This window comes from Chenopodium album, chromosome 3 (assembly GCF_948465745.1).
Source record: "Chenopodium album chromosome 3, dcCheAlbu1.1, whole genome shotgun sequence".
In the NCBI taxonomy this organism is placed as follows: Eukaryota; Viridiplantae; Streptophyta; class Magnoliopsida; order Caryophyllales; family Amaranthaceae; genus Chenopodium; species Chenopodium album.
In genome coordinates this window covers 61,577,431-61,649,519 of record NC_137836.1, presented here as the reverse complement: position 1 = coordinate 61,649,519, position 72,089 = coordinate 61,577,431, and the positions used below count along the sequence as shown (strand labels likewise).

At 35.1% G+C, this 72,089-nt stretch overlaps 3 protein-coding genes across 3 annotated transcripts; 1 reads left to right on the top strand and 2 right to left on the bottom strand.

Annotated features, from left to right (window-relative positions):
• Positions 1-27,859: 27,859 nt before the first annotated feature.
• Positions 27,860-29,402, bottom strand: LOC145625169 (uncharacterized). The gene is made up of 4 exons (XM_081678245.1): positions 28,921-29,402; positions 28,386-28,809; positions 28,134-28,286; positions 27,860-28,036 (listed from the first exon to the last, which is right to left on the bottom strand). The coding sequence occupies exons 1-4, from the start codon at positions 29,400-29,402 to the stop codon at positions 27,860-27,862; spliced, it is 1,236 nt and encodes a 411-aa protein (XP_081534371.1).
• Positions 29,403-31,718: 2,316 nt separating this feature from the next.
• LOC145624016 (LEC14B protein-like) lies at positions 31,719-47,129 on the top strand. Its single transcript, XM_081676944.1, has 10 exons — positions 31,719-31,887; positions 32,240-32,782; positions 32,918-33,037; positions 33,219-33,296; positions 37,139-37,312; positions 39,512-39,589; positions 41,022-41,197; positions 42,236-42,394; positions 45,904-45,961; positions 46,641-47,129. Exons 2-10 carry the CDS (start codon positions 32,324-32,326, stop codon positions 46,830-46,832), a joined length of 1,494 nt encoding a protein of 497 aa, XP_081533070.1. The 5' UTR covers positions 31,719-31,887; positions 32,240-32,323; the 3' UTR covers positions 46,833-47,129.
• Positions 47,130-53,193: 6,064 nt separating this feature from the next.
• LOC145614429 (uncharacterized) lies at positions 53,194-55,232 on the bottom strand. The gene has a single exon (XM_081669489.1). It carries the CDS (start codon positions 54,793-54,795, stop codon positions 53,593-53,595), a length of 1,203 nt encoding a protein of 400 aa, XP_081525615.1. The 5' UTR covers positions 54,796-55,232; the 3' UTR covers positions 53,194-53,592.
• Positions 55,233-72,089: the final 16,857 nt, after the last annotated feature.

Sequence of the window (72,089 nt, the reverse complement as noted above, 5' to 3'; positions counted from 1 at the left end):
TGTCACTTCTTCCTTTGCTCTTTAACCCAAGGTGTGTCTAAAGGTGATCTGCCACCTTTGTCAACTTCTTGGACCACCTCAATAAAGGTATCATTCTTGCAAGTGAGTTTGTTGTGTCCCAATTGCCTACACTTGCTACATCTTGTGGTCTTCTTTGGAGGGACAGGTTTGTCTTGATCTTCCCCCCTGTTCTTTCTTTCTTTCTTTTTTTAGACTTAGGTCTGTAGGAGTTTATAGGTACTACGCAGCGGAAATAATATGAATCATATTCAATTAAGCACCTAATCCCAAGAATCACATGCATAACACACAAGACACATAATCATACCTTTAAAGCGTGAATTCCACGTAGCTATTCGACAGGCAAATCAGGGAGAGAATAGAGCTCCAAATGTTGCTCCTCTACTTAATCCACGAGATTCGAATGAGCCATCCACCAATACTAGATTGGTCAAGTGATTAAGGAAACCCGCGGTCACCACCTTTATGGACAACCGACCACCGCACAAACCACCACCACCACGAGACACCACCGGCGCCGAGGAGGAGGAGAGAGTCGTGAGAGAGAGAGGAATATGAGAGGTTTGGGCTTCGTGTTTGCTAATTAGGGTTTGATCAAATGATCAGTCAATTGCTTGCATCAAACCCTAGGCACCTAGTCTATTTATAATCCCATCATAATTAGACTAGGGCACGAGGCCCAAAACCCTCTTAATTCCCCACATGGCCGGCCACCTAGAGAGATGAGGCCCATGACGGGCCTCGTCCTCTAATTCTCGATCTAGCCCCTTTGTGTGACCTTATAGGATTCGTACAATTAGCCTTTGGGATATTTTACTAGCCCAAATATGGTTAGTACCTCTAGCTCTGATAAAACGATGACCCAAATGTATAAAATTAATTATCTCCATAATTTGATCCAATTATATATCTAGTAATTGTACACGACGAAGACATAAATCCTTCAATCTCCGTGCAATATTCAAATTTTTAAGTCAATGTGTGTCAATTTGATAATATGATTGCATCACATGTCGAAATCATATTAATCTACAAATCGTTTCTTGAAATCTGAGTTAGAATTACAGAACCAAATGATTACTGAGTAATGCATTTGAACGCGGCCACGTATTTTCTAAATTCTCCCTCTTCAAGCGGCCACGACACATTTCCTAATTTAAAGGTAGACTTTATTCAATCTTGTGACAACAAGGCTCCCACTCAAATTTTGAAATAACTAGGAAACACTCTTTATAATCCCCAGTTACGACAAGACTTTTGAGTGTTCCACAGTCATAACATCCATTGAATGAACTCAATGTTCCACTCATGTCAAAGGAATCCACTAATATATCCGGAAGCTCTATAATTGAAGTTCAAAGTAGGTTAATAGTTCGATCATGCATCATTCATGCATATCCAAGTGATTGACCGAGCATCACTATGCCCCTATGGCCCATGAAACTGCGTTATCCAATCAATCTTACATGCTATTAATTAGTTCACCAATGTAAGATTAGACGGATCCTATAAGATTGATTGGATAACACAGTTTGAGATCATTCATACATTAGTTTGGATTTGTGATGTGACCATGGCTCCTTTGTTTTGGAAAAGGCATCCTCTTAGTCACATGACAATTTGATCCAAACTCCCTCTTTAACTATCTTACTGTACATTCTGCTTTGAACTCTTCAAGCTCACTGTACTTCTCCATACTGACACAAATATGCATCTAGATCATCTTGCCTGTTTGGAAAACTTGCATCCGTATAACCTTTTGACAACTTGTTTACTTTTAACACCATAAATTAGAAAAATTCCTTTAGTGCTTCTCAAGTACTCAAGGATTTTTTATTGGTAACTTTCAGTATAATTATTCTGTATTTGCTTGAAACCTACTACATATGCACAAGTCATTTGTAACAACTTTCTTTGTACATTTCATGGCACATATAATGGACCCTTTTGCAAAAGCATAAGGTACACTATCCATACAACTCAACTCTATTAGCTTTTGAAGGCACTGAGTTTTACTGAGTGTAATACCATAAGACATGGGAAGATATCCTTTCTTAGAGTCTTGCATCTTGAACTTATCAAGCATCTTATCAACATAAGTCTCTTGATTAAATCCAATCATTTTTCAATATTCACTTCATGGATCTTGATTCCCAATATGTACTCAACATCTCCTAAGTCTTTCATATAGAAACAACTCCTTAACCACTGCTTGACTTATTCAAGCATTGATATGTCATTACATATGAACTGTATGTCATCTACATACATGACCAAGAAGACCAATTGCTCCCACTAAACTTCTGTCTCTACAAGATTCCTTATCGTTCTTTTAGGAAATCAAACTGTTTTGATAACCTAATTGAAACAAATGTTCCGACTCCTTGATGCTTACTTCAATCCATTAAATGAATTTCTGAAGTTTGCAAAACTTTCTAGGATTTCTGGATTTCAAAATTCTTGGGTTGTATCATATACATACCATCCATCAAGAACATTTCATGAGGTGATTTTGATCTCTATAACTAGAATAATCCGAATAGGCTTACACAACTAATAGGTTTGACCCTATTTGTAAGACTATCATGGACTAACACATCTCTACAGACATGGAGTCCATACTGGAATTCTTGGCTTTAAGCCATTTCCTGAGTTGGTACTTATCCAAAGCTCGCTTGTAGGGCATGGGTTCCAATCATTCCAATAGGAAAATTTTAGAATCCACCTTTTCTCAGAATTGCAACAAACTGTTTGTTTTGATCCCAAGTAACTTACGATAGGTATGAGCAACAATAGAATTATTCTCTTCAACTCTTTGAAGCCTTTCATTCAAGTGGGACGATATAAGCCTTGCTAATGGAATTAGCTTGCTTCGACATATGGTTTATCAAATTAGTTGATTTCATATGCCTTCATCTCTGATGTAGTGTTATCCACATCCATTTCTTGCTCATCTCGAATCTCATCGAGATATAACTTTACTCCCACTTGGCTGTGTAGGAAGAAATTTCTTTCTATAAAGACATTATTGCGAGCAACAAACATTTTGTTTTCTACGCGATTGTAGGAATAATACCTCTTAGTTTCCATGAGAAAACCCATGAAGAACCATTTGTCTGATTTAGGGTGCATTATGTCATCTTTGTAAACATTTTACATTGACTTCATAACCCTTAATCCTGTTTAGAAAATATAACTTTGGAACATTTCAAAAACATAACTCTTATGACATCTTTTCTACTGCTTTGGTTAAGTTTTCTATTTAGTATATTCGCAATTGTTGTTGTTCTAATGCATATCCTCAAAACATATGTGTAAATCATTAAATCTTGGATCAAACAATGGCAAGCAAAGTTTGATTCCTTCTTCATATATTTTAATTGTATTGTTTCTGGATTGTGAATTAATTCAAGAATTCCCTTTAGATTATCATTGATTTTGAGTTAAATATTTCTCACAACAATCATATTGTGGTGTTAAATTGTTTATCTCAAACTAATTTTACATTTTAATTTTGGAATTTTGAACATTTCAATGATTCCAAGCTTTACTTCATTAAATAATTATCAATATAGTTACTTAAATCGTTAGTAATAGCAATGAAATAGTTAAATCTATTTGCTAATTCTTGAACTATGGTCCACACACATCGTATGTATGAGTTCCAAAAGGTCATTTTAGCTCTTTTACCCTTTCAATTAAAAGGCAACTAGGTCATTTTACCTTATCAAGCATGACTTTTAATTCTCAAGTGATTCATAATCAATTTAGAATAAAATTCCATCTAATGTAATTGTGGATGTGCAAATTGGTTATGTGATCAAATCTTACTTTGTTGTAAGTAAGTTTATTTTAAATCATCTAAATCGCTTTTATGATCTACTTACATCAATGACATAAGACAAAATTAACTCATATCTAGAAAATGAAAACAATTTATTACCTTGGTCATGGATCAACACTTGTCCAAGCCAAGTCAACCAAATTCAGTATCCAAAACAAAATAACTGAAATATTGTCTCATAAAAAAACCGGAAATTGTTCTAATGTCATGATAAACTAATCAGAAACCAAAACTATGAAGCTATCTCTGGCCACGCAAAACTCCTAGAGCACCTTCAAGCACCATCTCCATGCTAGCCTCACTTGTTTGCAGTTCATGCGCAACATTAATAATGTTAAGCGCTGCAACTTAGTATCACATACCTAAGTGAAAGTTAAAATGTTTATAACATAATACCTGAGGTCGATGCTCCATTCTTTTTGAGGAAGTCAAGGTATTTATGGCAATTGCGCTTCCAATGTCTCTTCTTCTTACAGTAAAAGCATTCACTCTCACTTACAGCCTTGGGTTTTGGAGTCTCCTTAGGCTTTTCAGGAGCCTTGGCAACTTGCTTGCCCTTTCTCTTAGCACTAGCCTTTTGCCCCTTCTTCTTGAACCCCTTTCCCTTTTGGATCATAAGAACTTCCTTCTTAGATTCCTTAGGGATTTTCTTTTCAGCACTAACCAGCATTGCATGCAATTGATTCATAGTCTTTGTAGTGGCAGTCATGTTGAAGTTCATTATAAACAGGTTAAAACTTTCTGGAAGTGAGTAGAGAATGATGTTTGTTGACATATCACCACTATATGGGTGCCCCAGTTTCTCCATACTTTGAATGAGGCCGATCATTTTGAAAACATGATCATGAACTGTGGCACCCTTCTCCATTCTACAATCCAAAATCTCACGATGGAGCCCGTACCTTTCAACTCTAGCTTGTTTCTTAAACAAAGCTTTGAGTTCTTGCATGATTGTATATGCATCCTGATCCTCAAAACGCTTTTGAAGATTAGGTTCCATGGTAGCAATCATCAAGCAAGTGATAGGCACAACTCTATCATGAGCTTCCTTGTGCTTCTTAACTTCTGCCATAGTTGCAGTTTCTGGCAGAGGTCCTGGCAATGGGGTGTCAATGACATCCTCTATACCTTCAGAATTCAGAACGAGCCTTAGCATTCTTTCCTAAGTGGAAAAGTTTTCTCCTGTCAACCTATCCTTCTCAAGGAATGGTTGCAAATTGTAAGTGTTGTTGTCATTGTGATTACGACTACCCATCTATGTCAAAATAAGGCAAAGTTTAATAATTATGTTTAATTAAAGTTAAATTACCATAAACGAATTAATTTGGTAACTTTAAAACACTATTCAATAATTAAAGGATCCCAATTGAATTTTAAGTGATTCCACGACCCTTTATTCGTGCAATAATTGAACGGACTTTGGCCCTACCATCAACCATTACATTTTCAAGGTGATCGAGTAGACTCTTTACTGATTACAACTCTTGTAACTCTTGGTTGAATAATTAACCATCACATGTTTAATTATTTCCCTTTGCTTCAAGGATCTAAACTTTTTAGGTAAACTCGTTGAGCACAACCAATTAAAATTGTAAAATTTGATTTACCCCAACTTCCCAAAGATATAATATGACACCCAGCTTTGGCATGACTGTAGGGAATAATTCAAGCGTTAATCCCTTAGCTTGAACCCCACTGTGATCATACACTAAAGTACGGTGGCATCCAAAAGGGAAGAAGATAGAGCAAAAGAGTCGCCAACAAGTTTTTTAGGAACTTGTAAACCGTTCACAGGGTGAAGGTTACACCCCTTAACGATCCAGGAGATCGTCAACTCCAATAGGTCTTGAACCATGACTGGTAGTTCGGGGATGAAGGTACAAATCCAACCTAAAAGAGATTGAACATGCCCTAATAATAGGCCTCTACTTTATTCTGATCGTATTCATGTGCGTTTTTTTACTAACATGCAATCAATAGGTTTAACCCTAAACCTGTTTATCTATGTTGGTTGAGTTTAATCCACAAATAAATCTATTATTGGTGATCACTTGAATTATAATCAAAATTAAATCTAACAAGATTATTAATTATCTTATTAAGCGTGATTACAAGTACCAATTCCCTTTAAACATGCATAAAAGGCGTGATCAAGCAATAACAATAAATATCAAGCAACATAATAATCATCATAAATAAAATTATAATCATAACAATCATAATTATAACGATTATAATCATAAATCATAAAGTATAATCATAATAATAATCAAAACAATAATCATGATAATAACAATAATGTTAAAGCATAGTAAGATCCTAGGCATGATACTAACAAGATTAATAACAAACCCTAGCATGTCACTAAGCATCAAAAATCAAATCTTTAACCCTAACATGATACTAACAATCATAAATATTAGGAAGAACATAGGAAGCATCATACTTTTAATCATACTTGATATTAAATTTACCCTAGACATGATACTAGGAATCATAATAACAACCTAAACATGATTTATACATAATAACGTCAATAAAAACCATTAAAGTACTTACTTTGATGCCTCGTACCTCTTTCTAATAACAAAATACACACGTTAGTAACTTCAAGGAAAATAATAAACAAAACAATTAAATTAAATAATTGAAATAGAGATTTGGGACCAAACCCTCATAAATTAAACCTTTCACGTCTAGGGCAAAGGCAACTTCGAATATGGCTAGGTGTTTCTAGATATAATGAATGCGGAATTTTGTATTTGAGAAAAGCTAGTTTAGAAAAAGATAGAGAGAGAGTAATCAAGAGAATCTTGATGAGAGTTGGTACATTGTAGATGAAAACTGGTTGTAGGTGAATGAAAACGGAGTTTTTACGACGTTATTTATAAAGAAAATCAGCCAAAAAGATAAAAATATCTAAACAGAGTCTGGCGCACGTAAAACTGAACTAGCGCCACCGCTGGCCATTGGCGTCAGGCGCCAAAACTAGCACCAGGCGCTACAACTGGCGTTTGGCGCTGATTTAAAAAATCACGCGTTTTCTTAAAATCAGATAAAAATTGCCGTACAGGAGGATAAAATCGTATTTTCCCCAAAAATGCTCTTTGATTTTAATTAAAACTCTGAAAAGTCAACAAAAGTCAATTTATCAATGCTAATTGAATTAGGGATGAAAAGAACCTTCTAGAAGAATCTAGAAGACTAAAACCATTCCTAATTGCATTAGGAATGATAAATCTATAGTAGGCCCTCCTCTAGATCATTGGGCCGCATATAAGGCTCAAAACAGGCCCAGTTTAGTAAATTGGCCATAACTTCCTCAATATTCATCGGAATTGGGCTTATAATATATCGTTGGAAAGCTCTTGTCAAGCCCATCCAACTACACTACTATTGGACCCATATCATGGACCAGCCAAACTAGATTGGCTATTTTCTTAAAATAAGTTTTCAAAAACAGAGAGAAGAGAAAAGAAATTAAAACTATCCGCAACACTAAACTTTCCACACTTTCACTTCATTCAATTATGATTCGACGTGAAAGGTACTCATCACTGGGTTTGGTTTTGGGGAGACACAAATGGGTGTCTACAGAAGCCCCCACTTTGACTGAGTTTGGAGAAACGCAAGTTTCGAAAACAAAAGTCAAAGTATTGATAGGGACGGAGAATGATTCAGAACGTTCTGCGATTCTAAGCCACTCTTGTAACGTCGATACCTGCAAACTAGCGTTAGTTAAACAGACAAAAGAGTTAAGAAACGCGTATCTTGCACCGTCAAGCACACGTCTCTGAAAGTAACCGATTTGCTGCTGCTTTGCTGTTGTTTTGATGACCTCCTACCAAGAGAATGTCATCCCGCTTGAAAATCGCTACACTTGTAACTGCTTCCAATATAGAAGACTGCTTCGCCTGAAACGATCCTCTCCCACTTTGATAACATTCCACATCTAAGGGAATACCATCGAATATTGTTTCTCTTGAAACAATCCCCTTCCGCATTGATAATATTCCACGACCAAGGGAATACTATCGAAGATTATTTTGTTTGAAACAATCTTCTTCCGCTTTATGACCATCTTCCACGTCTAAAGGAACATGGTCGAAGACAACCTTGCTTGAAATTGTCCTCAGTTGTTTGTGACAACTCTCCACAGTCTAGGGAATGCCGTCGAAGATATCCTCGCTTGAAGCCATCCTCATTTATTGCGATAATTTTCCAAAGGAAATTACCGAAGATCTCCGCTAATCAATCTTTAAAAGCTCGCTTGAACTTTGCTCCTGCTATGCCTGTACGTCGGCACTTTTGTTGCTTTGAACCTGTACGTCGGTGCCTTTTGCGAATGAACCACTATGTCGGTGTCTTTTGTTAATGAGCCAATGCTTAGGCGCTTAAAGCTAAGTGAGACGATCTTTCATCAGGTCGATCACTTTGTGCAATCAAGGCGATTACTAAAAATCGTGTCAAATTGCTTAGAGGGGCTAACTAGCGTACCAAGGAACCCAAAATATGTTGCAAAAAGGTAGAACAACCCCACTGAGTGGCTGAGTGTTCTAGCGCCGCTGAAAAAGCATCAGCGCCACACAACTGGCCTTAGCGCCAGGCGCTGGGATTGGCGTCAGGCGCCAAGCCTGACTGTTGACGCCAAAGCCTAGCGCTTGGCGCCAGAACGGGATTTTCCTTAAATACCCCTTTCTTCTTCATTTTCGTTGTTTTGTTCGTAGTGGCTTGCTCGAAAAACCGCAGAATTTCATTTGCTTCGTTCTTGCTTGTTTCTCAACCGAATTCACTCAAATTAGTTGCAAATCAAAGCTCTTTTCATCCATTTTCCCGACCTATGTAAGTTTTCTTCAAATTCACACCGGTTTTTATGAATTTTGCACATGTTTATATTCGAATTTCATGAAATTTTGAAATTTAGAATGCTTAATTCTCTTTATTTATCAAATTTTATGCCATGCAATTGCTTGATTATGTTTATATATTTCCTTGGGAGTAATTTGAGACTTGTTTGACTCAATTTGGTGAAGAAATGAGCAAATTGCCATTGTTGGACCTCTTAAGGTCGGGAATGCAATGTGACTTGTTCTTGATGTTTTTGCTAGCAATTCTTGTCTAATTTGTCACAATAATTACTATGGTATTGGCAAGAAATTGTTTGATCGCTTGAAAAATGTCGTATATGCTCAATTTGAATTTGCTCTGTTTTATTACTACGTACTCTGTTTTTTAACGAACATAGTATCATGCGGCTAGGCCAACCTTAGATACTATAGGACCTTAATTTATGATAATTCTGCACAATGTAGCATGGCTAGACAGCGAGGCTCTGGTTCACGGTCCCGAGACACTCGACGGGAGCACGAGCCCGTGGAGGACGACGCCGCGTCGTCCACTTCGCTTGGTCGATTCCCCGAGTGGGACGAGCGGACCTTGTTCTTTCCCCCCGTCCACCATATTTCGGAGAGGGTGACTCAGGGCATCACCGTTGGGAGGACGCGTTGTCATGGCTCCAGCTGTGACGATTTAGGCGACCTGTACAAGATGTACATCGCCAGGGACGTTGAGACGAGACTCCTATGGGAGTCTTGCGATCTTGCTGCGTTGTTTGAGACCTCCGAGGCGATGGTTGCCTCCAGCGGGGGTCACCACGTAGTGCGTACTCTGGTGGAGTTCTTCTGGGACACCACCAACACTTTCCACTTTCCCTAGGGTGAGATGATGGTCACTCCTACCGACTTCAGTCTCATCACAGGACTGGAGTTCAGCTCTGTGCCACTGACGTTCGACAGTGGGATCGACGTCTTTTCTCCCGAGGTCGAGGAGCTATTGGGGTCGATTACTATTTGGGCCCGAGCTGAGGTCGAGTCGTCTCAGTTCAGTGCTAGGGGGATTCGCCGCTCGACTCTGGCAGCGGCTTTTGATGACGGTGCGACCACTGAGAGCAGAGGGTGCACATCTTTGCGCTTATTTTGTTGTCAGGGACGTTCTCCCCTGACAAGGGTAGTAGGGCGCTGCTTTACTACCTTCCTGCTGTCCGCGATCTACACCGGATCGGGACTTATGACTGGGCCAGCTTGGCCTATGCTGACTTCATTCGTGCGCTGAGGGACTCGTGTCGACACTGGTCCTTTGGGACGAATGTTGCTTTGTCCGGCTTTTGGAGGGTCGTAGAGGTAAACATTATTCCCTATAAAGTTTAGCTCTATAGTTTAGCTAGCACTTGCTTATAATTTTAACTCCTTGTAGATCAGCGGGTTTCCAGTGAGTGCTTCTTGGGGCAGCCGCCGTGTGGGGATGTCCACTGCGTATGTCCGAGATTGGATTATCGCGGTACGATTCTTTCTTATTTTCCATTTTGTGATGCTCTAGACAGATCCTTGCCTGATTAATGCTCTTTGCAGGAGCCTGAGGTGGTGTACCAGCCATGGGTTGGCTTGGCAGTCCCTGGGTTAGCCGCACAGTATTCTGTTGAGCGTCGCTATTTCCTGGGGACTTACGGAGCGATCGCATACCTGGGAGAGAGGGTTGCTAGACAGCATTCCTCCGATGTTTTTGTCGTTCCTGCTCCTCCACCACGTCACCTATTTGACGCCGCGAGGTTGTTGAGCATGTCAGAGGGAGCTGGTACCCCTTGGCGATCTTGCACGATCCCTAGGCGATGCTATGCGGAGGAGCTACTGCCGTTGTTAGCTCCAGTCCCTGTACCGACTGAGGATGTGGCGGTAAGATTTTTCAGCTTTTACTTTTCGTTAAGTAGTCCCCAAGTAATGCTTTATTGACTTTGTTTTGTTTTATCAGGATGATGCTGCTGAGTTCGTGCCACCCCGTATGTCTATCCATTACTAGGGGACATACGGGCCGATCGAGGAGATGATTCCTCCGGCTCCTGAGGACGAGCACTTCGTAGAGCGGTCGATTCCTCGCCACCAGACTCGGTTAAGCTTATATTTTTTACAACTTTTGTCTATATATATTATGCATGTTTACTGACTTATTTCTTTGACAGCTCTCGCGCGAGGTGGTTTTGGCGATGGCACGATGTATAGATGCCTTCCGGAGCCAGCTCGTCTGGATGAGGAATGCGGCTACCTATCGTCGGGACGACGCCGTCCAGGAGGTAATCTCTCTTTCATATGTCTTTGCACTACCGCTTCGATTTTGCCTTGTTTCTTATTTTAATTCTTTTCTGCAGGGTCAGCCTAATTCTTCTCATACCCGCACGAGACCTGAGGTGCGGAGGGATCCGGCGAGGTCTAGCTCGAGACGTCGCCGCACTACGTCAGGGGGTAGAGGCGGTCGCTCTGAGGCTGCCTGTGCCGATGTGGCGGAGGGCTCGGGTTCTTCTTCTGAGGGTGCTCATGCTGCACCGGTGGGCCAGGGAGAGGCTACCTCGGCTCTTTGAGGTGGTGGGATGTGTGAGGTTGGCTCGTCATCGCAGTAGCCTCCGCAGCCTCAGCCTCAGGTTGATCTCGGGTGGAGTGGACCAACGTTGAGCTTTCCTCCTCCTGCGGAGACTGGAGCTGGAGCCGAAGCTGGTGGAGAAGTTACTCCTCGTACGGCGCAGTTTTACGAGATGATGGTTGTACGCCCCCCGGCGCCGTAGTTTGTTCCTGTACCCTTTTTTTCATTTTGACTTTGTATAGAACTTTGCCTTAGACTCATTTTTTAGACATATTTTGTATATATACACTATTATGAGTTTATTTTATTTATCATGTTTTTTTTCATTTTTTATTTATATTATTATGTGCATGTTTGTGTGTGCAAGAAAGAGTGACATGTAATTTTGCGCAAAAATTCCAACATTTTTATTATTGATGGAGGGTATCCGACTTTCTCCCCCAAAAAGAAAAATGAAAAAAGGAAAAGTCAAATAAAAGCTTGGGTTTATAAAAAACTTGGAAATTAACCTAAATAAAATCCAAAAAAGAATAATATAATAAATATAATAGCTATATTAATTTTAAAAAAAGAATAAAAAGATGTTTAGAAAAAGATAAGGGAGTCGTAAAGTCAATAGCAGACTTGAATAAAGGTAAAAACGCGGTTTTAGAAAGCGCGTATGACGCGGCAGATTGGCGCCAGCTGGCGCCACGCAATTGGGTGTAGCACCGGACGCTACACTTAGCGTGTGGTGCCAAGCTTTGGCGTCTGATGCCAATCGCGGCGTCTAGCGCCAATTAGCGCTGACTCCGTATTCTACCCCGATTAAAACTGCTCCTAAATCGTGCATAAATAGCCCCCTGCTTAGCCGATTCTTTTCATATTTTCGGCAAATAAAATAATTCTTGGCCTTAGAAAAATAATATCATGTCTCTAGTTACCAAAACTTTTACCCAATACACCCATGAATGGTGTCGGTCTCTTAATGCCAAAGAAAGAAAAGAATTAGATTTGTTTCACTTGGGGGGAATTTATGGTATTAAAGGGGTAGCTCTTGACTTAGATTTCATTCATACCGCTCTAGAATATTGGAATGTTGATACTCATTGCTTTAGAATAGGGTATGATGAAATTAGCCATTTGCCGGAAGAATTTGGTGCTATTTTAGGTTTCCCTGCAATAGACCTCATAGTAATCCCTAGAATAGATGCATATTATTACAAGGATTTTGAACGCTTCTTCAATTTAAAAGAAAGGGATTTATCAAAAATAGTAGATGGCAACATAGTTAATTTGAAAGAATTTGCTCGCCATTATTTTGATTAACCTCTTTCTGAATCTTTTCATATTTATAGAAGAAGGGCTTTCTTATTTTGCATGCTTAATCAATTTTTCCTTAGTAGTGGTAAAAATAATGAGGGTCAATCAATTATAACCACCGTACTAGAACAAATTGAATCAGGGAGAAATCCAATGCCATTGATAGTTGGAGAGACTATGATTAGTCTTGATGAATTGAAAAGGAACCCAAAAGCACCTTTTCGAGGCACTCCAATTTTATTACAGGTAGAAAAATAATAATTTTAATTACAGAAATCAAAAAATATATTTTTGTATAGTAATAATAATTTATTTGCATTGCAATTTTTTTACAGATGTGGCTAATGGAAAGGCTAGAATTAATTAGCCCTCCAGACAACATTGAGAAGTACACTCCGAATTGCTTTGTGAGGAGGAAGAAACGCTTCTCTAAAATGGGGCGCCATGAGTGGAGAAGGGTCTTCGAATCTCGCAATTTTGCTATCAAGTGGGTCATCCCATGGTGGAAAATAGAAAGGATGGTTGGTGTCAACAAACAACCTTTCTGCCGTCTTTCAAGTTTGTCTCGTATGACTTATTACTATCCCTGCATGGTAAAAAGACAATACGGCTTACTTCAGAATATTCCTTCCGGAGATCTTCGTCCTCCCTACGAGTTCCCTGTCTCCCAGGAAGTAGACAGATTTGATGCTTATTGGAGTACTAGACCTTTATGGGAAGTAATTACCCAAAAGGTTCCTCCTTCCCTGCCCAATGATGTGAAGAAGTGGTTGTTGAGGAAACCTTCAAAGGACTTGAAGAAAGATTAGGGTAAAACTGATGTGAAGAGTCTTCTAGGTGATAGGGTGATTCCTGCCAAGGAGCGCTTAGGTGAAAGAGTTGAATTCAAAACACCTACAATGCCTAGGAAGAAAAGTACTACAAAAGATAAAGGAAAAAGGAAAGCTGACACCACAGATAAAAAGGTTTGGGTAGAAAAGAAGCATGGAGTCCTAGCTGAAGGGGAAACTATATACTCTAAGATTGAATGTAGGTCCTCTAAAGGATGCCTACTAGCTAAGGTTATGGATGAGGAGGAGGAAGTAGACAAAAATTGGAAAAGGGCTAGAAAATAAAAGAAAGATTAGGAGCATTGCTTAATTTCCAATTACTAGACTTAGTTTATATTTTTTATTTAAAGTTAATTTATTTCGGCTTTATTAAAATTCCATCAATAATGTAATTTTATTTTATTAATGAAATTTCAGCTTTTAATTAATTATTTACTTTAAATTTATTTTATTAAAGCAATGAAAACCAAAAAAAAAATAATTTTCCAGAAATTCTTCGAGTACGGAAGTCAAAAAATTCCGAAAAACACCGAAATATGCCCCGACTTTAGCTATGAATTGGCGCCGCTTATCTGTGACTGGCGCCGGCCACAGCAGTCTGGCGTCAGGGCTGGCGTCAGGCGACAGTGCCGTCGGCTGGCGCTGATGGTCGTTGGCTGGCGCCAGAGTTTGCTCTGCGACGCCGATATTTTTGCCGATCTTTTGTCAAATTTTTAATTAATTCTGGGACGCGAGAATGTCGAAAAATGAAGTGGCCGCACCCGTAAAGGGTTGCCTACGTATCCTTTCTTAAGGAATCAGGCCAAACGTAGCTCTCTTGAGTATCCTACTCAAGTAATTATGGGTAGTACTTCTTAAGTTGGTCAAGATTTGTCATGTTCGAGAAATCATTGCCATCCATATCAGATAGTTTTGTTGCACCTCCTGACAGGATTGTTTTGACAATGTAGGGTCCACAAATTAGGTCTAAATTTTCCCCTTGGATCTAAAACATTTTTCCTTAATGCTTTTAACACCAAGTCTCCTACTTTGATGTTTCTTGTCTTGACCTTCTTATTAAAATGCCTAACCATACGAGTTTGATAACAGTGAGTGTGATGTAGAGCTTCTAGTCGTTTTTCATCGAGTAAAATTAGCTCTTCATATCTTTCCCTAGTCCATTCAACTTCATCGAGTTTGCTCTCTACCGCGATGCGTAGAGATGGAATTTCTAGTTCGACAGGTTGTACGGCTTCCATTCCATATACTAAGGAAAATGGCGTATTTCCTGTTGATGTACGGATTGACGTGCGGTAACCCCACAATGCGAAGTAAAGTTTTTCAGGCCAATCTTTATAATTTTCCGTCATTTTCTCGATGTTAGTCTTTAGATTTTTATTAGCTGCCTCGACTGCTCCATTTGCTTGAGGTCTGTAAGGGGAAGAGTGATGATGTTGAATGCTATATTTTTGTAACAATTCTTCACATTTGGCTTGAAAGTGAGTTCCATTGTCACTTATCATTTCATGTGGGACTCCATATCGACAAATAATATTCCTCTCGATAAAGAGTGCTACATGTTTTGCAGTGAGTTTAGCGTATGATTGCGCTTCGACCCACTTTGTGAAGTAATCAATCGCTACTAATATATATTCGTAGCCTCCTCTTCCTGGGGGGAGTGATTTTGCCGATGATGTCAATTCCCCATGTAGATAATGGCCATGGTGACGTATAGGTGTAGAGTAAGGATGGAGGAACATGTTGTAAATTGGCATAGATTTGGCACTTAGGGCATCTTTTTACATAAAGATGGCAATCCCTATTCATTGTAGTCCAATAATATCCTTCTCGCATTATTTTTTGGACTAACATTTTGCCATTTATATGAGTGCCACAGATTCCTTCATGGACTATTCTCATTGCTCTTTGTGCATCCTTTTTCCCTACACATAAGAGAGCTCGACCCTTAGGTACCCTTTTATGTAGCTCGGTTCCTATGAGTACATATTGGGAAGCTAAGAGTCTTAATGCTCGTTTTGCTCTTTTGTCAGCGTGGAGAAGGTATTCTCCTTTGGTGACATAATTGAGTATATCCATGTACCACGGTTCTTCTTTTTCTTCTTCTTCTTCTTCGTCTTGGACTACTTCGTCGTCTTCTATAGCCTGGATGTATGCTGGTTTGTGCCTTTTCTCTATAGTTAGAGGCATTTGCTCGATTTCCGTGGGAATCCTAACCATTGAGGCTAGTCTTGCCAAGGCATCAGCAAATTGATTTTCTTCCCTAGGTAGATATGTGTATTCTACCTTCTCTAACTGAACGGTAAGATTTTCCAGATAGATTTGGTAAAGGGCTAGACTTTCGCTCCTTACTTTCCACCTTTTAGATATTTGATTGATAATTAAAGAAGAGTCTCCGAATATCCTTAAATTTTTTACTCCCAATGCCAAAGCTGTTTCAAGGCCTACCACGCATGCTTGATATTCAGTAGCATTGTTGGTAACGTCGAAATCAAGCTTTATGGAGATTGGAACATGCTCTTCTTTAGGTGATACTAGTAATACTCCAACGCCACATCCCTTTTGGTTTGAGGCTCCGTCGAAGTATGAGGTCCAGGTATCATCTTCAGTGACCATTAAGTCTTCATCTGGAAATTCATTGTCTTGTATTGGCGTCGAGTCTTCTATTGGAAAGTCTGCTAGAAAGTCTGACACCACGGATCCTTTGATAGCTTTTTGTGGCATAAACCTTACATCAAACTGGGCTAGATTGGCTATCCATCTCGATATGCGTCCATTGAGTGTAGATTTATCAAATAGATACTTGAGTGGATCTAATCGGGAGACTACGAAGACGGTATGCACTAGCATGTAATGTCTTAACTTGGTTGTGGCCCACACCAAGGCGAGGCACAACTTCTCGAGTGGTGTGTAGCGTGCTTCGTATTCGAGCATCTTCTTGCTTAGATAGTAGATTGCGTTTTCTTTGCCTTCTACTTCTTGTGCTAGCATGGCTCCCATTGTCTCTTTGGTAACCGTCAAATATAACCTAAGAGGTATTCCGGGAAGTGCTGGTGCTAATACGGGAGGATTTGCAAGATAGGCTTTGATCTTTTCAAAGGCTTTTTGACACTCATCATTCCATATCACTGGTACATTCTTCTTGAGCTTTTTGAAGATTGGTTCACATATTGTTGTCAATTTTGATATGAACCTACTTATGTATTGCAACCGGCCAATAAATCCTCGAATCTGTTTCTCAGTCTTGGGCGGTGGCATTGATATGATTGCTTTGATCTTGGTTGGGTCTATCTCTATTCCTCAAGAGCTTATGACATAACCCAAAAGCTTGCCTGAGGTAACTCCAAAAGCACACTTAGATGGATTCAACCTCATATTATATTTTCTTAGCCTTTCGAAAAATTTCTTTAAGGCTACTTGATGGCCTAGACGGTCTTTTGATTTCACAATCATGTCGTCGACATATACCTCGACTTCTTTATGCATCATGTCATGGAGTAAGGCAGTGGTTGCGCGTTGGTAAGTAGCACCCGCGTTTTTCAACCCGAATGGCATTACCGTGTAGCAGTAAGTGCCCCATGGTGTTATAAAAGTTGTTTTCTCCATGTCTTCTTCTGTCATGAGAATCTGGTTGTAACCTGCGTACCCATCCATGAACGAGAAGAGCGCGTGATTTACCATGTTATCTACCAGAATATCGATGTGTGGCAAAGGCAAGTCGTCCTTTGGACTTGCCTTATTTAGATCTCGATAGTCGACACACATTCTTACCCTTCCGTCTTTCTTCGGAACTGGGACGACGTTGGCGACCCATTCGGGGTATTTGGATATCTTGATGAAACCTGCAGTTATTTGTTTTTGGAATTCTTCTTTTATTTTAAGAGCTACGTCGTGTTTCATTCGACGTGACTTTTGTTTTACGGGTTTCATTCCTGGAATTAGTGGTATAGTGTGTTGAGCTATTTCTCTATTAATGTCTGGCATATCCTCATATGACCAAGCAAATACATCGATAAATTCTTTAAGTAAGTTAATTAAGTCGGTTCTTTCTTGTTCATTTAGTGTTAATCCGATTTTAACTTCTCTTTTATTGGTTGAATCATTTGAGATATCAATCGTTTCAGTTTCTTCAATTACCGGTGTTTTCTTTTTTATTGTTTCCATTGCTTTAATAAGTTCTTTGTCTTTTTCATTGTTAGTTAAGCAATGCTCGTCATCTTTGGTTAGAGAAGAGCACGAGAAATAAGGAGAAGGAGAAATATTATTATACTCTAAGATCATTACATCAAAGAGTGATATGTCCTCAAGGACTTGATCACTAACTATTCTAGGAGAAGAAATAGGAAGGGAAGGTGCTACTACTAAAGACCTAGAAGACTTTATAGGGAGAGACTCCGACTCAGACTCTGACTCAGACGATTCTTCAAACATTGGTCCTTGCCCTGTTGTGATGGATATTTTTCTTCCGCTTGGAGTAGTCATCTTGATAGTCTTGCGCCACCCTTGTAGTGATCCTTCAGCTGGAGTGATTAGCTTCGAGGGATCAAAGCTTTCACTTTGTAGGACTGTCTGAATGAGCCAGGAGTTGTCTTCTCTGTAAGTTGGCTCATTCTTTTCTCGCCCAAATAGTAATCCCATGACGTTAAAGTCAAAGCATGGGGGTGCTTTATCCTTATGGACAGGAGTTTGGATTTCATCTGTGAAATAACAATCCAAGAAAATCTCAAATCCCGGTTGCCTTATGCCGTTTACAACAAATGGCTCGGGAAATTCATGGCATGGATAGTCTTCTCCTTCTTTTATAAATTGGTCATTAAGTGTAAGAGGGTAGTGATCCATTGGGATTGCTTTCTTTTGAATGCGAGCGTCTCTACGTGCCTTTGATATTTCCTGGGCTCGCTTGAGATCTTTCCGAGTCGGTTCGAAACCAAGTCCGAAAGTGTCTAACTTAGGGAGGCCAGGTGACTCTAGCGACTTTGCTATTCCTTTCTTCTTTCCCAGGGTCATCCCAGGAAAATGTCCTTGTTTCTTCAGCATAGCATTTACAACCATGTTGGAATGGGGGTCATGGCAAAGAGGGGTCCTTTCATCTTACTGGATTAAGGAGACTTCTACGTTAAAGCCCCATAAGTCTTCATCATCCTCGTCGTGCTCCACATTAATGATCGGATTTTCTATAGACTTGATCCTCATAGGCAAAGCATCGATGGTGATAGGAATTCCGCCAAATATAGCTTTTACTTGTTGGTGGAGATATGAGGGGACAGCCTTTAGGTCATGAAGCCAAGGGCGCCCCAACAGTAAATTGAACGAAGCTTTAATGTCTACAACTTGGAAAGTAGTAGCATGTTCTATTGCTCCCGCCATTACGTTCAGGGTAATTTTACCAAGAGCTTGACGCCGAGTGTTGTCATAGGCCCTTATTCCTTGTGTAGACGGAGTTAAATCTTCATCCCTTATGCCTAGCATCGTCGCAGTTCTAAGTGGACAGACGTTGATGGCCAATCCATTGTCTACAAGGGTCATAGGAACATTCATTCTCTTGCAAACTACTGTGAGGTTTAATGCCTTGTAATGTTTGTCACCTTCTGGGAGTAAATCTTTGTCAGAAAAGGTGATCAAATTAATTGGACTAGGAAGATCACTTGTGAGGAAGTTGGCTAACCCCTCAGGAGTAGTGTCAGAATTTATCCCAATTTTTTCCAAGGCATTCCTTACAGCCAACCTATGCTCTCTAGATGTCGCCAATAGTTTCCATACGTTCATCTCAACTTTTGTCTTCTTAAACTGCTTAACGATATCATTGTCTTCAATGATAGGTATGGGAACTTGTTGTGTGGTCGGCATAGGTTGTGTTGAAACGGGAGGTTGCAGTCTCCCGGATCTTGTGAGGACGTCTATCGATGAGTCTTCTTCAGCCCAAAAGTCATCCATGGCGTACGACACAGAAGGTGGAGATCCTACTATGTCTTTTAAATAGACGTCTTCTTCATCACTGTCCTAAACTCCATTAATGGTTGCATCGTCTTCTTGTGGAACTTGGACTAGTTTCTTTTCATCAATCATTTTCTGAACTAAATCCTTGAATTTGAAATAGTTTTCGATAGTGTGACCCCCTGATTGATGATACTAACAGTAATACCTATCTGTCCTTTCCAATGATTCGGATGGTCTTGGTTCGAGAGGTTTGATCTCGCCACTCTTGGAGAGCATTTCGAACATTTGTGCATATGGGATCCCAATTGGAGTGTAAATTCTATTACTCTTCTTGGATTTTTCAGTGACTTGTAAAGGAAAACGCTTTGCCTCATAAGTCGTTCTCATGGGTGTGAATTTTCTCTTGGGTTCTTCTTTCAGGAGTGGAACCTCGTCATATTTCTTTTGAAGTTCTTTTATAGCTTTGAGAGTTTCACGTAGCAAGTGCGACCCTTCCATCATAGATAGTGTGAGCGATTGTATGTCTTCTTTACTCGCCGATTCTGGAAGGCTATCCATGGCATCGAAGAATATCTTCTCGTCTTCTTCAATGGCATGGATTTCTTTGACAGGTTTAATGAGAGACGAGGGGTCAACGTCGTTTTCCTTATCAGAGATAGCCAAGGCGTGAGCGAGAGGTGCATTATCAATGCTTGGCTTCTTACTGGCAGGGGGCAATGGCAGCTTGTTGTTATCGATTAAGTCTTGGATAGCTTCCTTAAGCTTCCAACAGTTTTCGGTGAGATGGTCCCTACCTTGGTGATACTTACAGTGTGCATTGGGGTTCCAATTAGCCGACCTCTTTTCGACTGGTGGATCTCCAAATGGTCCAATAGGAGTTATAAGACCTTTTGCATTTAATCGATCAAATGCGGTGTCATAACTCATGCCAATAGGAGTAAAGTTTCTCCTAAATGGTTTCTTTTGTCCTTGATTGTTCATGGCAAGGACTTCTCCTTAATTAAAAGTGCTAACGTTGTTTGAGTGGGTGGTTTTGGAAGAAGAAGGATTGTCGTTCTTCTTTCCTTTCCAGCCACTGTTGGAGTTATTGTTGGCAGCTTTTAACTTAGCCAGGTCGTCTTCAATATTGATCCCAATGTCGTAGACGGCCTTGAAGGTATGGAGATTATTTTGATACTTGAGATGCTTGAAATATTTTTCTTGAAGGTTCTTGATGAACAACCTTACAGACTCTTTTTCACTTGGCACCTCAATCATTTTAGTTGAGGTCTCTCTCCATTTGTTAAAGAAAAAGGTGAAGCCTTCGTTCTCTTTTTGCTTGAGGATTTCAAGTTCCCTATGGTCAGTCTCAACTTGAATGTTGCACTTGTATCTATCAACGAAAGCGTTTGCTATGGACTCCCAGGTAGAGGTCTTTTCTTTCTCGAGAGAAAAGAACCATTGTTGGCAAACAGTCTCGAGAGATAGTGAGAACAGAGAGGGGAAAACCTTCTTATCGATACCCTTAATACTCATTATCGTTTCGAATGCTCTTAAATGAAAATAAGGATTATCAGTTGCTCTGAATTTCGGGATGTCATTGGCATTGAACTTCTGCGGAAGAAGATCTTTGTCCACCGAAACCCCTTATGAAGTAAGCCCTTGAAACTTGTAGTCGCTAGATAGCTTGCTTAGACTCTCTTGCATAAGGTCCATCTTTTGTTGTTTCACGGGATCATCGATCTTAAGTGTGAGGAGCTTCAGTGTTTCAGTCACGGTAACCAGTTGGTTCCTAAGCTCATTGACTTCTTCTTGTGTTGCCATTATGGTCTTAGCTTTCCTTTTACGAGATATGGGTTTGTCGAAAAGTTGGACTTGTATGAAGAGGTTGTCTTTGATTAACCGTCCTTCCTTTCTTGACCACGCGTTGTAATTTAAACCATTTTGCGTTTTAATTACTTGACTCATATCGACTTGACTTTACGGTTTTTTAAAAGGAGAAAATAAAAAAATGGGTGCATATTTTTGCCAAAAATAATGTACATATTTATTTTTAGGGAACTACTATATATATATTTTTAGGGAACTACGTATAGTTTTTAAATTGGAGGATTAATATCCGACTGACCCCCCTAAAAAAATGACGGAAAAAACGCGCATGCAAAACTCCCTTAGACATGGTCAAAGTGTGTGTATTGGTGTGTGCATTGAGTGTAAGTGACATGTTTGGACTCTTGTTTAAGACCATGGGACTTAGTGCCTAAACTCGATTAATGACTCAACCAAGTACTATTGACAGCGAAAATTAACCGAATTAATTAGAAAACTGGTTAATTAGACACTAGGTGATGACTCCACCAATAATCCGAACTGTCGGCAAAACGACAGGACTGGCGTCGCACTGTGTAGTGTAGCGCCAGACGATAGAGTTGTCGCCAGGCGCCACACTCCACAGAGTGGCGCTACAGTCCAGACTTTGGCGCCAATGCTGGAGCTTCAATCTGGGACTGTTTTCGATGTTATTAATCAACAGGGGTATGCCTAAAGTCGTACTAGGTCAATTCTGATTAAAATATTAGACTTTATTGATTCAAATTAATTAATTAATTAATTAATTAGGAAAAGTTCTTTAAGTCATTAATTTATTTAATCTCAACAAAAGTTAAACAAACGGTTAAGAAAACATAGAATATATGCACAACAGATAATGCACAATTAGTCAAGTAGGCACAATATGATGCAATGAGTTTGCAACCTAACCATGGCTCTAGTTCTCTAAAGTTAGGGATATGGTTTAGTCAATAAAGGGTCCATGGTTAATTGTCCGGATGCACCGCGCGGAAGCCTAACCGTGAAGGGTTGGCGCGAGTGGATGGGACACCGCGAGTTTTAGAAAAAACTTGCTTCCATGGTTTTGTGAATTCAACAATCTCGGATGTACCCTTTGTTGCTCAGAGCGTTCAATCAGGTAGATGGAGCATGAATTCCCAGAGGGTTATGTCCATATGAAGAACACATATGGGTTTCAGAAAAGTGAAAAAAATTGAATCAGGAAGTAGGATCGAGCAAACAATACGAAAAACTGGTCGAAATTAGAACGCATATTTCTGGCTCGGTATTGGAAGAATTTGGCGCCAGCAAACAGAGCTTGGCGCCAAATTTTAGCTGTAGCACCTGGCGCCAATGCTGGCGTCTGGCGCTACAGTTAAACATATGGCGCCAATCCTCTGGTCGCTGACGCTAATTCCTACATGCCTCAGCAGCTTTCTGTGCTCGATAAAATTTTCCGGTTTTGCGCAGTATTATTTCGGTCCTAGTTGTGAAAGATATTTCTCAAATTTCCTACGTGTAAAATCCTATGTTTTTAACTCATTACGGATGGTCTTTCCAATGAGATCTTTTTTTATGCATATGACAATAATGTTAATCAAAATTACGCACATGAAATACTTAGAACGTTTCGAGTCTCATCCACTCATTCTAAATCATTGCCGAAACAAATTCAGGAATTAAAATAGAAATCCTCCCTAGTGGAGTCGCCAAAAACTGTAGGGAATAATTCAAGCGTTAATCCCTTAGCTTGAACCCCACTGTGATCATACACTAAAGTACGGTGGCGTCCAAAAGGGAAGAAGATAGAGCAAAAGAGTCGCCAACAAGTTTTTTAGGAACTTGTAAACCGTTCACAGGGTGAAGGTTACACCCCTTAACGATCCAGGAGATCGTCAACTCCAATAGGTCTTGAACCATGACTGGTAGTTCGGGGATGAAGGTACAAATCCAACCTAAAAGAGATTGAACTTGCCCTAATAATAGGCCTCTACTTTATTCTGATCCTATTCATGTGCGTTTTTTGACTAACATGCAATCAATAGGTTTAACCCTAAACCTGTTTATCTATGTTGGTTGAGTTTAATGCACAAATAAATCTATTATTGGTGATCACTTGAATTATAATCAAAATTAAACCTAACAAGATTATTAATTATCTTATTAAGCGTGATTACAAGTACCAATTCCCTTTAAACATGCATAAAAGGCGTGATCAAGCAATAACAATAAATATCAAGCAACATAATAATCATCATAAATAAAATTATAATCATAACAATCATAATTATAACGATTATAATCATAACTCATAAAGTATAATCATAATAATAATCAAAACAATAATCATGATGATAACAATCATGTTAAAGCATAGCAAGATCCTAGGCATGATACTAACAAGATTAATAACAAACCCAAGCATGTCACTAAGCATTAAAAATCAAATCTTTAACCCTAACATGATACTAACAATCATAAATATTAGGAAGAACATAGGAAGCATCATACTTTTAATCATACTTGATATTAAATTTACCCTAGACATGATACTAGGAATCATAATAACAACCTAAACATGATTTCTACATAATAACGTCAATAAAAACCATTAAAGTACTTACTTTGATGCCTCGTACCTCTTTCTAATAACAAAATACACACGTTAGTAACTTCAAGGAAAATAATAAACAAAACAATTAAATTAAATAATTGAAATAGAGATTTGGGACCAAACCCTCATAAATTAAACCTTTCACGTCTAGGGCGAAGGCAACTTCGAATATGGCTAGGTGTTTCTAGATATAATGAATGCGGAATTTTGTATTTGAGAAAAGCTAGTTTAGAAAAAGAGAGAGAGAGAGTAATCAAGATAATCTTGATGAGAGTTGGTAAATTGTAGATGAAAACTGGTTGTAGGTGAATGAAAACGGAGTTTTTACGACGTTATTTATAAAGAAAATCAGCCAAAAAGATAAAAATATCAAAACAGAGTCTGGCGCACGTAAAACTGAACTAGCGCCAACGCTGGCCATTGGCGCCAGACGCCAAAACTAGCGCCTGGCGCCAAGCGTAGCGCCAGGCGCTACAGCTGGCGTTTGGCGCTGATTCAGAAAATCACGCGTTTTCTTAAAATCAAATAAAAATTGTCGTACAGGAGGATAAAATCGTATTTTCCTCAAAAAATGCTCTTTGATTTTAATTAAAACTCTGAAAAGTCAACAAAAGTCAATTTATCAATGCTAATTGAATTAGGGATGAAAAGAACCTTCTAGAAGAATCTAGAAGACTAAAACCATTCCTAATTGCATTAGGAATGATAAATCTATATTAGGCCCTCCTCTAGATCATTGGGCCGCATATAAGGCTCAAAACGGGCCCATTTTAGTAAATTGGCCATAACTTCCTCAATATTCATCGGAATTGGGCTTATAATATATCGTTGGAAAGCTCTTGTCAAGCCCATCCAACTACACTACTATTGGACCCATATCATGGACCAACCAAAATGGATTGGCTATTTTCTTAAAATAAGTTTTCAAAAACAGAGAGAAGAGAAAAGATATTAAAACTATCCGCAACACTAAACTTTCCAAACTTTCACTTCATTCGATTATGATTCGACGTGAAAGGTACTCATCACTGGGTTTGATTTTGGGGAGACACAAATGGGTGTCTACAATGACCCATCATAAATATCGAAGGTTTCATTGGGTTTTTAATTGGAAAAGCAATCTTAATATTTCCGGGACCTAGATTCATTATGTTGTGATTATTTAGTGAACTCTAGCGCATCATCAATTAACATAAATAAAATCTAACATGCATAATCTACTAATTCATAAAATAAAGCATGACATTGTATAGCCCCTTAGTCCTAAAAAAAAAAACTAGAAATGAAAAATGCTCCCACTTGAATCATCATGGATCTCCATCCACCTTGCTCCTTTGGGCCTTCACTTCATGAGCTTCTTTGGACTAACACTATTTAAATAACTATTCTATTAACTTTAAATAAAAGTTACGAAAATACTTAACGGTGTGCAGACCGTATTTAGATGAAAAAAATACATCACAATGTGCAGATCGTATTTTAGATATATAGCAACATAATATCATATATTATAAAAGTGTCATATAATAAATCACTCAACATGATTGTCTAAACTACAACATCAAATGTTCATAAATAGATTATATTTTAATCATAATTAGATAATATCATATATTATTCATGACGATTTGTAAAATATCATATATTTAATTTAGTCATGAGATAGAATCAAATCATATTTTAATCTAGAAAGATAAATCATATTAAATCTTCCATGATTATCCTAACAAACTTAGGAGATCCTATCCTAATTATTAGCCAATCGAATAATTTTAAAATCAATTACATCCTAATCTAATTATGGGATAATCACACTATTTAAATCAGTTATTATTCTTTTGGAATATGCTCAAAATATCCTAATCAATCTTATCCAAAATTAACCACTTTAATTATGGATAATTACCAATTTAACAACTTTAAATATGGATAATATCAAATATAACAACTTTTGAATATTTGATTTTATCCTAAAATAAAATATTTTATCCAAATAAAACCGGTTTTATCTTTCAAAATAAAAGATCATATATTAAAAATATTTTATCTTATCCAAAATAAATCATATTTATCTTAAAATATTTTTTAAAAATAAATATAATAATAATTTTTTTTTGAAATCCGTGCACCACCACACCGGCCACCGTGGTTGGCTAGCCGAAGCTAGCCATGGTGGCTGGCTGTCGATACCAGCCACTGCCGTAAGGGCAGCAGCGTGGCAGCAGCACTGGCAGCCGTGCAACGCTTGCACGTTGCTGCCCACAGCCACCTCGGATCGTCGCCCTCCCTCCCCTCCCTCTTGGACTGCCACCAGGTCGGCAGTCGCCGTGGCTGCGCCACCCAGCCACGGCTGCTGGCCTCAAAACTATTTTTTTTTTTCAATTAAATTAAAGTAACTTTTATTAAAATTAAATCAAATCAGTCCAAAAATTAAAATTAAAATCACATTCAACTTTAAAATTAGGGTTCATCATAAAATTAATCCCAATTTAATTCTAACTTTTAAAATTAAATCGATGATCATACATAAAACATTTTTACGCATAAATCGATCCAATTAAAATTATGAATCATAAAACAAATCAAATTAAATAAAAAATCAAGCACAAAATCATATTTTAGGCTAGTATTTTAAAAAAAATCGAAATTAGGGTTAGGGTGTTCGAAAATTTCGAATATTCTATGGCTTAATTCAGTCCTCTTCATGGCAATTTGAGCATAATTAAATCACATTTAATCGATTCCAAAAGTTTAATCAAATTAAATATAATAATTGAACCATAATTAAATTAATTTCTCCCTCTTAATTGATTATAAAATTAACTTAACGTGGACATCAAATAATCGTATTATTATGATCAAGCGCGTTTATGTAAGAGGCTAACTGATACCCCTGTAGGAGTTTATAGGTACTACGCAGCGGAAATAACATGAATCATATTCAATTAAGCACCTAATCCCAAGAATCACATGCATAACACACAAGACACATAATCATACCTTTGAAGCGTGAATTCCACGTAGCTATTCGACAGGAAAATCAGGGAGAGAATACAGCCCCAAAGTCTACGAGATTCGAACGAGCCGTCCACCAATACTAGATTGGTCGAGTGATTGAAGAAAACCGCGATCACCACCTTATGGACAACCGACCACCGCATGAACCACCACCACCACGAGACACCACCAGCGCCGAGGAGGAGGAGAGAGTCGTGAGAGAGAGAGGAATATGAGAGGGTTGGGCTTCGTGTTTGCTAATTAGGATTTGATCAAATGATCAGTCAATTGCTTGCATCAAACCCTAGGCACCTAGTCTATTTATAATCCCATCATAATTAGACTAGGGCACGAGGCCCAAAACCCTCTTAATTCCCCACATGGCCGGCCACCTAGAGAGATGAGGCCCATGACGGGCCTCGTCCTCTAATTCTCGATCTAGCCCCTTTGTGTGACCTTATAGGATCCGTCTAATTGAGGTTTGGGCTATTTTACTAGCCCAAAGATCGTTAATTAGTACCTCTAGCTATGATAAAACGACGAGCCAAATGTACGAACTTAATTATCTCCATAATTTGATCCAATTATATATCTAGTAATTGCACACGACGAAGACATAAATCCTTCAAGGTCTTCCTGGTAACACTCTTATGGCAGGAGGCAATGGTTTCTTGAAGCTCATCTTCTCTCAGTGCTTAGCTTCTAGTACAGGAAGTATAGGAGTACCATAAGCTTTCAGGTAAGTCTCCCAACTGTATGCCTCATCAACATAACCATTTGGATCAACTCTTTTATCCATATAACAGGCATATGCATGGATACATCCATGCAGGGGATGTCAGTAAGGTGCCAATGGTAGCATGTACAAGTCTTTTCCTGTATATCAACTACAAATCTATCTCCTCCAAACTCCACCTCATAGTTGTCATCCCTTGGCAATTGCACTATGCATCCTCTAGCCACATGTTCAATCCTTTCAAGTGTCTTAGTGATGTAAGGCATATTCTTCCCATTCATTTTGTTCACTCCTTCACACTTCTCATTGCACCTTCTCAAAATATACCTTCTCATCCACTCCATCTGAGTGAGAATAGATTTATCTCATGCCTCTCTAATGACAGAATTGAAAGTTTCACACATGTTGTTAAACAACATGTTTGACTTGCAACTGGTTGAGAATGCATGCCTACCCCAATATCTTGTGGGGATGTTGACAAGGTATTCATATGCATCTTCACTCAGAAATTTTATGCTCTCCATGGCAATTTCATGATCAACCTTCATTTACAAAAGCTAGTAAGCAGAATAATTCACAACATGTATGCTTTAACATTAAAAACAGAACAGTTGAATGAACAACAAAAAAATCATGTACCAGAGTTGTTGCCATTGTTGCTTGCCAGAATAGATCTTTGAAAAGGGTCCTAGTGAACTGAAGCTTAAAGTTTCCCCAAATATTCATCACACAGTATCTTGTTTTAGCTTTAGGCACTACTTGGTCGAATGCTTCAACTCCTTCAAGTAATCCCTAGCGAGTGATAGACAAAAGGCAATTAATAGAAAACTACTATTACACATAGGAAGCAAATTTAAGCATCCAAAAGGGAGAAAGGATGGGAAGTAATACCTTTTGTCTGTCTGACATGAAGGTTCGTCCTTCACCTTCCTCACTAGACAAATCTTTCATTAACATTTGCAAGAACCAAACCCAGGTCTTAGTGTTTTCCACTTCTACAATTGCCCAAGCAAATGGGAATATGTTGTTGTTCCCATCCTTCCCAACAGCAACTAGAATTTGTCTTGGGTATGCACCCTTCAAATGACAGCCATCAACACCTATGATTGGCCTACAACCATTTGTGAACCTCTCTTGCAGCCCATTAAGTGTCATATACATCCTGCAGAATATAAGTGGCTTTGGGCCATCCAAACCATCAATTACTACCCCTACCCTGCTGCCCTTATTGTATTTGGTGATTGTTTTCGCATAATCCCGAGCCCTCTCATATTCTTCAGATGCAGAACCATAAATCTTAAGCTTTGCTCTAGCTCTAGCCAACCATGTAGTCCAGTACGTAATTTTAATTCCAGCTTCAATCAAAACCCTCTGCTTGAAAGCTTATAATTTCCAACTTGGATCAGCGTTCTAGTGCTCTAGGTACTTATCTCCTAAGTACTCTGCATTCATCTTGCTATTTGTAGTAGTTCTTACACAAGTGTGGTTTAACCTCATAGATCTAATGACCCAATAAGTTTCCCTAGGTAAGCATCTAACATACACTCTAAAAGGGCACTGATTTTCACAGCTACACATTGGTTTTCTACATTTCTTTGGATTCCATGGACATCCACATTTGTACTTGCAATAAGTTGTAATCCTAGACTTATCATTGTGCAAGAAATAGAAGTCATACCTGTTTTCTATGGCATGTTGTCTAAGTGCTTGCTTGACAACAGTACTTAAAGTAAACCTCAACCCCGCCTTCAATTTAATTGGTTTGTTGAAATCAGTGAGAGCATTAAATGTTGTATATGGTTCCTCTTCTGAATATAAACCATGTAAACTCCTTAGCTTTTCAGAATCAGCATCTTCTTCTTCTCTCACCTTAGCCCTGCTCTGATTTGGTACCCCATCTCCGCTCATCTCCCCAGCTAAACTGCACTCTACCTTTTTCAGTATTCTTTTTTTTTTTTTTTTTTTTTTTTTTTGGTAAGTAAGCAAATATATTAACACAATAAAAACTGTACAACTGTACAAAGCCTGAAACAGGCACCACAAAACTACACAAGAGCTAAAAAGCCCACACCACCCCCTGGAAGCCTAGAGAACCCTTAACCACCTACAGGCAGAGAGAAGAGAAATTTTTAGTATTCCATCCCCACCTTTGCTTGCACAAAAAAAAAAAAAAAAAAAAAAAAAAAAAAAAAAAAAAAAAAAAAAAAAAAAAAAAAAATCATTAACATTCAAATCACACTCTTCCTCCCCAAGATTCCAATCAACATCTAAATCACTTGCCTCAAAACTAGATGAACCAAAATCTTTGTCAACTTTTTCAAACAGACTCCTCTTTGCCTTCACCTTATCATGTCTCTTTGTCCTAACCTTATCATGTTTCTTTGCCCTTCTGACTTTCTTACCCTTTCCCTTTTGTGCAACACGCTTCACCCTAGGAGTAAGTCTACTCTCTTTCAAACTTTCAACATGCTTGTTGAACTCTCTTTCAGATATCAACACAGCCTCCTCAAGCACACTATGTTTTTTTTATTGGTTTTAATTTTTAAGCTTTGGGCTTGGAAGTTGGTTGTGCAGAAGGTAAGATGGGCTGAGATTGTGCTGTGATTGGGCTTTGATGGTAGGGCCCAGGTTCATTAATGTTGAGCGTTAGTAATTTTGTCCTATATGTTAGCAAAGTCAAAGGCATAGATTATGGTGTGAGTTCCAAAATTGGCTCTATAGTACAATACATCTCCAATGTTCCCATCTTATCTACTGTGTCTAGGAATTTGTCAATGTCCAAATCTTCCTTGAACTCTTTCCTCCCACTACCTAGTGCTCTACCCTTCATCCTATACCATACCTTAAACCTTTGGAGAACATCTATCCATTCCAGCATCCCTAAACCCAGTGGCAACAACATATCTAAGAGTTGAAACCCTAATGTTTCTCACACTACCTTGTGTAGTCAAATATGTCCAACCCCCTTATACTCAACGACCTTCCTGCCTTTATGCACCTTAGTAACAAATTCCCCTCCTAATCTAATCCTTAAATTAACAAACTTGGGATAAAAACTCTCCTCCTCCATACTGCAACACCTAATGCAATAAAAAAAGGCAAACAATATTCAATCAATTACTTGGTCAACAACACACACACACCAATCACAATAAACAACAAATATAACAACATGCATGACATTTAAAGCCAGTATTTTAATAAACTAATTAATACTGAAAATCGAAACATGCAGCTTTGAATTTTTAATTATATCCACTAATTAAACAATAAAAACCCTAATTTACAACTAATTCATGAATATAATACCACATTACACAAATTAGCATGCAATTACAGTGTTACGTTTTCTAGGTTTCACAATGTCAATGTATAAAATCAAAATACCTTGTTTTTTTTAACTCCGTTTTGCTAATTCCAACAAATAAAATCCTCCTTGCATTGGTCCCCCCCTTCAACGACGTCGTTTTCCACCCAGTTGTACTCTCCTACTACCTAGAATGAGGTACACTTTTGAGACATTTTTCAACTTTTTTGACCATCAATTAGGAGAGAGAGGAGAAGTGATGCAAGAGATTTAATTTTCTGAAAAAATAAAAATAGATGGGTGAGGTTGGATTAATTGCCATTAATGGTGAAGGAGAGAGAAGGGAGACAGGGGAGTGAAGTTTCAAGTGAGAAATAGGAAATAGGAGGGAAAAAGGAATGAAAGGTATTATATAGGGCCCACATGACGTCATAAGGTGGTTGAGAGTTACCTAGGTGAGAACTTTTGGTGTTTAAGAAAAGAATAGGTGGTAATTTTAAAAAAAATAATAATAATAATAGTGGGTGGTAATTATTAATCCCAACTTTGGGTCATTTGGCCTGATAAAAGAAAATGCCCCCTAAAGTTGGGATTATTCAATAATAATGGAAAGTTGGGATTAATGAAAGTAAATGGCCGAAAGTTGGGATTAATAATTACAAATTTTCCTTGTTAAAATGAAAAGAATAGTAGGTGGTAATTGTCAAAATTTCCTAATTTTTAATACTCTAACTCCCTCACTTATATGTTATTTTGTTTAAGCCAATTAAAATTCCCTAAAATTTATTTTGTGTCGGTCAAATTATAACACTTACTCCGTATTAAAAACAGAGGGAGTATTATTTTCGACTTTTCCATGTTTTGTCCTTTGACTTGTAAGTTTTTGTTTTTGGTAAAAATATCTTTAAAAGGTAAATTGAAAAGGAGAAAAAAATCCATCCATTATTCAGCTCATTTAACGTCAGTGTGAGCTTGAGGATGACGTTTGTAGAGACCACCAAATGCTGCCTAATTTGACCTCTATATCCTAACTGGATATATCAGTTATACTCTCCAATCATTCAACAACAACTGATCAATTTTTATGTAAGTTCTTCAATTTCGTTATATCCCATATTTATGCTTTTATTGCTTCGTAATTGACGATTAATTTCCTAATTTAGCTATGATTTTATCATTTTAATTGGCAAATTATCCATTTTTTAAGTTGGGTTTGCTTGATTTTCCTTCAATTCCATGAAATTTGACTGTCTGAAACATAATTTATCAGTTATTATTTGCATGTTTAGTTGATTGTTCGTGGATTAATTTCTGGGTAATGAAGTTGCAAAAGTGTCTGCAACATAATAGGTTATAAGGGTATAAGTAAATGACAATGAAAGATAATTTTGATTCAAAATGAACCTATTTAATTTGGGGATACAATCAAATTTTACAGCAGTATCATTCCGGTTATTGGATTCGAGCACGGCTCGAGGGGCTATATATACTCTTTTGTCGATGATCAGCTCCAGAATTTGATATGTATTTTAGTCTGGTGGAGTCCTTGGAGGAGAATTTGAGTGAGGAGAATTTGAGCGAAATGGGTCAATATGTAAGTCGATTAGAGTTAGATTCTGAAGACGAATTCTATGATGCTAGCAACACTGCTAATTCTAGTAGCTATGGTCATGCACATGATGACAATTCGAAATGTTTAGACAACGAAATTTCTGACTTGACAATGATTAAATCAAAACCCAATGAGCATTTGAGTAAGGTTGTACCCGGAAAGAGAAAAAGATCTGTATCAGCAGTGAAAATGTTGGCTGGTCGAGAGGCTAATTATTCTGGGAGAGGGAGGTTCACATCTGCAGACTGTTGCCATGTGGCTAGCCGTTATGTGCCTGTTAAAGGGCCCTGGCTCCTGGATCAGATGAGCAGTCGAGCATATGTTTCACAGTTTTCCACTGATGGGTCTCTTTTTATTACTGGATTTCAGGTAAATTCCTAGAAGGCTTAGAGATGGGATTAATTAATAAAGCCATTGGCTTCCTGTTATTCTTGGTGGCAGGTGCAGATTATGGTTTGCATATTTAAATTGTTATAGTAATTTGCTTGCACTTTGGTTGTGCAGGGAAGTCATATTAGAATATACAATGTTGATAGAGGATGGAAAGTTAAAAAGAACATTGTTGCCAAAAGCCTGCGTTGGACAATTACCGACACATCCCTTTCGCCGGACCAGCAGTACCTTGTGAGTGATTGTCATTTGTTGGCCGGAAGTAAATTAAAATGTGCCTCATAAAAAAATTTTATTTTATATTTTGTTGGGAGGGGAGGGGAGGGGAGGGGTGTTGTATAATAGAAATAGTGGAGAGATTTGTTCTATAAATTTTTGTTTCACTTGTGATGACATGACTATGTTGTTATTGCAGGTATATTCCAGCATGTCACCTCTTGTACATATTGTTGATATTGGATCTGCTGCTATCGAGTCTCATGCGAATGTGAATGTATGGATCTCATTCTTCAATTTTCTGTCTTAGGAGACATACTTTATTTTTACATATGGAAAAATATGTGCATTACTAGTTTTTGGGTTTATTTAAAATTGTGGTATACAACTCAAGGAAGTGCATTCTGAAGTATCATTTTGATAAAGCAGGAGGTTTTCATGAATATTAATTGTAAATTTGCTTCTACAATATTTAGTTCTTGATAAGCTCAACTCATCTAATCTCTATAAGAATCTTATCTGCATGTCAACTTCAATGAGGATATAATGAGACTTTATGCTACCATAGCTAGATAAATAAAAGGGAAATAAAATACAAAATATGGAGAATGAGATGGTGATAAATGGCTTGGATTGTTCAAAATAAATTATTGGGCAATAGGATACAATGTATAGAGAATGCTGATGGTAGTTGAAATGAGTTAGTGGTTGTTTAGCTGGGGAAGAGGGGGAGGAGGTGTAATAATGATACATGAATATGGCTCTATCGTTCTGTTAGGCTGTATTGTAAAGGATTTTCAATTGATCGAATCAATATTGTTCAGTTTAGTAAGGAGTGTTTCAAAACCCGTGATCTTTTCCAAATTAAACGTTCCAACTTTGAATTGCCCAATATGAAAGTTATTTCCTATGTTTCACTCAAAGTTGCTTGCTATTCAAAGATAGAGTGATAAATTCCTCATGTGAGTCATATCTTCCAAATAATGGCTCTAAGCCTTTATTAATATACTCTAATTACTCTTATAGCGTACAGGTGAACAAGAATTAAAATCAAATTTGTATCACTATAACCGCGACACAGTCCATGATCGTGCATCATATACATTCCCCCAACAATGTGACTGTTCCTGCGAAGCGACTAAAACCATATTTTTGAAACACGAGGATATAAGTCATCTATCCCTCCTCCTTACACCATCAATATGTCTTGTTTATGTGGGTACAAATAATTGGTCTATAAGCAACAATGTGATTAAGCTTTCAAAATTAGGTGGCATAATTCTTTGTTATGTTTCATAATCTGCATTTATTGGAGAAAAAATATGTTAATATCTTTTAAGTTGACTATATTCTTGATCCTTCCGTAGTATTTAATTTACTTCCTCTGGTTTTGTTTCATTCTTTTCCTTTTTTTTTTCCCCGTTTATTGCTATACTTTTACTTTAGCACCATTCAAATTTGCTACCTTTACTACCTTTGACTTTGGTGATTTATAATTAAGAAAAAAGTATCGTGTAGGATCTCGTTAAATTCGTCTTGATTATACTTTCATGATATCAAATTTTATATTTTTTACTTATTGCTAATAAGCAATATAAATGATTTATAATAAACATTAGTGAGCATGACATAAGAAGGGTTGCAAGTAAAAAAAATGAAAAAAAGAACCGCGGAAGTACTCACCGGTGGAGAGAGTATATGATATGGTCTTCATAAAGTCTTCAAAAAAGTGCATTATGCACGATAGCGAATCCAAAAACTTTTTGTTATGGGTTCGGAGTCACTAAATACATATATTAGTGAAACCAAATAACATAATTATATTTCCTTCAAATAAAATAACATAATTATCTTGCAATAAATAATTTGGGTGTGACCAACAAGAGTTGGCTCAAGTGGTAAGAAACTTGATGTCGCTTAAGGGAAGTTTCGAGTTCGAGCCTCACCGAAAACTCTTGTTCAGAGACTCATCCATCATAAGCAACCCGGGTTGGATCCGGATATAGTGAACCTGATGGGGCAACCTAAAAAATAAATAAATAAAGGGTGTGCACATGTTTACAAAAAAAAATAAAAAATAAAAAAATCTTGACTTAAATTTGGAACTAACTATCAAATTCAACATGCATCTTTGATAGAGATTATAGAAAGATAATATATACTTTCATGGTTAAGCTTTGTGCCAGGTAGAGTAGAACTTGCTACCTTTGATTAATGGTGTTGTGTTCACACCACTGGGCTGTTGGGAAGGTTCAACATATATACTTGCATTTCATTTAACTAGCTATAGCAAAGAAATTAAATTAGAATTTTCTTGATCCGTTATGGGTTCAACTGAACCCACAAAACCCATATGGGAACCGCCACTGATTATGTACCTTTGGTAACATATGTATACTTAAATCAGAGCTACTTTCATTTGGGGAAATAAAGGAATTAAATCCTTAAGTGAGGGAAATAAGAGAAAATGATCCATGTTAAAATCGATGTTATCTATTTTGCCTACCACTTGTTATCTTGCACTATGCTATAATTTAAACTTTAAAGATACAAAACTAGAAATATATCATATTTAATGGTACCAGAAAGTACCTTGTTAAGTAAATACAAGAATAACCAGAGCAACCTAATAAAGTAAAAGAAGAAATCAAGAGCAACCTAACTAATTTATATTGGTCAATTATTATCTTCACTCCTCGGTCTTTTTCAGGTGTATTTAACCATATCAAAGTCTCCTGATAAGGGTCCAAAGGTGGAGTCATGAGGAGATTCTATTTCATCTTCTACCTCTGTTTTAATGTGTTCTTAATATTTACTGTTTGCATAAGTATAAGGCAAAGGAGAGAGTGTATAAAAAGGTGGGTGGGTGAAAAAAAAAGATGGATAAAGTAAGAGAGAAAGTGTAAAAGATGGATTTATAAAAAAAGGTGGATAAAGTATGACAAAGTGAGTGTGTACGCTAAAAGAGGTTAGGTAGTAAATGGGGTTGGCCAAAGATGAAATAAAGTAGATATGTTGAGAACATTATAACACGATAAAATGGAATATGTTAAGAACATTACAAAATAGGGGTAGTATTGATATTAATTGCTGATTGGTCAATGATTCCTAGACGAACACATATAAAATCCTGTTTTTCTTCTCATAAAAATCTGCTTTGACTGTTATGACAAAGTGAATGTGTAGGCTAAGAGAGGTTAGGTAGTGAATGGGGTTATCCAAAGATAAAATAGAGTATATATGTTGAGAACATTATAACACGAATAAAATGGAATATGTTAATAACATTATGAAATAGGGGTAGTATTGATATTAATTGCTGATTGGTGAATGATTCCCAGACAAACACGTATGAAATCCTGTTTTTCTTCTCATTAACATCTGCTTTGATAGTTTATGTTGAACAAATTCAAAACTATTTACTTTTCACCGACTCCATGTAGCAGTGGGTGCTTGTTTTTTGTTTCATTTGTAATAAAAGCAATTGATATACTAGTCATTTTTTTTTCTATTTGGAGATGCCAAATTATCAAGGTATGGGGTATTACATAGAAACATATAACTGCTATAGGCAAGGTTTGGGGGTTGCAAAGGAAAATTTTGGAAATACTTCCTTTTCAGTTCTGCTCATTAGCTGGGATCTCAAATCGACACATTTGCATTTTCCTGGTTTTTTTTTTCTTCTTTCTTGCTTCCGAGGAAAGTTGGGGGAGGAAAAGAAAACAATAAGTGGATCTGAAGCAGATCATTCCTATTATGACTGGAGAGGATTTTCTGAATTATAGTGCTGAATTTGTTGACAAGCTCTTTTGAAATGATGCTACTGATTAATTTCCTAAGATTAGTCTTACTACAGTAGTGTAATAAGCTATATTGTACCGAATCTTCTCTAGTAATTTAGGATGGCATGTCTCTCCAATCACCTTATTGTACTACTTTATAGTTTAAAACAAAAAAAAAATAAAAAAATAAAAAAATAAAAAATAAAAAATAAAAAAAAAATCCATCTGAAATAGTATGTTTGCTGTTGTCATATCTTTAACTGCTCCCTTGACATAATACTTTTAACTCATTTAGGACAAAACAATCATATCTGGTGTGTATTCTGATGTTGTGCAGGAGCTCCATGATGGCTTGGATTTTTCAGAATATGGTGAAGGTTACGGGTTTGGGATTTTCTCTGTGAAATTCTCAACAGATGGTCGAGAACTTGTGGCTGGAAGTAGTGATGATGCAATTTATGTTTATGATCTTGAGGCTAAAAAGCTTTCCCTCCGAATATCAGCTCACATTGTAGGCACTCATCTAAATTTATTGTTTTTCTTTTTTTATTTTTCAATGTTATCTTTAAATATTCATTCTATTAACCTTTATTCAGACATTTTTCTTTGGCATTGTTTTCTTACATGAATTTGGCGTTATTTTGTTTAAATTAAGTAGGTTTATTGCAACCATGGTTTCCAAAATTATCGAAATTTAAGATTTTGTGAACCAAATGCACATGTATTCCTTATCATTTTGACTTTATTCAAACTACTATTCTTAACCAAATTAGTGGTTTCATAACTGATTTTGTTTGTTTAGTTGCTTAAAGGTTAACAACCAGACTAACTCAGTTGTTAGAGTTATTGTTGAAGAATAGACTTCTCAAGTATTACTACATGTAAGTATGCCACATTGGTTGAAGAAGAGAGAGTTAGTCACTTTATAAGGCTAGGGGACTACTCCTATTGTTATATGGTTTTGTGATGAAACATCCTTTGGACTTATGAAGTAGACTCTCTCTCTTGATTTGCGGGTATGGCCCGAATATGTATTTAATATGGCATCAGAGCCAAGCCCACGATATGGGATCTTAAATGGCTAAAGTTCACTGGCCAAGAGTATGCGTAGGTCCATGGAGGGGGAGTAAAGAAGCACTTTAGCTCGAAAAATCACATGAGAAAAAGTTAAAAGGGACCTTACATGTGAGGGGTGTTGAAGAATATACTTCTCAAGTATCACCACATATAAGTGTCCCACATTGGTTGAAGAATAGAGAGTTAATCACTTTATAAGGCTAAGGGGCTACTCCTATTGCCATATGGTTTTGGGATGGAACATCCTTTGAACTTGTGAAGTGGACTCTCTCTTTTAGTTTGCAGGTGTGGCCTAGACCCATATTTAATATTTATCTCGATTGGTAAGAGGATTGGAGTTGTAACTCGTTGTAAGTGGAATAATTTGAGGGATCTGGCTGGTTGGTGAAGAGTACTATTTAAGCTTGACATTCCCAAAAAATTCCATAACAGGGAAGTGGTATTACGGTTTAATATTGGGTGTTATTCCGGCGTTGTTGGCCCAACTTATCTGTACTTATATGGTGGATCTCAAACATATTTTTTCGGTGCGGTTGTCCAAATTGAGTAAACAACCATGCTTAGATTTTGAATGGGAGCTATTTCAAGTATTTAATTCTAATTAAACTAGTAGTCTTTCCTTTTGGTAAATCAACAATAACAAATGATATCAACTTATTTTTTCGCTGAAGAGATTAATATATAAATTTTATAAGTTCGGATTATTATTTGTTTCACTTGCAATTAATGCTCTCTATTTCACTTGTTTGGTAGTTGTTTTTCATTTTTTTATTGTTTCAATTGGTAGGTTTGGTTTTGAATGAAGTCCTTGTTACCAAAATTTCTATCCCATCTTTTGTTAAATTTCAATGAAATTTAGTTAAATTCATGAGGAAGCTTAATGTAGTGTGTTCAAAAGATATTACAGCTTGACATACGAAAAGGACTTCCTTAAACCCTGGAGGTTTAATTGGCTAAACACTCTTAAAACCTTGCCATTTTTATGTTATTCTATTCCGTTTCAATGCACCCAAGATTATCTGCACATAAAAAAGGGGTACACATATTGAGGAGCTTGTCATTGTAATTATTTTTATACGCCTTAACTTAGTTGAAGCTTTAGCTTGAAATTAGGAGACCATTTCTACGCTCCTCTCCAAAGTTGGCTTGAGATCAGGGTCCAATTTGCATTCTCAGGTCTTTATTTTACTACTTTTGAGGCAAGCTTACTCTCACAAGTATATGAAGTTACTTCATGTATTACATTGTTAATACTTAAATATCCTAATATATCTCAGACTGAAAGTAGAACTTTTTGCATGATTATGTGGATAGGAATCAGAAATAAGGGAGGTGGAGTCTTAGAGGTTTATACTGCATTGCTTTTAAAATTTAACTGTTTTGGCCAAAAATACACAGTAAAAATAGCTTTGATTAATTTTACCTTTTCTGCCTTGTGAGGAGAACAAAACTTTTTTATCAGATGTATGGAAATTGGCTGTATACATGTGTAAATGTGAATTTTTTTTGGGAAAAAATAAATGCAAATTTTTTGTTGATTTTTTGTGGTTCCTTCCTTAACATATTGCTAATTGCTAAAAATTGAAGATGAAAAAAAACCTGTCTTCACTTACTTTCTTGATTGTTTGTGCAGTCAGATGTGAACACCGTTTGTTTTGCTGATGAAAGCGGCCATCTTATATTTTCTGGAAGTGATGACAATTACTGTAAGGTAAACAATGTGCCTTTTTTAAGTTTTATAGTATAAGGTAAGATACAAGTTGTTTGCCTACCTATCTCAGGGGAAGAACCTACTGATGTTACACACACTTGAAAGAAAAATAGAAAATTATTGCCAGCAACAAACTTCAGAAGTTGATTGTGGTGAACCAGTAAAATTATAACTAAATTCAATACACCCAATTAAGAGGAGGTAAGTTAAGATCCAAACTGCATTGATTCCAATCCAAACAATCCCTAGACCCCAATTCTCCAAACAAAAAACCACAAATCCTGCGTTTTAAAAAACGTAAAAGTACTATGATACCATTTCAACCGATATGATTCAAATCTCCACACTTCTCAAACAGACTAACTGGTTAATAAGAAAAGGGTGCTGACGCTGAGATCTATGTCATACATTGCAAGTGATAAGTGTTGCATACTGTATACTCCTTCCTCCCAAATAACAGGCCACAAATTTATCATGATCCATATCAGGATAGTATGCCACGTTCTCAGTTTCTTAGTGTTAATTATCGATAATTAGGGGATATAAAACCCCGGATTTTTTTTAATTACTATTTTTTATTTATAAATAAGAAAAAAAAAATTATGTACTCCATTCCTGATATGCTTTCCATTTTGAGCTGTTTTAAAATGTTTGGCTCATTTCTACTATATTCTTTTTCTTAGGAAAAATTCCTTTTACTACCTTACCTCTCCTACCCCACACTATTCACACCTTTTTACACCCACCCCACGTAGCACTTACCAATGTGAAGAGTGATTAATAAATAGTTTAAGTGCTAATGAAAGCAGAACTGGGTGTGAAATTATTGTTTTGTCAATACCCCCATGAAGAGGCTTATTTAAAATTACCACGCTAGTACCAACTAAAGTTGTACACGCAACTAGATCTTACAGTGTCGGAACTTGAATCAAGCCACCCAAGGGTCAATACACTAGAAGAAGCCAATAAGTGTAGCTTAAAGGCCTACCAAGCATTTAACTCCTCTCACTATTTCTGGATCAACAATTTCCTTCGGAGAAGTCTCCAACAATTTCAAAACCCTGACATTTCAAGAGGGCTAACTTGAGAATCCAACACCTAAGGCTTGCCTGTGCAAGACATCGGTCCTCAGATAGATTCTGGCGGTCGTGATGATCTGGCCTTAACGAGTTCTTAATGGATGGGGTTGGCAAGTGATGGTAGGACTTTGGCGCATGTTATATTGTCTGATGACCGTGCTCTAAACCTCCTATCGTTTCCATAGAGGCAAAAATAGGTGCCCCAGTATACCTATTTTTACATCTGCTTACTCATATACATGATGCTGGATGCCTGGATCCAATAAATGTGTATACTAATACCTATTAATGTATCAATCATCAAGATGTATCACATTATTTCCTACCCAGTTAATTATGAGCTGTATCTGTAGTTGTGGGACAGACGATGCTTCATTGCAAGAGGGAAGGCGGCTGGTGTCATGATGGGACATTTAGAAGGAATTACATTTATTGATAGCCGAGGAGATGGTCGATATTTCATTTCAAATGGTAAAGATCAGTGCATAAAGCTCTGGGATGTTAGAAAGATGTCCTCTAATATTACTTGGTATGTAAACTATTCATTTATTTTTGTAAGACTTGAAAGTTAAAAACATGTTAAATCTGTCATTTTATGTTTTCACTGTCACACTGTGCTATGCATGTAGTGAATTCTTTGTCCATTTTGAAGTCTTCAAAAGTGTGTAATAGTATAATTTAAAGTTATATAGACATGCACTTATGTCACTTCAAAGGCAGGATAAAATTAGAGGTCACGTCCTTCGTAGAAAAATTCTGCTAGTCTACTGAATGTAGGTATTCATAGAATCATAGGTTTATAGTTGATGTAATTCTTTCTTTGCTATATGGGCTTCCAAGGATCTTTTTTGCTGTTTTTCCTTGTATGGTCAGTCATTCTTGATGTAATTCTTTTAGTCTTTCAGGAAAAGAAGATTTTGATTGCTCTAAAAGCTATGTCGCTAGTTATAAGTAGAAAAATCTTTGAATTAGTAAATTCTTAAATTTGAGACTTGTATAAACTTTTGGTCGGAAAATGCTATTTTATTTTGGCTAGAAACTGTAATGTAACAGTATCATCTAGGTATTTTGACTAACAGGATGCAAGCTATTTGGTTGGTTTAAAATGATAATGTGCATACACAGTAGTCTAGTAATTCCTCTTCTTCTTTTAAGATAAAATGCTAACTTCTGACACTATTAACTTCACTCTAGTTGTCTTTTGTATTCATACATAAGACGAAATACAATCATGAGGGATCTTTTTAGATTCATTTCAGTGCATATTATCTAAATATTTTTTTTACAAACTTTACTTGTTTGATGATTAAAGAAGAAAAGAAGATGATTAAAGATATTTATGATTGAAGTTATATATTAGCAAGCGTTATAAAATAAACATGTAAACTAAAAATAAACTGAGGAAGTATGCCTTTATTCAAATATAACAATGACTGATAAATGATTGTACAACATTACAATGTGCTACCACTGGAACAAATACTCAGTTTTTATGCTTGTGGATATAACTATGCATGTTTGATTATTTGCACATTAATGCGATTTTTGACACGCTTCTATCTGCCAGTAATCCTGCTCCTAGGAATTATGAATGGGATTACAGATGGATGGACTATCCACAGCAGGCAAGACATTTGAGACATCCTAATGATCTATCAGTAGCTACATATGGAGGACATTCAGTCTTGCGTACGCTAATCCGTTGCTATTTTTCTCCAGAATTTAGGTGAGTTTATTTGCCGATGTCTCCCTTTTCAGTGAGCTATAGAGCTATAGAGCCAAGTTTATGCTCACTGTTAACTTTTTTGCTTTTCTGTCTACATATTAGCTAGAAGTTATAATTTGTATATAGTATCTATGGAGAGCTTAATAATAGGCTCTTCTTGCTCCTCCAGCTTGGAGATTGAGCTGGATGTTTGTTACGAATTAGAACAGATTAGTGACTACATTGAAGGGATTAAGGACTGTAAAGAGAGATTAAGGGAGGAAGAATATTACATACTCCCTCCACTACCGTTAGTTCCGGTGAAATATGAGATACTGGCATCTATAACGGGACGGAGGGAGTACTTTTGTTTGGTATTATCTAGCATTTAATATGTCAATGCAATTTTGTTTCTTAGCTTTGAGTATCACTGCAATAACTAACAAATTCTTATTCTGTGCGCATAACCTTACAAAATATTACATGGGATAGGGCAAAGTATTTTGCTTTGGTTGTCTACTCTTTAACATCTATATACATAAAGAGAACAAGTTTCTCTCTTGATTATGAACTACCTACTGCTTGTTGAACCCTGTAACTTTGATGAAAGTAGGATAGCTGAAATTTGGGGTCAAAGAGTTTCCCAAAACATTCTTGGTGGGTAAAATGTGAATGAAAGATCCCACTGCATAAAGTAAAGTCCATAAAATTTAGTAATAGTGAGAATTATTCATCTCTCTCAATCTCTATTGATTAAAAAATCCAGGGTTTATATCGACATTGAGAAATTATTTGTCACAAAATTGTGGGTGGGGAAATAATGGTCACAGTTTCAAAGACTAGCAAAAGTTCAGCTCATGACAATTTTGACTTTGACTATCATTGTTTCTTTATTATTTGTGGTGTAAATTAAGTGTATTGTTATGCTAGAGTGTTACGCAAAGGAGGTCTAATTTCCTCTTTAAGTGGGATGTGAGGGTTATGAATATGTGACAGATTTTTCTTGCATCATTAGTACTACTTAATTACCTGGGAAAAAGAAGATCTCAACAAAAGGGATGAAGGAACACTTTTGAAGTGATGCTTATGAGTAGAATCCTGAGCTTAAGACTGCAAGATTGAATTGTAGCGCATTGTTTTTAGAGAAAGTAAAAGGAAAATATGTATTCGTTTAAAGGTGAGATCAAGACTCTCATGGACTCTACCAATCTATTGACACATCCTTAAAGACCCAAACCTTTTTATGTGGTCAAGCTTTCAGGAAACACATACTAGAGGTTCATTCTAAAAATAAGGAAAAAGATGTTCAAAAAGGGGGTGAAAGGCTTAACTTGTTAGCCCATTATCACTAAAACTTTGGACGTTGGAGTTAATAGCACTAGGAAAAAAAATGTTGGATGAGATGGAGTGATGCATTATTTGAAACAAATTTAAGATAAGACCCTATGAGATCTTGTATACTCCCTATATTCGTGAAAGTTTGACTCACTATAGACTCTTGTTTCTAGGAAAGTTTCCAAATGGTGAGTGGTGTAAGAAAGTGTATAAAGTACTCCCTCCATCTCTAAAAGAACGACCCTTTTGGGGAGTTTTCACGGATATCAAGAAACTTAAGTTGGAAGTACATGTGTATGGGGAAGCTAATAAAAGTACATTGAAAAGGGAAATTTACATGGGATTTGCAAAAACGTAGAGAGAGAAAAATAATTGTACATAGATAAGGCAAAATTTACACGGGGAAGCTAATTTTGCACAAATATTATTGCAAAATGGAGGGTATTTAAACGCAAATGAGATGAACATTTTGGGACTAAAATTTGGCCAAAAGGGTCGTTCTTTTAGGGACAGAGGGAGTAATAGAGATGGAGTACACAGGTAAGTGGGTGTAATGGAAAAGTGATAAAGTAAGAGAGTGAGTGAAAAGATATACATTGTTGTGGGTAAGAGGGGCATAGTTGCAAAAGGAGGTTGCTAAAAATAAAGTAAAAGTGAGTCAATTTTTGAAATACCTCAAAATGGAAAGTAAGTTAAACTTTTGAGGATCAGGAATAGAGGGAATAGTTATATTAGTGTCTGAGGAAGAAGAAGTTTTGGTGTGCAAAACCAATAGAGCTGATGAAGTCAGATAGAGTGGTGCTCTTATACAAATGGGGCTCTATGAATTTCAAAAGGGAGAAATTGTTATGCTATTTTGCGAGGATCTTTCTTTTCTTTTGAAATCAAGAGGCCAGAAGAGAGAGAGAGAGGAGAAGGGGTAAGGTGAATTTTTTTTAACTTTTAGTTTTTGTTTTGGTAGGCTACGAGGTTCCTAGAAAGACAAAATTTTAACAGCATGTAACATTGTGCCAGACTTTTGTGCGGTGGTGTTTTCATATTGATCTCATATTATGTATCGGTTTTTTGAAACCTAAGATCATGGAACTTGTTCTGATCCATGCAAGATCTTATGTCAATAAAACTTATCCATTTGTCCTTTTCACTAATCATTGTGTTTCTGAACATTAAACTTTGTGTGCACGTCATATAAAATTTGCAACTTCACCATCATTTGATAGATTTTTCTATGGTTTTGGGTTGCTAACTATGAATATAAATTGAATGTTATCTGTTCTAGACTTAAAGTAACTCCCTTGAAATTGTTAATTCCTCACTTTTGCATATAGCTTAGGACCTTCATTCTTCCGTTGTAATCAACTTGCTCAGTTGACTTCAACTGCCTTCCTTTCTTTTGTTGTGACCATTCCTTGGCTCATTCTCTCTAATTGGGTAAATACCCTATTGCAATCTTATATTCCAACCATTGCAGCGTTATCATAGGAATTTGGATCATGCTGTAGTCAACAAAATTCTATGATTTATATATCCTTGGCATCATTGTCTTCAGTCACGCAAAAATCTGCGGGCAACACGAGCTCTTTAACTTTAATTTATTTTAAACACTTTGGATAATTCTTGGTGACGAAATAAAGATGTCTCATGGCTCTCAACTAATAATGAGATGAAACATTTTCTTAGTCTATTAAGAAGCCATGTGTTAGCTTCCTTAATTTGAAGCACATTACAAAGTAGTTTGGTTTGATATTGTTAGAGAAATATAAGCACTGTAAGCGAACCTCGACAAATAGTAATTGGCTGATTTTTATTAATTTATTTTTAACTGGGGAGCTAATCACATTCACACAAAAATTCATTATATTCAATAACTCATCAACAATGGAGAAATTAATTTAATTTTCCGTTGTGAAATAATAAACTTATGACAAAACTGCTAAGAGGTGTTCTGTACTGCTTAATTTTACTTACCTGAGTCTGAATTATTGCCCTTATCTGAAATTATTATTACTTAACTAAATCATCAAGACTTATCTGAACTTATTCCGACTTATATTTTCTGAACTTGTGAACGTCCAAAGTTTATTTATCTAACCTATTTTGTCTCAAACAAGTCAAAATAAGTTAAGACAGTAAGGGTTTTCTAACAGTGTTGATAGTGGTAAAAGATAATTGACATGATGGCATTGTCTTTGCAGTGGAAAGAAGTACATATACACAGGTTCAAATGATGGGAGTGTGTACATATATGACTTGGTATGTCATTTATCTCTCATCTTGTGCCTTGTTAAGATGTTGCCTGGTAAATTTTATGCTTGTTGAGCAAAAAGATGCTGATGATGCATATTTTTTATTCCTTGTATTGCATTCTGATTAGTTAAGTGGCTTTGATTCGACATGTAGGGAATAATTATGGATAAATTTTCAGCTTTGATTTATAATTTACTTATAAGTTAAAATGGCTCAATAAACTTCCTGTGAATTATTGTTTTCTGTTAAGCTATGAAAATGAACCCTTTGAAATCAAGGGTCTAATAAATAAATGCTTTCGATTTGTTTTGTGGACATACACCTGACCCTTAATTACCTTGTTTAGGCGAGATTCACATTGTAGACAATGGATCTAGAAAATGACCCCTGAAAGCTTTATGGAACATTTTTCGGCACACAAATTGAAAAATAAAAATTTAATTCATCAGCTCCAAAGAGAATGGTGGCCGGAAAACTCACTAAAGGTGCGATTTGCATCCAAGTCATTAGTTTCTGGTGTTTTGGCTACTACGTAAAATACAGCGTGCTGGGTGCACCCAAGCCATAGTTCAGAGTGTTGAGGCCAATTTTGCCAAAAAATTGAGGACAACTCTTATTTTTGTGTTAATGTGGTGAATGAATCTCCCTTAACTCGATGAGTGGTCTGTTTTGTGTCCTATTACAGGTTAGTGGAGCCATCGTAGCAAAGCTTGATCACCATATGTCTGTGGTGAGAGACTGCAATTGGCACCCTAGTTACCCAATGCTTGTTAGCTCATCTTGGGACGGGAGTTTAGTAAAGTGGGACTTTTCAGGAAGTGATGAAATGCCTGCACCTCCAAGCGACGAACGAGATCTATGGAGACGACATCTATGATTTGGATTTCCTTAATCATTATTCAACAAACATGGAATGATTCCCAAACGATCTCATTCTTGGTGCACTAATACACATTACACGTCTAAGGTACAAACTATAAAGTGTAAATTATATCATACCAAATAACAAATGATTATGTAATTATTCCATATCCTTGTAATATAATCTTCATAATTACTTGTATTGTGGGCAAATGTATTGCTGTACAATTATTCTATTTTGAGTGGAAGTTGTTTGTGGGCATACTTTGAAGATAAGGGTTATTGGAAAGAATAGTTATTCGTGATTTACATATGCTGCTTTGAGTGCGCACATAATTTTATGTTTTAGTTATAGAAAGAATCTCTTTTTTATATGCTTCTTCTTTTTACCTTTTTTTCAAAAATAAAAATATGATAAAATCTGAATTTTTAACATTTTCAGATTCTGGCAAGTACCTAGCTATTGACTTAAGGTTTGTTCACATTTAATTTTAGTTCGCTTCAGCTCAATTCTAATCAGTTCAGTTCCAATCAGTTCAGCTCCTAATTTTCCTCTCTCATAAAATATTCATTTCAACTCAGTTCAGTTTAGCTCTAATCAGTTCAGTTCAGTTCAACTTCAATCAGTTCAGTTTAGTTCAATTTAGTATAGTTCAGCTCAGTTCAGTAAATGTGAACATGACTCATATTTCGTGCAAAAATATCGCCTCTTTTGGCATTCATATTATTACTGGTTGTGTCGTTTGATTTATGTGTGTGAATTTGAATAAGAGGGATACCTAGTTAATTCCCTAGATAAACAAAATCTGGAGGTATAATTGTCTTTTCAAATACCAGTGGAAAGGTATATGCATTTTTTCATGTACTTGGTGAGGGGTACATGTGTAATTTTCTCACCAAACAGTAAAAGTAAAAAGCAAACAGTGATTGGACAGCTCACTAAAAGTACTGAATAAATAACCCTGCTTTTTCAATATATTTACAAAAATGCCATCAGATTAACAAAAATTCGTTTATCTGGCAGATTAACTTATATTTTCCCTTTGAATAATATTACTCCGTACAATCAACATAGTGTTCTTTGTACAATTATTTTCCTAAGTCAAGATTAAGTGTTGACTGAATTCTAAGGTCATTGGTGATGGCTATATTATTATGATATACTCCTATACTTTGTGGAAGAGCAAGATTAGCCCTGGGTCTTAAGATTCTAGATGACATCATCATTTTTTAATTTTGCGGTCTTAAGACGAGACTTTATTATTTTTAACCATTTATGAAGTTTGGTCTTAATAAAATCTGAAGTGCAGTGTTGAAAATTCAAGACTCAACTTCAGACTCAATTTAACTCAATTTAATTTTTTATTTTTTATTAAAAAAAAACTTTAATATTTTAATTTACATGTAAAAAAATGAGTCTGAGCGATTGAAGAGATAAATTTTATCGAGTCTTAAAGAGTCTTAACATAATTATAAATTAGAAAAAAAATTAAACTTAATCTAAAAAACTGATGTGGCAATGGAGTAAAGTCTTAAGATGAGACTGCGCTAATCTTGCTCTAAGTTATACGAAGTATATAGTTGTTGATAGCTATATTATTAACAAGGTTAGGTGCGATGTATGGTTTTTATCGATAAAAATATTTTGCTTATTTTTTGTAATAAAAATTATTTAAGCAAAATATAATAAAATGTAAGCCTTATCGTAGGAAAAATTGAGATAAAATAAAATATACATCCTCTGTTTCCTTATAGTTGTAACACTTTCATAAAATGAAAATGTTACAATAGTAAGAAAATGAAGATTTTTACAGTGAAATTTGTACTATTACCTTTATTTAAAGTTCATGGCCCACATGTGAATTATACTCCTAAGCTCTGAACCCCATTTGAATTAGTTCTACTTTTTTTAAAATACCGTGATAAAGTGTGTGTTACAATTATAAAGAAACAAATGAAGTATAATGTTAAAAAAAAATTATTAAATGTTATACAATGTACTTTATAATTTAAATCAAAGGTGTTAGGGAAATTGGCTTTAAATTATTCATGCCAACTATTAGCAGCATATGCAAAATACAATGAACTTTTTTATTTGCTATACGCGGTACCACCTTTTGTACAACATGTGCAAAATCCTAATTAAGCCAGTCACCGGAAAAGTATCATGAGGAATATTCCGTCTATATTTATTAATAATTTTTATTATTAATTTTTTATTTATTTATTTTTTCAAAATACATATAATGTTAATAATTTTCTTTACAGTACAATCTAAATTAATTGTACCCCACTCATTTGTTAGGTTTTTTTTTAAAAAAAAAAATTGTCAATATGTATTCAATTTTTTTCCCCAAAATACCTGTAGTAATTTTTACTACCACAACAATAATAAATAGTGTAGTAAATGTATTATTATTTTGATATAAATAGTTTCAAAATTTGTTTAAAATATCTAAAATTTCCCCACATTATTTTAGTTGGTGAATGTGGGTAAATTTTTTATTTTTGGAACTAATAATACCAACACAATAATGCATTTAAATATCCTATATACTATTGTGTGATAGTAGAATTTACTACATTCATGTATTTTGAAAATAAAAATATTAATGCATAATGACAATTCAAAAAAATTAAAAACTAACTAACTAACAAAGAAGTGGGGCATTATTAATTTGGATTATAAAGGAAATTATTAACTAATATTTATTTTGCAAAGAAAACTTAAATTGATAAAAATAATAATGAATATAGACAGAATATTCCTCAAAATACTTTTTCGGTGACCGGCATACTATTTTGCACATATAGTACAAAAGGTGCTATCATTAATAGCAAATTGTTGATTGAGTTTGTATACTTTTGCACACATTGTTGATAATTGGTATATTTTAAGCCAATTTTTCTTAGTTTAATGGTTTTATTATTAATACAAATTCAAAAATAATTAATATATGTGGAAAACCTAAACTCATAAAATCACTAATATGTCGGAGGAAAAAAAAAAGTTGGGGTAGTCTACCTTTTCCAAGCCTTTTAGGAATAGTTTTGACTGAACTTTTTAATTTTATTTTTCAGAAAAAGCAACCCATGGATGATAGTGATGTCAACAGTAATAATTTTATTTATTAGATAGATATTGGAAGAGAGAAACAATAAATTACAAATTATTAGTGCAATTGGTAATAATATAAAGCAGCAAGGAAAACTAATTTTTATTTTTATGTTTTTTAAAAAAGGGCAAATGAGCAAGTGAGAGATTAAAACAGTAAATTGATCCTACACTTACATCTAATTAGAAAGAAAGGGTGTAACAAGTTGATGATGAAAATAGGTAGGGAGGATCGTGTGTTTGATCTTCCAAAACAGCAATTAGGAGGGATTTGGAACCTAATCATCCAGAGCTGATTTTCAAATCCGAATTATCCCAAAGGATGACCGGGTGGAACACAAAAAAAAAAAAAAAAAAAAAAAAAGAAAAAAAAAAAAAAATTGATGATGAAAAGATTCATTATTTCATAAGTATCAAGGGTTTATTCTAGTCATGTGATTTTTACCTATTTAAATTTATATAAACTTATTAGTGTGTTTTAATAAACTGTATTTTAGTCATAATTTAAACTTAGGTATTCCTTGTTAGAATTTATTTTCTAAAAGTTATAAGATGAACATAAGAGACCCAAGTTCGAGGGCTCCATCCAAGAATGTACTTCCTCCAAAACCATTACCATTGCAAGGCTGTATGCACCAAAGTTACTTCATGTACAACTTATTCTTCCGATACCTTGTTCGATACGTCCATACACTTAAATCCAGCGTTAGTCTAACCCCAAAGGTGCCAAGGCACGGCACGAATCACAAGAGAATACTAAGTTGAAGTTAACTAAAAAACGAAGTGAAAGACATTCTTTGTGTATTGGAGATTGAGGCTTAATTAATTAATGACAAATTAACATGAAATTTATGGAAGATAGTGACATCCCATAACATAAGAACAAATTAAGTGGACCTCTTGAAATCATAAATTTCCATTATGATGAAGTCACATGACAAGTACTTGATGATCATCTTCTTGTGAAAATGAAAAGTAGAAACTTCTTGGTCCCTTAATTACAACCGTTTATATTTATGTTTTTTTAATTTCTTCTATACACATGTTTCACCTACTTCTATGATGAATGGATCTTCTATTTTTATATAATTGTATCATTTATTGGTACTATTTCTCCCATATTTGCTTGCTTGTTTGTGCACAAAAATGATAATAAAACAATTATAATGGCCTTTGTCCTTGTATTTATTGAGTGATAGGTAATATTTGATTATGAATTTGTAAGATTATCGTGAATGATAAGTGAAAATAGTTCTTAAATCATAGGATCATTTTGAAGTATGGTTGAGTCTTATTAGGGAAGTGGGGACGTGAACAAGTGAAATTAGCTAAAACCTACAAATGAAATTTTAAGTTAGGACCTTAAGATTATCGTGAATGAAATTAGCTAATTACTTCAAAATGAGACTTACAAAATAGAATAAGTGAAAATACTACCTCAAACTACAATAAGTGAAAATACTACCTCAAACTACAATGAAATTAGCTAAAACCTACAAATGAAATTTTAAGTTAGGACCTTAAGTAATAAAGAGATGTTGATAACAATAAGAAAGTGAAATTAATAAAAATAACTTTTAAATAATAAAAATGAATTGTTAACTAAATTATTAAACTGTTTATTGGATAATGCTAAAAGATGTCCCAACGTCTGTGCTAAACTCTGACTTTTTAAAATTCATTAATCGTACTTAAAATAAAAAATTAAAAAAAAAAATAAAAAGAAAAAAAAAAAGAATCATCCATGTCAACAATTAACAAATGAATCGGTTTACCTTTTTTTAAAAAAATTTATGCTTTAATGATAAACCACTACTAACTCAACTAGGGATTAATTCTACTAAACACCTTCTTCAATTAACAATTTCATATTAGATTTATGCAAACTATTCTTCTACATACTAAGTATTATTTCTTCACTTCATTCACTCTTAAACCGCTAATTGAATCAAGAATTAATTTGACAAAACCGCAAATAAATCTTAAACAAAAACCTCATGTGTTGGTGTATATAAGAGCAACTCCAATGGTTGTAACTAGGGACTTGCTTGCAATTTCAATAATTCCCTAGCTACTAGCTTGACCATTGGAGCTAGAACACTCAATTAGCTTGCCTAAATAAATTAGCTTTGCCATTAAACTTGCTAAAATAAAAATGCTCACTGCACCAATTAAGCTCTTTCCATGTAATTTCTATCCAACAACTAATATTAAGCTAATAGCTAGCCATTGGAGCAAAAAGTAGCTAAGATGATAATTAGTTTAAAAGTTTATGTGGCATGACAAGCTAATTGTCAAATTAGCTTACAATTGAAGTTGCTCTAAAGGCCAATTCTTATCCAACTTTAGCCAAAATGAAAAAAAAAATGAATTTAATTAGCTAAAGATCGAGTTTGATGGTAAATTTCCACTTTGAGCAGAATCCTCCGACAGCTACGTCTAATGGATGAAAATAAATTATTGAACCCAAATATATTGGGCCCATTTGGGTCACTACCATCCTTTTTGGCCCAAATTAGGGACCATGTGGCCCATTAAAATCCCCTTCATTAACTAATGATTTCCTCTAAATCATAAGTAAGATAAATCATATTCAACTCAAAATCTTGTAGTCTTCATGTTAAGCTAAAAAGATTAGAAAGATGCATTTGTCTCTTTCCCTTTAATTGACAAAGTGTCTTAATTAAGCCTTTACCTTTTTCTTTGTTTATTTGATTATGATTTTTATGTTTGTAATAATTATTATTAAGTTGATTTTGTATTATTGTATGGAATGATTATGATATGCTTCACCAACTCGTGCGGGTTAAAGCTTCTTAAAAAGAAGCCAAGGCTTCGATGTCTTCTTAACTTGTGTTTGTTGCTTTTCTTTCTATATACTTGTAGTCATCATTAAAACTTGTACACCTTCAGAGTTCTAAAATTATTCTATCCGTCTTAATTTAATTGCTCCATATATCTCCATTATAAAATCGTGTACCCGTATTCAATACAAGGATTAAAGTGGCATACATCAAAATTATTACTTCGTATATTGTGGTATTACAAGGATCATCAAAATGAATCTTGTGCAAGACACTTCACTCGACTTAGGTTCGCCCTCATACTATTTAGCAGAGGCGTGGATGAAGACATGCGATGGCGGCTAATAGACTAAGATCGACCATATTGTGGAGAATCCGACAACGATAGAAAATAAAAGTAAAATTAAATTAGGAAGTAGAGAGTATGCCTATAAACCACATATTAAATTATTAATCATAAAAACTATTGTTAAGCCACCATACTAAAGAAAAAAAAAATAATAAGTTCATAGTAATACATTATCACTCAAAACTGAGTACAGCTAAATACTTCGTAAATAATACTCCGTATATAATAACAAGTTTAATAATAATAATGTACTCCGTAATACTAATAATAAACTACAAATTAATATATAAAATAAAAGTTAAAAACTATCCACATTTCTGCTTTTCCACATTATTTCTTCTGAGTTCATTCACCTCATGAAACAAAAAATTAAATAAATCAAAGCAAAAATCTTTGCCACATAAACTAAATTAATTAACTAGACACAACAAAAAATTTTAATTAATTAGGAAAAAAAAAAAAACCTTTTTTTAGACAATAATAAGATGTCTGGTATGAAATTCCAAAATTACCCTCGCCACTCGTTACACTGCGCAGTAGGTCGTGTCTTGGCATCCCCAGCCTTCAACGGGCAAGCTGACTGTGTTGGTGGGACCATACAATTATACTGTAAACACAACACACTACTTAGAGGAATCTCAGCCGTCTGATTCATCTGAAATCCTGTCAGATAGTTATGCTGCAAGTATAACGTTTGTATCGTTGCATCCATCAGCCGATCCACAAAGCTCTCCGGAACCGAACCGAAGAACCGGTTATTGTTCAGGAATAGGTTCTGGACCGTTGATAGCATCGGCGAAACTTGGCCTGATAACCTGTTGTAGCTCAAATCTATGGTTGAAATTGTTACTTGGGTATCGGGCTGAACCGGGCCGAAGAACTGGTTTCTTTGTAACTGGAGGTTGGAAATTGGGAAGGTGAATATTTGACATGGGATTAAACCGGTGAATTGGTTCATGCTTAAGTCGAGGTAATTCAACCGGTTTAGATTGGGTAATGTGTTGAAAACAGGTCCGGTTAGCTTGTTCCACCCGAGCGAGAGGTACTGAACCGAAGGCGGGAATGAGTCGGATTGGAGAGGACCGGTTAGATTGTTGTGCATCAAGTCGACTCGTGTTAGCGAGTTTGAGATGAAAGAAGGCAACGGACCGTCAAGGTGGTTATGACAAAGTATAAGGTTCGAAAGAACCGGTAGTGAACCAAGAGGTCGAGGGATCGAACCGGTAAGCTGATTGTAGCTTAAGTCAAGAGTGTGCAAACTTCTTAGCTCTCCAAAACCAGCAGGAATATCACCCTTTAAGAAATTCCTACTAACGGCGAAAAACCGAAGATTCGACAACTCCGATATTGTACCGGGTATTCGACCCATGACCCGACCCGGAACAATGGTGAACTCCGCGAGCGAAGACAGTTTCCCGATCGCTGGGTCAATCCGGCCCGTTAGGCCCGGTGATCCAGCCCTTGGGTCGCCGAGGTTGAGCGCGATGACCTTGTCGGAATCACAGTAAACTCCGGGGAAGTTACACGGGTCGGATGTGAAGTCCCATGACTGAAAGAAATTCGACCCCGGAACATCTCGTAACGATTTCCGTATCGATTGCAACGCTAGGAAATCAAGCGGGTCTAGAATCGCCACTGATAGAAAACAACATTGTTGCAACCATATCATCAATAGGTAAACCACTGCCTTCCTCCAACAACAACCCATCATATTCGATAAAACGAACCAGATAGATTATCGAACAAATTGTAATACAATTATGAATATATATATATTATATATATATGAGTGTATTTGTATGTGATTAATCTATTAGTTATAATTTGATGATCATATATATAGAAGGAGAAGAAGAGAAAGAATGGGGTAATGGGAGACAAATGTTCAGAGAAATTTGCTTTTCCGTGAGGAGCTTACCAAACTTCTCGTGTAGGCTTTAATGGAGAAGACAGACAAAGCCAAGTAAATGAAAGAAAAAAAAATAAATAAATAAAAGATATAATTAGCTTATCAAAGAAGCAAAACAAAGAAAGGTAAGAGAGAGAATGAATTTGTAGCATTTGTTGTTCTGCAACTTTTTGTTAAGTTGGCTTACAAGAGAAGAGGAAATGACTACTTCCAACTGCTATACTTGGAACTAACATCAACATGAGCAAATTTTTATTTATTTTATTATGGGTTTGGGTTTTGTTACGGGGATTTGAGTTAGGGGACCAAACGGTTGTCCGAGCCTACATGGCAATGTTGTTATTAGGTTCGGTTGCCATGTCAGCATAGTTAGTGTGTTGTAGTAAACGAGGACCACGTGAATTGGCGGTTAGCTGATACTACTATTAGAGGAGGAAACAGCTCATCTTCTACTAAAAGCTATTGACAAATGACAATATTTATCCCTTTATTTTGTTTTCCTTTTTGTTTTTAGCTTTTTTTCTCGTGAAGTCTTTTTCTAATGTTAGACCATTTTAGTACCCCTTTTGCTTTCTTTGAAGTGGATTGACACCATATTGCTATTGATTTTTCCAATTTGACAAAATATTTGGATTATTTTCTTTGGTGTTTTTGTTTTACTTGTAATTGTAACATACTTGGACTCGTCCGTTCATCAATAAATAATTGCGTCATTTGATATTTCATTTGATAAAGTATGGAGTGATTTTAGATTCAATGGTCAAAGTTTTAAATGAAAAAATGGTGCATTTATTTAGTAATGAAGGAAGTACTGTATTTCCATGTATTCTAAAGAAGTGATAAGATGATACTCCCTCCGTTTTAATATGATAGTCCCATATGGAATCAATCACATAAAATAAGAAAAGAAGAAATATTTGGAATCTAACAATAAATTAATAACATAATTCATAAATAGTTTTGCCTAGGGCTTGTTTTGGCTTCATTTTTGGAAAGGTGTTTCCACTTTTCAGTTGTCAGTTTTCAAAATTATCATGATTTTAATAAGTCTAAATAATTTTTGATTCATTATGTGACATATATAATATAATTTTAAAAAACAAAAAAACAAAAAACAGAAAACCACATCGATGCCAAACGAACACCTAATTAAAATTTTTAGATTTTTTTTAGGAAAATATTAGTCATAATTGCATGAATCAAAGGAGTAATTTCTTTACTTAGAGTCATATCATCAATTCACAATAAATTAATTTAACCGATCAGAATTTAATATGTATAAAATAGGAAATAAAAACTAAGTTAAAAGTGGAATACATTCAATATGGATATATCTTTTTGAAACGCGCAAAATAGTATATGAGACTAACAAATTGAAACGGATGGAGTATAAATTAGCTTTAGTAATTCGTTTAATTAATCCTTTACACTCACTCAGATAATTTACAGTCTCAAAAATTCAACTCTTCCAATATATTCTAAGTAATTTTAATTGATAAATTTATAATATTCTATAATAATATAAGTAAACTTTTTAAAAAAAAAAAAAAACAAAAAAAAAAACTTTGTCGTCCCTTATCTCTCCTCCCGTTTGGCCTTTTCTCTTTCGAGGGGTTTTTCAAAGTTAATGTTTCATAAGTCTTCATGTTTTGTTATTAATGTCAATAAGGTATGTTCACTTCACCTTAAAAAAATAATATTAAGTAAAATAATTTCAGTTCAGCAAAAATAAGTTTAGTAAAATTAATTTCAGTTCAGTAAAAATAAGTTCAGTTCAGTAGAATTAAATTTTTTTTTAAAAGAAGAATTATAATGGAAAATCAGTAAAAACTAATTTTAGTTCAACAAAACTAATTTTAGTTCAGTAAAATTAATGTAAGTTCTGTAAAAATAATTTAAGTTAAGCAAATATAATTTTGTTTCAATAAAAATAATTTCAACAACAAAAATAAGGTGAAGTGAACGGGGTCTAAACCTACATTCTTTGAGTGTAAGTGTCTCTATGGTAAGTTTTTTTTTTCAAGTTCAGTTGTTTGAGTTTAGTATAGTATAGTATTATGTCTTCGATAAGTGCAATTACTAGATATATCAAGGATCACTATTATGGAGATAATAAGTTCATTCTATAGGGTCGTCAATGTTTGGTGCTAGATATGACAATTGATCTTTGGGCTAGCTTAATGGCCCAAAGCCTTATAGAATGGATCCTACAAGGTCACACATAAGAGTATTGGGTTAAACAAGTTAGAGGCCCATTATTGGGCCTCATGAGTTCATGACATACCATATTGATAATTGGGCTTGGATAGTTAGAAGAGTCTAATGGGTTTTGGACTTGACATGGTTTTATTTCTAGATATGATCTATAAATATAAACTATGCCTAGGGTTGTATGACACAACAATTGACATACAGTGAATTGTCACACAAGCAACCAGTTTTCCTAAAAACCCTAACTCTCCCTCTCTACTCGGCCCTCTCTCTCTCCTCCCTGTCCGTACGGCCCTCCTCCCCAGGTGGCGCGTGGGTGGTGTTGTGGTGTGTTCGTGGCTCAAATCTCCGTTGAAGGTTGATTGAAATGTTCAGTCACAACTAACTAGCATTAGTGGAGGTTTAATCCATGCTCGTGGACTAAGTAGAGGAATCACGCTTGGGGTTCTTTATCTCCCATTGTTCTTGCTTGATCGCACGTGGAATCACGCTTCAAAGGTACGATTATATGTTCTTTATGTGTTATGCATTAGATCTTGGGATTAGGTACTGTATGAATATGATTCATGTTTTTCCGCTGCGTAGTACCTATAATTCCCTACAGTGGTATCAGTTAGCCTATTGCATTTATGCATATTGACTATAATTCTTTGATAGTCCACAATTTTAATTCAATTAGGAGGGAGAATAATTAATTATGGTTCAATCTTTATATTAAATGGAGATTTAATTTTTGGGATATGATTAAATATGATTTAATTGCTCATTTGTTCTAGCAAAATCTGAATTTAGCCCTAGTTTTTTCGAAATTTTTTAATTGAAATAAAGCCCTAAATTTTGATTTTTGTGCTTAATTTTGATGATTTTCGAATAATTTATGCTTCATAATTTTAATTAGATTGATTTGATACATAAAATATGATTTTTTTTGTATAATCAATATTTTAATTTAAGAGTTAGATTAAAATTGAATTAATTTTGTGAAGAACCCTAGATTTGAAATTGAATTGTGAATTTGATTTCAAAATTAAATTAGGCATAAATGTTATGTTTTAATTCAATAGACCTAATTTAATTTAATTTTGCAAAAGTTGTTTGATTAAATTAAACTCTAAAAAAAAAAAAAAAAAAAAGGGAAAGTTTTGTTGTTGGGAGGGGGCAGCCGTGGCTGGGTGGTCGAACCACCGTTAGGTGCCCACGGAGGCTGCCCAAGTGGTCGAAGAGAAGGGAAGGAGGGCGCAGGCTGGAGGATAGATGGCGGCGGCGAGTCACAGCTACGAGCGGCAGCATGAAGTGTAACAGTTGCACTACCGCTAGCTGCTGCCGGTGACTTGCTGCAGCCAACAGGCGCAGGTGGTTGGGCTCCGGCCTAGCTGCGACGCGCGGACAATCCTCAGGTTGTAGCGTCGGCGTCCTGCTGGAACAGTTCCAGTCAGGTTGCTGGTTGCGCCGTGGCTGGGGTTTGCTCCTGGCTGCGGTTGCGGGTTTGCGAGAAGCAGCTGCTTCGTTGGTTGGGGATTACTCCCTGGCTGACGTGGCAGCAGCAATATTAAAAAAAAAAATTTAATTATTTTGTTTTAAAAATATTTTCAAGATAAAATCTGATTTTATTTTGGAGATAAAATCAAATTTCAAAAGTTGTTTTGATGATTATCCTTAATTAAAGTTGATAATTTTGGATAGAGTTTGTTAGAATATTTTGAGCATATTCCAAAAAGATAAAGATTGATTTAAACAATGTGATTATCCCATAATTATTTTTGGATAATAATTGATTTAAAATTTTGTGATTGGCTAGTAATTAGGATAGAATTTCCTAACTTTGTTAGGATAATCTTTGAGGATAAATATGATTTATCTTTTAAGATTAAAATAAGATTTGATTCTATCTCATGACTAATTTAGAATATATGATATTTTATTGATGGTCATGAATAATATATGATATTATCTAATTACATTAATTAAAATATGAGATATTTTGGTGTCATGTTTCCTTAATTATGAACATTCGATGCTGTAGTTTAGGAAAGCATGATGAGTGATTTATTATGTGGCACTTTATAATATATGATATTATTTACTGCTATATAATGACTAGTATGGCCCAGTAGATTGCTAAATACGATCTGCGCATCGTGATGTATTTTTGTAATCTTAGTACGGTCTACGTGCCGATAAAGTATTTTTGTAATTTTATTTCATTTTATTTAAGTAGTAGATAGAATAGAGTAAAATTACAGGTTGCAGTTAATCCAAGAAGCCCATGAAGTGAAGGCCCAAAGGAGCAAGGTGGATGAGATCCATGAAGGTTCAAGTGGGAGTTTTTGCTTTATTAGTTTCTTAGGATTACGGGCCATGTTATGTCTTGTTTATGCATTCAGTTTATTATGCATGTTAGATTTTATTGATGTTTTGTGATGATGCGCTAGAGTTCACTATTTAATCACAACATAATAAATCTAGGTCCCAGTAATATTGAGGTTGTTTTTCCAATTAAAAACCCGATGAAACCTTCGATATTTATGACAGGTCATGCCTCAACTGGGTGTCATACTATATCTTAGGGGAGTGGGGGTAAATCACGTTTTACACTTTTAATTGGTTATACTCAACAAGGTTACCTAAAGAGTTTAGAACCTTGAAGCTAAGGGTAATAATTAAACATGTGATGGTTAATTATTCAACCAAGAGTTACAAAGATTTGTAATTAGTAAAGAGTTTACTCACCTTGAAAATGCCATACTTGATGGTAGGGCCTCAGTCCGGTCAATTATTGCACAAATAAAGGATCTTGGAATCATTTTATTCAATAGGGATCAAATTAAAATTGAATAAATGCTTTAAAGTTGCCAATTTAATTCGCTTATGGCACTTTAAATTTTTTATTAAACATAATTGAATTTTGCGTTTACTTACAAGTAACATGTCGTTCTAATTTTATTATTATATATAATCTCCTCGATTGAAAATAAAGTTGAGAAACGTTCTCAAAAGGTTAAAAGATAATCCATAAACCTATATTCCAACTTTGCTAAGATGGTTCTAAAAGGCAAGTTTTAGAAATCCATGTCACATGTCTAAGGTTGGTTTTATTCAAAATGTTTGAGTAAAATGTCAACACATCTTCATTTTGAAAAGTGTTTCAAGGGATATAATGAGATGGGAGGTACAAACCCTCTAAAAGACAAGTACAGAAGTCCAATAAAATCTCTTATCTTCAATATGATTAAATATAAGAAAGTGATTGGAAATCTCTATGATCAAAAGTTGATCAAATGACGCTATTCTTCATCCACTTTATATAAGAGTTAAATAGTTGATTAAACTCTATTATAAATAATGATTGAATAGACTTAGCAAAATCATGAAAAGTGCTTAAAGTAGTTAAGCAAATCATCATTTTGAACCTAAGAGAAGTGTTCTAAATGGATCAAATGGGAAAGGTTTAGGAATATATGAGGATTGCATTAAGAAGTTATAGGCCAAGAAATGCAAACAAGTTGCTACTTCTCAAACCTAGAACTGCTTACATGCTAAAAGTTGTTATGAACAGCAAATGTTTCAAATCAAATGGACCAATTCCAATTGATTAGAAATTACCTCATATAGTTGGAAGGTAAAAGAATGGAAATGTTCCAATTTAAGAAGTATATTATAGAAATTGATTTAGCACATTGCTACTTCTTGGACATATGATGTCTTGTTTAGTTCTCTCTCATTGAGAATGAGGTTGAACTAAATGAAGAAGTATGGCTAAAAGAGAAATAAATCTACAAGTTTAGAAGCAAATGTTGCTACTTCACAAGTAGAATCTACGAGTCTGGAAGCAAAAGTTGCAACTTTACAAGTAGAACCTATATTTCACCTTACCTTGTTATTGGCTAGAATTAAATAAATGTTATTCATTCTTGCCATTATCAAAACACCATTCAATGTTAGTAATGACTACGCATCGAAGATTCAAAAACGTGGAATAAATGTTATTCTATGCTTCATTGAGTCATAATGTGTTTTGAGTTGCTAAATAGATTCAAAGTTCTATATGATAGAAAAATTAAGCCATTTCTATATATAAATTGTCTCTAAAATGTCAAAAATTCGAATGAAAATGAACATTGCATGCGGAAGATCCAAAGGGATGGACTTTCAATATCATTGGATTATGAATCCATTGATAGATGTAAATATCATTCTAATTTGAAAGTATTGACAAAGTCACCATTTAGAGAAATGATGATGCGAACTCGAGGTCAAATACATATCGATGTAAGAAAACCAAAGGTTCAAAGGCTAGAGACGGACAATGAAACTTTATTTGTGATACGATCACTACTTGTGCTTAGTTGAAGCATAAGAGTGAAAATTTTGAAAAGTTCAAAATGTTCAGTATGAAGTTCAGTATCAACTTGACAAGATAATAATTGCATTACAATATGATTGTAATTGTGAAAATTTGAGTCAAGACATTTACTTGGCTACACATTCAAAATATTGCGATATAATCGTAATAATGAAAATTTAAGCCAAGACCAATGATGAACATCCAAGAGTTGTGAAATCGTTTCACGACAAACTTCGAAAGAAAACCTTGTGAAGTGTTTATGAAGGGAGCTATCAATCTATATAAGATATATTTTGATAATGGATAAAATTACCTATCTTCCAACCATTATTCAGGGGATATACTTTTAAGATAAGCTACAAAACTAAACAAACTACATAAGTCAAATCAAATTGTAGCAAAGACTTCATATGTGATATGCATAAGAAGAGTTCTTATAAAGTCTTTCTACAAATCAAGGAATAAAAGTTGTATTAAATCGTTTAATGCACGATCAATTCCTATACAGAGCACGGGGTACTACTACACAAATCATACTTAGCACAAAATGTTTGTTGCTCAAGTAGGTGCCCTTATGGAAATTGTTCCAAAAGGTCAAGTGGTAGTAGTATAAATCTCGAAAGAGTTCGAGAAAAGCAACAAACAAACATGGCTTAAACCATGGTTGGTTCACCCTATGCTAAATGTGCCTCCTCAAAAGGCAAGTGGGAGTATAAGAATCTCGAAAAGTTCGAGAGCCTTGAAAGAGTTCAAGAAAAGTGATTTCGAAAATCTCGAAGAAATTTGAGAAGTAATCGAATCAAAGCAACAATATGAGCATGATTCACCTCATGTTACAAGTGACAACGCATGGTCTCATTAAGTGTAATGGGAATAATAACCATGTGTCGAAGGTAGTACATTCCAAGTGCACATCCTCAATTGTCGTTTCTCATTGAAACTAAACAAAGTTGTTGTATGAGTTTCAATTGTTGCATAAAAAAACCCACAAGGATGACTAGCATAAGTAAAACTTAGTCAAATAAATATGATTTCATATTGATTAAGAGTTCTAAAATATTCATTTTGGAACATGATGATTATGCAAGTAATAAATATGATTTGACAAGTTATGACTCCAAGTGGTTTAAAAACCAGGAAATCTGAAATAGATTCTAGTCTGAAAGCAAGTGTATGACACTTGAATAATTTGCCTAATTGGGTGAGACCCATTATAAGCAAAACAAACAAGAAAGAAAAATGTTTTCTAAGTAAGCAAAGACTTGTTAAAGGATTCAACTAATTCATAGTATGACTATGATTACGATGAAACTTTTACATTAGTCACGTTGCAAAGATCTATTAAAGATGTTTCATTGATTTCTGCCTTATAAGATTTGGTAGATGGATTTCAAAACACTTTCTTGAAATTGTTCATGAAAGAAGATTTGTATATGATACAATCAAAAGTTTGAAGATCCAATAATCCTAGGGATGCATAGCATCATGGAGTTAGTGTTCTTAATTTTGTGAATAAATCAAATCGTTTGATGTTCTCGTAAAATGAAGAAAAGGTCTTGTGTGTACAAGATGTTTAGTGGGAGCTATGAAGTCTTCTTGGTCTAGTATAGAGAGCAATTGTTCATTTCTTGAAGGGTCAAGTGATGACTAATGCATTTTGTATGAAAATCTTGAAGAAGAATGATGAGTACATTTGGGATTCAAAATCTATAGAGATAGGTTTTGATGGATGTTTGAGCTTGGTTAAGAAACTTATATTGATAAGATTCTTATAAGGTTCAACATTATATTGAAAGAAGTTTCAATCCCATGTAACATGGCACATTGCTTATGATTCAATACTTTGAGAAAGGTTGATGAAATTAAGGTCTTGAGTGATGATCCTTATGCAGTTTACAAAGGATGCATCATGCATGTCATGGACTATACTCGTCTATTTGATTCACATGTTTTAAGAACAAGTGATGATAGATTTCAATTGAAATCCAATGTTACGTTGGAATACAAATTAGAAATTTCTAAGTTCCTTGTGAAAGGACGAAGGAAAATTCTTAGTGTATGGAGATGAAAATGATTATAAGATTTAGAAATTGCAAAATTCATGTTTATGAGAATGTCTCATGAACTCTACTTTCTTAAATCCTTCCATTTCCAAAGCATGAGAAACATGCTAATGAAATTGGATTGAGGCAAATGATGTAATTAGAAGTTGTATTTGTTTTTGGAGAAAAACAAGTTACATATGTAATACATTCATTTGCAGAATTATGTTTATCAATTGAAACAAAGTTTCAATCTTATTTAATCGTGGTTTCAAGATTAAATAAAATGTCCAAAATAATTATGAATTGATGAGCTCATCAGGTTGATGACCTGGTGAATGAAACCCCACAGGTGAACTAAATTCATACATTATTTAAGTTCCTAGTTCGGAATCATTAAACTGGACATAAATGATTTCAATTTGTGGACTAGCATGTAAGATTGATTGGATAGCGCAGTTTCATGGGCTATAGGAGCGTAGGGAAGCTCGATCAATCACATGGATATGCATGAATGATGCATGATCGAACTATAGACCTACTTTGAAGTTCAAGTATAGAACTTCCAGATATATTAGTCGATTCCTTTGACATGAGTGGAACATTGATTTCATTCAATGGATGTTATGGCTGTGGTACACTCAAACGTCTGCCCGTAACTGGAGATTATAAAGGGTGTTTCCCGATTATTTCAGAAGTTGAGTGGGAGCTTTGGTTGCCACAAGATTGGATAGAGTCTACCTATTTAATTAGGAATGTGTATTGGCCCCTTGAAGAGGGAGAATTCAGAAAATGCATGGCCGTGCTCAAATGGATTACATAGTAACCATTTGTTTTGTAATTCTCACTCAGTTTTCAAGAAAAGATTTGTAGACTAATATGATCATGACATGAGATGCAATCATATTATCAAATCGACACACATTGACTTAAGGAATTTGAATATTGCGCACTTGTCTCAGACAAGTGGGAGATTGAAGGAGTTATGTCTTCGATAAGTGCAATTACTAGATATATCAAGGATCACTATTATGGAGATAATAAGTTCATTCTATAGGGTCGTCAATGTTTGGTGCTAGATATGGCAATTGATCTTTGGGCTAGCTTAATGGCCCAAAGCCTTATAGAATGGATCCTACAAGGTCACACATAAGAGTATTGGGTTAAACAAGTTAGAGGCCCATTATTGGGCCTCATGAGTTCATGACATACCATATTGATAATTGGGCTTGGATAGTTAGAAGAGTCTAATAGGTTTTGGACTTGACATGGTTTTATTTCTAGATATGATCTATAAATATAAACTATGCCTAGGGTTGTATGACACAACAATTGACATACAGTGAATTGTCACACAAGCAACCAGTTTTCCTAAAAACCCTAACTCTCCCTCTCTACTCGGCCCTCTCTCTCTCCTCCCTGTCCGTACGGCCCTCCTCCCCAGGTGGCGCGTGGGTGGTGTTGTGGTGTGTTCGTGGCTCAAATCTCCGTTGAAGGTTGATTGAAATGTTCAGTCACAACTAACTAGCATTAGTGGAGGTTTAATCCATGCTCGTGGACTAAGTAGAGGAATCACGCTTGGGGTTCTTTATCTCCCATTGTTCTTGCTTGATCGCACGTGGAATCACGCTTCAAAGGTACGATTATATGTTCTTTATGTGTTATGCATTAGATCTTGGGATTAGGTACTGTATGAATATGATTCATGTTTTTCCGCTGCGTAGTACCTATAATTCCCTACAGTTTCATGGGTAACTATTTATGTGAGATTAAGAATCAGGTTAATATTTCAATTCCAAACAGATGAATCAGACGATAATTTTATTGTAATCCCCCGTATTTTTAAATATGTTATAAATGAAATTTAATTTTATTTATAATATTGATTTGTATTTTTTCGTAATTTAATTTCAAAATATTCAAATTATTAATTTGGGTCAAAAATTATTTTGGTACAAATTATTTTATGAACCTTCATTTTATAATTTATTTCAATACAACTAAAGTTTAGTCCATTTCATTCATTTGGTCCATTAATTTTATAATGCCCAATCTTTCTATTTACCCTACAACGTTCTCTCCTATAAATACCCCATGAATCCCTAAAAATTTCCCACACAAAAAGGTTAGTCTTATTTTCTTTCTCCTTTGTTTTATTAATTTGTGTAATTATAATTATTGATTTATGGGTTTTAATTTTATTGTTTGAAAGTAATTTAATTAGTATCAAGTTGTATTTTGATGATTAAACTTTAAATTTCAGATTTTATAAATGTCATAAATTTCAGATTTTGTAAATTTTATAACCTAGGGTTTTTAATTATTGAAAATCATGATTTTAGGGTTTTTATGAACAATTGTTTTAGGGGTTTTATAGTAATGATGTTTTGAAATTTTGGTGATTGTAACTACTAATTAGTTTAACTTAATTCCAGATTATTTTGAACACGTAAATTCGTGTTTTAATTTTTAGATTTTCGTTCGTTAATATTAATCTTGTTTTAATCCCGATCAGGTTCTGAACTCATCCGATTTTGACAAAAAGGTAGTGTTTTCCATGTGGAAACAATGTTTTAAGAAAGATTCACTACATTTGGTAGTAAGCACCACCCTCTCGTGGCCAAATTAAACCTCTAAATATGATTTTCAGGCAGTTTTTGATTTTTAACGAAGTTTTTTTTATGCTTAAAATTTTATCCTTGAGTTTGATTAATAAAATTAATTATGTTTAAATTTAATTAAGCATAAATATATGTTTTTATTGAATTTTTAAGTGTTGGAAATAGTTTCCAAGTACTACTTTTGATGTTTTATAAAGAGGGTTTAATCACCCATTAAAAAGGGAGATTATTAGGGGTTTTTAAATAATTTTCAGATTTTTATTAAACTTTAACTTGTTGTAATTTCATGTATAAGAGTGTATTTTAAGGTTTTTATGATGAAAATTTAAAAAACTATATATAAGCCTTTAAATTTAACTAAAGGGAAGGTTTTAAAGTGATGTTTGATTAGGATTTTTAAGGTTTTAAAGTAAGTTAGAATTGCTGTAAATTTGATTGATTGGGTATTGATTGAGATGTTATTATTTGGTTTAGGAGAGGAGTTTATTGAAGGTGATTTCTAGTTAGTAAAGTGGCATACCAATTCGTTTGCTCAAGGTACGTACAAGTTACGAAACCTTTCTTTTAGGTGCATGTTTAAGGACGGATCGAGAACTTAGTATCATGTATAGGGATGACTGAGTTAAATTGTTTGGTTATACATTGTGAATTTCGTATGACGTGCACTATTTTATATTGCAAGTATTATTTGTGCTCTAATTATGCAAGGTGCGCTTAGAGGCAAAGGTATATGATTGGTGTAATGATTAATTTATTACTCATTCATGATTATGCAAGCAGGATGAGTAAAGGAAGAATTTAAGTCTTATAAGACGAGGTTAAGGTTTTTAGGGTGCCTTATGCACTCAAGGTGTTTATACACCGAGGTAGTTAAAAGAATAAATAATAAATGTTGCTTGTCACTAATAAATCAAGAATTGAAATTGAAAAGTTGTTTTACGTGATTGAATTGATATTGGATTGATTGTATTGTTTGCATATGAGTCATCACCAAGTCTAAACATGTAAATCACGTAAAGTGCAAGATGGATGAGCAATAAAACTCTGGATTGGTGCACATCTGGAGTAATGACAATCAGGGGTTGGGGTACATAGGGTACTAGCCGTGCACTTTTCTCGAGGCCGTCTGATCTACGAGTCTCCTATTTCAAATATTTTTTCTAAAACTAGGAGTTAGGTGAGATCTCATACTAACTACGGTCACGGAGTTGCGCCCGTGGTCGTTGGATGTTTATTGATGTTTCCAAAAGGAGGCATGGGGTTTTTCTTTTATTGATGTTCCAAATGGGACATGGGTTGGACAACCTTGTCTATTGCTAAATCCAATTAAATAAATAAATGAGTTAGTTAATATTAACTAGTGAAGTCTTAATAAATTTGATGGTTGAGTCACGTGCTGAGTCTATAATTTAATGATGCTTATGCTTGATTATTAGTAGCATGTTAGGTATTTCTTTTATGTTTTGCAGCTTGTATGTACTCAACTTTGCTGATTGCGTGCTTTGTGTGTCTTCCTTTGGTCATGGCCTTCGCCTTTCAATGACCCTTTGACGATCCAATTTTTACACTTGTAATATTGGGGAGCAGATTAACCACAGGTTCTTACACATGCATCATTCACATCAGAGTTGTGGGGTTTTGAGTGGAGAGTTGGTTATTGTTCGCAGTTTATCTCTTTTGCAAGTTTGAATTTATTTAAACTCTGGTTTTATTTATTTACAACTTTTGTGGGGTTTTGAATAAGGGCCTTAATGGTTCCAGCTTGTATCATTTAATTTGGTTTTGGTTATTGGTTTTGAAACTTATTTATAACTGAGTTAGTTTTTCCGCTGCTATTTTCTGATAAAGCCTTAACGTTTGAACACGTGGCGGTAGCATGCCAGTAATTCTCTTGAATATTGTTCAGGGTCCTCACAGGTTTAAAGAGAGAATTATTGGGGTGTTACATTTATAATGACTACATATACCATCTCACCAAATTAAAGAAGGTTGTAAATCATAACGATATGAAATAGTGAGAGTATGAAGAATATACAATTTGCAACAACGGTCATAAACTTAATTACTAATGAAAGGATTTTTTATTTGATTTAGTTTGTCATGATGAACTCTCTCTGTATTTAATTAATTACTCTAATTCTCTAGACACAGAGTTTTAAGAAGAATAGGAAAAATAATATTATTACTCCCTCCATTTTTTTTAAGTGCCCCATTTGAGATATTGACACTAATCATTAAACATAGTTTGACCAATGTTTATGAATTATACATAAGAAAAATATAGTCTTATAGGTATTTGTTGGAATCGTTTCAATGAGTAGATTATTATTGTGGAAAAATTGGTAAAAACAATCTCAACTTTCACGCATTCGCTTTAAATAATCCAATCTTTAGATTATTTTAAAATTATCCGAACTTTGGGGTATATTCACTTTCTTTGGTCCCTAAACGGTAGCTAATAGGTTTTTGGGACATGTGGCATCACGTGATAAGTAATTTTTTTCTAAAAAAAAAGTTTAAAATAAATATATTGAAAAAAAAAGAAAAATAAAAATTTGCCCAACACCTCCACGGCTCCACACACAAACCACCTTCGCCATCACCATTGCGGCGCCCGAGACCCCCTCCCCCAACCCCACGCTAGCCAGATCTCCCTCCCTACGCCGGCAACTCCCCCTACCCACTGCTAGCTCCCTTTCCCCCAAAACCACCAAACCTCCACCCGTAAAACCACCCAAATCCCCTCTTCCCGCCACATAAAACCCCCAACAGTCCCTTCTCCCATCATCGGAACCCCTAGCGCTAGGATTCTTATGGTGGAGGAAGGGATGGTTGGGGATTTTACGCAACATATGGTTGTTTTTAGGAATTTTGGGGTTTTAATTACTGTTGGTGGTATATGATGGTTTTGGGAAAGGGCATCGATCGTCGGCTAGGGTGGTGTCGGCGCAGGGGAGGAGATCTGGGTGCAAGGTGGCGGTCGGGGATCTGCTGGGCTGGGCGTTGCCGAAAATGGGCGGTGGTTGGGGTTGCGTTAGTTGGCTAACTTTTTTAAAAAAAAAAAAATTAACTAATCATGTGATGCCACGTGTTAGTCAAACCCCCTAAAAAAATACCTCTTGAAAAGGTACTGGTCACTTGGGACCATTTTGAGAGAATGACCCCTAAAGTTCTGGACCCAAGTGTACATAATAGGCTCACCTAAAGTCCGGATTATTTAATTAAGAATAATCCAAAATTCGGATTACTTAAAGCAAATACGTGAAAGTTGAGATTATTTTTACCAAAATTTTCAATTAATATTCATTTGTTATAATTTATAGTTAATGATAATTAAAAATAGTATTACTCAAAGTTTTGCATCGGCATACATGATATGTCACTATAGGGCACTTAAACAGAACGGAAGGAGTAACTTACTACAATTGAAGTGAGGTTGGTTGAAATATTAAAAAAAATCTAAAAAAAAAAAACAAAAGTTGGTATAACTGTATAAGTGGGGAGGAGAGACAATATGAAGTATAATAAAATATAATATGATGGAGTCACTAGTGAAGAGTAAGATCGTATTAAAAATTTTCAAAAAGAAAAATTGAGCAATTATTTAAATACGGTCGCAGAAAAAAAGTGGAGCAAATAATTAAACACCAAGGCAATTTATTAAATTTAAGTCTTTTTATCAATATTATGACTTTTAATTTTAAAAATCTAAAAATATAAGTACAGAGTTTATCCTAAACTATGTTGCAAAGAAAAATGTTCCAAGTACAAATAAAAAGAAAGAAGCTCTGAAATAGTTTTCAACCAAACACTTTGACCAAACTAGTTTAGTTTAGTTCAATGTATCTTCTGAAATCTCAATCATAACTTTTGAGCATTCCATACATATTTCATAACCATATGTCCATATACTAATACCACCTCTATTCTTATTATTTGAAATAAAGGTGTGTTATTTGTGAGAAATAAAATAATCCTTTATTACAAATAATAAGGAACGAGTGGAAGTGGAACCGAGGTAGTATTTTTTTTAATTAAGATTAAGATTGCCTTATTTTCTATGCATCTTTTAACTTTTGGAATAATATTCAATACTAAACCTAACAAATTAGTTCAAATCAATTCAATTTGGGTTGGATTGATTTGGGTCTGTCATACTCATGGGTTCAAATCAATTCAATTTCATGTCTAGTCAAAATTTAGATTTTTTTTTTCAATATTGAGTCACTCATGTACTATGTTAATGTGAAAATAAAGAGTGTGTTTTTCCTAAAACAACTTGTAATAGCATGAAATTATACATACATTGAAATAGAAGCAACATAATTTAATACATCAACATACTATCAAATATTAATACAACAAAGGAGAAACTCGCAAAGCATTGTGTGTCAATAGTACTTTGATATGATACAATGATACGAGTCGAATATTAAAAACATTATTTTCTTTTTTTAAACACTTATGAATCATTAGTTTATACTAAATCAATATAAATAAGTTAAATTAAATTATAGCATAGTATACTTCGTGATAACTAATGAGCTCAATTATAGTATTTGGCTCAATTTCAGTTAAAGTTGATTTTGATTTCCGAATAAATTTTACCTTGGGTTGATTTCAAGTTGGATTAATTTCCGTTTGAGTTGGTTTTAGGTTTGATCAATTTTTGTTGGTTTGAACTTTTCAAGTCAATTTCAAGTTAAATCAGGTTTTTCATACTCCATTTTTCAGGTCAAAATTGGCTCGAGTCTTTAATGAAAATGGCTAATTAAACAAAACAGTAACATCGGCTCCAAAATAAAACAACTGCAATCTATCTATCTATCTATCTATATATTATACTAAAAGACAAGCGCCTCAATGTGAGGATGACAAATGTCACTCTCTCATTGGCTTATCTTAAGTATTAAATATATCTATATAATTATTGTTTACATATTCAAGCATAGTTATTTTTGTTATACTTCAAACAATAAAAGCAAGTTTCTATACATGCATAAGATTTTCATGATTTCCTAACATAAATATTGATTTAATTTTTTTATAATAAATATATGCTTTCCAATACTACAAATAATTCATAAAGTCTTTCCAATCTTTATTTATAGTCAAGTTAAAGAATAATAATTAATTTGAAGCAATATGATTAAAGTGGCATAATTAAGGAAACAAATATTTCGTATTTTGAAAGGCTAATATTGGTTTTTTTTTATGAAAATTAAATAAAATCGATAGAATTTAGTTTGACGTCAATTATGAAATCAATACAAACATTTTTAAAAAATCAGATGTACAATAAAATATTGTGCAGCTATTATAAAAGCTACATACCCTCTAATGAATGAAAGTTATTTATGCTTTATTGATAAAAGTTACCCAAAATAGTCTACAAGTTATCCTAAATTCAATTCAAGTAATCGGATGAATACAAAAGTTTTTGATAAAGATACAAAATAGTGTAAAAATTACTTTTATCGTTTGTTGTACTCCTTGACAAATATTGAATGCTGAGCCGAAATGTTGTCTTGGAAAAAAAATACATAATCTTGAACATAAATTTAATTTTAATCAGCCTTTCATTTTCTATACAATGTCTTTTACAATAACCTTTTGTTTTTCTTGCATATATATATATATATATATATATATATATATATATATATATATATATATATATATAACCAATAACCAATCAAAACAAGAATAATAAAAGTTAAATTGAATTAGACATTTGACTGAAAAGGGATAGATATACAACAATCATGTGCAATAATTTATGTTGTTTTATACATAATAATACTTTTAACTATAATAGTATGTGTATATAATATAATATTTTTTTATAATATAAAAAAGTATATGTATATAATATAA

Excerpts from the sequence above, each read along its gene's own strand:
- LOC145625169 (XM_081678245.1), bottom strand. The coding sequence starts at position 29,402 with ATGAGCGGAGATGGGGTACCAAATCAGAGCAGGGCTAAGGTGAGAGAA. Across the intron at positions 28,810-28,920 it reads GCAGAGTACTTAGGAGATAA|AGCTAGAGCAAAGCTTAAGA; the intron begins GTACCTAGAGCA and ends ATGGTTGGCTAG. Across the intron at positions 28,037-28,133 it reads CAACAATGGCAACAACTCTG|GTTGATCATGAAATTGCCAT; the intron begins GTACATGATTTT and ends TTGTAAATGAAG.
- LOC145624016 (XM_081676944.1), top strand. The coding sequence starts at position 32,324 with ATGTATTTTAGTCTGGTGGAGTCCTTGGAGGAGAATTTGAGTGAGGAG. Across the intron at positions 39,590-41,021 it reads GTGATGACAATTACTGTAAG|TTGTGGGACAGACGATGCTT; the intron begins GTAAACAATGTG and ends CTGTATCTGTAG. Across the intron at positions 45,962-46,640 it reads GTGTGTACATATATGACTTG|GTTAGTGGAGCCATCGTAGC; the intron begins GTATGTCATTTA and ends GTCCTATTACAG.
- LOC145614429 (XM_081669489.1), bottom strand. The coding sequence starts at position 54,795 with ATGATGGGTTGTTGTTGGAGGAAGGCAGTGGTTTACCTATTGATGATA.